The following is a 72,089-nucleotide window of genomic DNA, read 5'->3' as shown; positions in this document are numbered from 1 at the left end:
CTAGTACAAAAAAATGAGATTTGAATCTTTTTAACACCCAATTTATAAAATCATATTTCTAATTAAAAAGTTTTACAAATCTCAAATTCAGTCCTGAATTTTACTATTCTATTCTAATCTTTTTAGCACCCAATTTATAAAATCATACTCCCTCCGTCCCAAATTACATGAGTCGTATTCATTTTTGGGTTGCCCCAAGTTACTTGAGTCATTTCTCTTTTTGGCTAAAAACAAAACATCTAATTACACTTACTTTATTTTTTCTTTTACTTTACTTTCTCTCATCTCTCTTACTTTATTCCATCTTCTACTTTATTTTACTTTATTTAAATCATTAAACACAACTTTCTTAAATCTCGTGCCGAAAAGAAACGACTCAAGTAACATGGGACAAGGGGAATATATCTAATTAAAAAGTTTCACAAATCTCAAATTCAATCCTGAATTTTACTATTCTATTCTTCAGTCCTTTAGAGGTGTATTTGCCCATTTAGCTTGATTTAGGAGTGAATTAGTGCATCAAACTTGTGATTTTTGAATATTTCTATTGTAATATCCCAACTTTTAGAAGATTAGAATTAGAAATTAGAATTTGAATTAGTGGTTTTATATAGATGCTTTTGTTAGTAAATTAGAAATTAGAATTCGAATTAGTGGTTTTATATAGATGCTTTTGTTAGTAAGATTAGAAACAAAATAAAATAGAAAGTTAGAAAATAGGAAAGAAAATTAAAATAAAGAAAAGGAGAAAGGAAAAAGAATAGAAGTTGGCGAGTAAGGTTGGATAAAAAAAGTGTCATGTGGAGAAGTGAGGAAAAAAAAGAAAAGAGAAAAAGGAAAAATAGAAAATAGGAAAGGTTGGCAAAAGAAATGAATTACTCCCTCAGTCTTTAATAATTTGTCACCATTTGACTTGGCATGGGTTTTAAAAAATATAATAGAAAGTGAGTTGTAAAAGTTAATGACATGTGAGTCCTACTTCTATATATTACTTTTACAATAAAAGGTGAGTGGGAATGATTTAGTGGAATGTGGGGTCCACTACCAAAAATGATAAAAGTGAAAGGTGACAAATTTTTAGAGACGGACGAAAATGGAAATAAGTGACAAATTTTCAAGGACGAATGGAGTTGAATCCACCTCTCTCTTTCTCCCTCTACGTCACTTTCCGTACTCCTCCACCACGCCTGCTCCCTCTCTGTTCAGCTGTGCACCGTAGTCGGAAGTCACCGGCGAAGTCGCCGTGGTTCCGGCAGCCCACACCGTCAACCCCAAGTCCTAGTTTTCATTAGTTCTTCCCAGTTTCGGAAATTGATTCAAACCCACTTGCAAAATAGTTGAAATTACTGGTTAGATTCTTCCATAACCTCCTTAATCTTGTTTTTTAGTATGGTAGTGATGTTAATTGATGTGCATTCATGCCCTTAGTTAGTTGAATAAGAAGGAGAACCAATTTTGCTTTTGTAATATCCCACTCAAATTAATGTCATTAAACGTTTATAGAGTAAATGAATGTATTAAAGCAAGTAGTATTTTAAACTCCTATGTTTCGTTGTATTAAAATCCTTGATGAGTTTTAATTGATAGTTAAGCGCCAATGTGAAACTAATTTTAATCAAGAACTTTGATGTGCAAGAAGATACATGAAGCAATAAAATAATTGTCCATGTACATTTATAAATCAGATGGATATTAAATGTCCATTTACAAAATATAGTCATTTCTCTTCAAATGAGAAATGTACTAATTGTATTTAATTTATGATGTTACAAAAATGAGCTAAGGCTTCTTCGCAAAGCTAGTATTTTATCTTCAGGAAACCCCAACTTCCTACAATGATGGGACAAGTCAGAAACGACAATGCAATAATAATACAGTAACAAAAACAACTCTTACCATCTTTAACCATAGTCAACATATGAATAGTGTGGCACTATTCACTGAAAACGACCCGAAGTCATCACATATGCATATCTACCTAATGGGCAAAAGAATAGGAAGTGGAGAAGGCAGGAATAGTACCAAGACTTTGTTTTTTTTACCAAATCCTACACCATCCTGGGAGCTCCGCTCCGCCAACAAACACTCCCCTTAATTCTACCTCTGGAAAAATGTGATAAGATCAAAAAAAAGAATGATGTGTTGGGATATTAACTGAGAAAAATGCGTAGCCATAACTTGTGTAGGAAGTTAGTGTATAAAAGAAAGTATCAACTTCCATTATCAACGCCTATCCAAAATATCTTTCACCTCCAAATTTTATTTTCAAGCAAGTAGACGGAAAACTTTCCAACCTTCCAATACCAAGTTTTCAAGTTTTCGTTAAGAATGAGAATTTCAAATTGGAGTACTCATCATAGAAATCTCTTATCATTCTTTTGAGGTAATGATTCTCAAACCACAAGTTAAATCTTTTCAAGCATGATTTTATTAAGCATGTCATGTTAGCATAGAACATAGAATCACAACTAAGCATGCTTCATAAACACTCTTTCAACTCTTTCTTTTCAAATTCAAGCATGATTTTATTCTATGTTGAGCCTAATTTACATACAACATATATGCAAAGTTTTAGAATCAATAAAATGATTAGAAAGTAGGAAAAACTCTTTAGATGTTTTCTCTTTGGAAGATAAGCACCTTTGGAAATTTATAACAGAAAATCTAACCGTTCAAATGTAATTTGCTTCAGTCAAAGTGAGGTTAGAAGAGTTATTTACCTTCCGTCAAAAATTCAGAACGATCGGACAACGTTTGAACCCCCGATCGTGTAGAAAATAGACACTACTACTGTAGGAAACGGCAGCCACTTCCGAAATTAATTTTAGAAGATCTAACCGTTAAAATTCGATTTCCTTCGGTAAAAATGATGATTCATGAGTCATCTACCTTCGGTTAAAATTTCGGGACGATCGGATATTATTTAGACCTCCGGTTGTGAAGAAAACCGAGACTATCTCTTGTTTGGAGAAAATGAAAAGAAAGAGCAAAGAGAGAGAAACCGTGAAGTAGAGAGAGAAATAGAGAGAGTTTCAGAGAGGAGAGAGAGAAGGAGACACGGTGAGGGAAATAGAGAGGAATGGGATGTGTTGACTTAGATATGTAACGGCCACGGCCTAACTACTGAAATTTTTATGAAATAGTTAAAGGGACGTGAAGCGAGAATGTCTCTTCCGAAATACTTAATCGTAGTAGTGATACAATTCCTATGTGCGAATATACGATTAATAAACAACATAAATTCTGGAAATTATTTATAAAGAATCGAGCGAAGATCGAATAGAATGGAACCATGTTCGTTTATTTCTTAGGTAAATATGATACAACGCATTACATTTCGAAGCCATGTCTTAGCTTACGAAATATGACAATGAAAATAAAGAAAAGAATACATAAGAATGCCAAAAAGGAAAACACTAGAATCTATTCCTTTAAAGCACGAACCACACCGAGGCCCGTTAGTCCAGCCGTTAGCGGTGGGCTGTCAGTCCGTGACTGGAAGAGTAACCACTCCACTCTCAGCCCAATGTCTCGGTCAGCCCATTAATCTGATGCAGTCAGCCGGCTGTGTACTCCTCAATACCTGCAATAATCAAACAAATGGTTTAAATGCAAGAGTACATACTCCACAAACTACCAAAAATAGCTCACAAGGAGCCAAGGAATTTCAGATTTGGATCTCTGTCAAAATCCCAACAAATAATTCCATTTATTAACTAAGTACTAGGTACCCACATGGAGCCAAAGAGTAGTTAAAGTTGCTGCAGGATTTTAGTACACACTCCTTCCTATAAGATCCCCTTCATACCGCCTATGAACAGTCTCCTATACACCCTAAGAAATATCCAGCGACGTAGCAAGGTTTTGAGGAGAAAGCTTGATTATCATAGGGTGTTACAGCAGAGGCAGCCTCTTCTCCACCACCACAGGTAACCCCACACAACCCCTTTGTCATTCCTTATCATCCATGAAGAACACCACTGCATTATCATGCTTAAGCACAACTTCTCCACTTAGCAATATTTACACCACAACAGTAACAACCAAGTTAGGGGATCCCTTCCGCTTTTCATTTTATACGGGATAAGTTTGGAACAAGAAACAACAGGCTACTGCCTTTACACTCAAATCAGTAACACACTCACAAAAGTATCGCCAAAAAGTTTAAAACAACTACGTAATCCCAAAATGCTCACCCTCAAATACATTAAATTACAATAGAGAGTCAGGGAAAGAACTCATCTTGATCCGACAAAGGAGTGGGCTGTATCAGCCAGGCCGCGAGGGCTGCTCGACACTTGCGGAGGAGAACCAACAGTGGGAATCCCTCGCCGCCGGTGGAAGACCAGCAACGGCAGCTGACCGCGCCGTCCCAGCCTGACCGCCCGCGAACCAGTGGCGGTGGTGCTGACCGATGGTAGATGCAGCACGGGACAGAGGTGGCGGCGACGAGCCGCGGCGCCTCAGCCAAACAGCTAGCGAGCGGCGGCTAGCCACGGAGCGGTGGTGGTGACGCCAGAAGGAGCGTCGGCACTGGACGGAGGAAATTAACGTGCCTCGCGGTAGCGGCTGACCTCGGAGAAGCCGGAAATGAAGTCCAGCGGAAGTGAACTCCAGCGGCGCAGAGGCAACGCCGACCGGAGCAATGGCCGACAGGCGGCAAAGGGCGGAGCGCAGTCGAGTCCATCTCGGCCTAGGGTCCTCCTCTCCAATTTGGGGAAAAGTCGAAATCTGAAATGAGAAAGGGGAATCTGATACATGATATATAGAATTTAAATAAAGCTGACGTGTACATGCCAGCATGCACACGAGTGTGTTGTTAAGAGTTGAAATGAGAGTTAGTTAGAGCTGAAACGAAAGTTAGTTAGAAGCGGTTAGAGTTGTTAACCGTTGTTAGTTACACACTCAGCTATATAAGCTGATCTCTCCCTCATTTGTATTCATTCATTCACAAATTAATGCAAAGCTCTTCTTCTCTCGACCTTTCTTCTCCCTCGCATAGTTCTATCTGTGTAGGTGCGATTCCGGTTGCCGTTCTTAGCTCCGGCAGCCCCAATTCTGCACCAAGTGGTATCAGCTTTCTCGATCCTGCTCCTGCAATGGTGGAGACCCGCTCCGGCGACATGCGTCTCCTGGAAGAGATGCTCGCGACCACTATGGCTGATCTCTCTACTCGTGTTGCCGAATCTGATCGGAAACGAGAAGAGCTTGAGAAACTCAGAGATACATCCGACGGATCTCGTGATTTGGCAATGAAGGAACTCCGCGACGGCCTCCTTGCTCTGCAACTCCAACAGAACGAGATCCTGACTCGTTTTGCTCCGCCAACTAATGGCGTGCACCCTGGGCAATTCGCCGGTGGTGCTCCGGTTGGCCAATTCGTTGGTGGTGTTCCACAATGCCAGCAATACTTTGTTACGCGTCAACTGAAAGTTGGTTTTCAGATCTTCTCCGGCGAGGACTTAGCCGGTTGGATCCTACGTTGCGATTACTTCTTCACGGTGGATCTGACACCGAAATACTCTAAAGTACGTTTGGTTGTGATCAATTTCGAAGGTCGTGCTCTTCAATGGTTTCAAAACTGGTCCAAGTACCAGGATCGTGCTATGTCTACCTCGTGGCCGTTGTTTTTGCAAGCTCTTGAAGCTCGATTTGGCGATCAACTACAGGGGGATCCGATGACCGAGCTTCTTGTACTCAAACAAACAGGCTCATTTGCTGAATATCATGATCGTTTTGAATTATTGTTAAGTCGTGTATCTCTCTCTGAATCGTATGCGATTAGCCATTTCATTAATGGTTTAAAACCGTTTGTTCAAAAGGCTGTGCGTATGTTTATGCCTCAAACTTTGGTTCATGCTTATGCTTTGGCTCGATTACAAGACATGTCTGTACCAGCAAATGATACTAATCCTCACAATAACCGTCGTTTTATCACTAATGATGCTAGACCTGTGAACACCTCTGCTCCACTACTTCCCACACCTATCACTCCTGCCTTTAAATCTAGACGTCTATTAACTGAGGAAGAGATGGCTGATAAGCGAGCTAAGGGTATTTGTTATGGCTGTGATGAGAAATTTGAAAGAGGACATTGTTGTGCTAGGAAGCAACTCTACTCACTAGAGATAGATGATGGTTTATTGCCAGTAGATATGGCCTCTGATCAAGTGAGTGAGGAGGGTGCGGATGAGGACAATCCTCTGATATCAATTCATGCTATTAGTGGCTCTTCTTCTAGGAGCTTTAGAACGATGAGAGTCACTGGCAGACTTGGGAAGAAGGCTCTCCATATCCTGATTGACTCTAGCAGTACTCACAACTTTCTAGATCTACAAGTTGCTAAGAAATTTGACCTTTTCCTCACTAGTGTACCTCCAGTTTATGTTGATATGGCTGATGGGAATAAATTGGAGTGTAATTCTATGTGTAAAGGCTTGAAATGGTCTTTAAGAGGCACCACATTCACCACTGATGTGCTTCTTCTACCTCTTGGAAATTGTGATATGGTACTTGGAATTCAATGGCTGGAGACCTTAGGTGATATCCAATGGAACTTTAAGAACTTAACCATGGATTTCACCTTGAATGGGAAGAGGCATTTGTTGAGAGGGGCCTATAATGATCAGGTTGTCCAGGCTGTGTCAGAAAAATAGATGAATAAGCTTCTTGCTCTTAATGAGGGAATTCAACTATGTTGTATTCAAGTGAATGCTGAGGGCCATTCTGAGCTCCTTACTATACAAGACTCTATTGTGACAGACCAGTCTATTCCCTCTCATATTCAAGTATTTCTGTAGGAGCATAGTTCTGTTTTTGCTGAACCTACAGCCCTTCCTCCCATGCGATCTCATAACCATAAAATTTCTCTTGTTTCTGATGCCACCCCAGTGAACTCGAGGCCTTATAGGCATTCAGCTCTACAAAAGAATATTATAGAGAAACAGGTTTATGATCTCCTACAACAAGGGTGTATTGAACCCAGTTCTAGTCCTTTTTCGTCCCCGGTTGTGCTTGTTAAGAAAAAGGATGGAACATGGCGCATGTGTGTTGATTATAGACGGTTGAATAAGATTACTATCAAGGATAAATACCCAATTCCCCTCATTGATGAACTATTGGAAGAGCTTAGGGGAGCCACGGTTTTTTCTAAGATAGACTTAAGGTCTGGCTATCATCAGATCAGAATCGAGGTGCAAGACATCCCAAAAACCGCTTTTAAAACTCATGATGGCCACTATGAGTTTGTGGTGATGCTCTTTGGCCTCACCAATGCACCTGCTACATTCCAAGGCTTGATGAATGATGTGTTTCGGCCCTACTTAAGGAAATTCATGCTGGTTTTCTTTGATGACATTCTGGTTTATAGCAAGAATATGGAGGTTCATCTTGATCATCTCAAATCGGTTTTTCAGAAACTACAAGAGCACTCCTTATTTGCCAAAGCTAGCAAGTGTGAATTTGCTAGACACCAAATTGAGTATCTTGGCCATATCATCTCGGCCAAGGGTGTCTCCACTGATCCAAAAAAGGTGCAAGCGATGCAAGATTGGCCTACTCCATCTGATGTCTCCAAGTTAAGAGGATTTCTTGGCCTCACCAGCTATTACAGAAAATTCATCAAAAACTATGGCATCATATGTAAGCCTCTCACTGATCTTTTGAAGAAGGATGCTTTTCATTGGGATGTTGAATCTGATAAGGCTTTCTTAGCCCTGAAACAAGCTATGATTTCCCCTCCGGTGTTGGCCCTGCCTGACTTCACTATTCCTTTTGTGGTGGAAACGGATGCTTGTAGCTATGGCATTGGAGCTGTTCTAATGCAGCATAATCACCCCATTGCTTTTATAAGCAAGGCTCTATCTCCAAAAAATAAAGGGCTTTCTGTTTATGACAAAGAATTGTTGGCAATTGTCTTTGTTGTCACTTATTGGAGCCATTACTTGAGTGCTATGCCTTTTGAAGTTCGCGCTGATCACAAAACCCTCAGCCATTTGATGAAACAAAAGTTAACTACACCAGGGCAACTTAATTGGCTCTCTAAACTGATGGCATTTGATTTTGTTATCACATATAAACAAGGTGTTGAGAATGTAGTTGTTGATGCACTATCTCGAGTGCACTCCTCTGCGGTGTTCTGTATGGCCATTACCACTGTGGCTACGGATCTTTACCCCTCCATTCAGGCTACATGGGATTCTGATCCATCTCTTAAGCTACTGATTGCTGAATTAAAGCAGCATCCTACTGCAACCTCCAAATTTTCATGGCTGGGTGAGCATTTGAGAAGGAAAGGGCAGTTGGTTGTTGGGAATGATGAAGCCTTGCGTCTAAAAATCATCCATCTTTTCCACAACTCTAGTTCTGGGGGACACTCGGGTTTTTTGGCCACATATAAGAGGTTATCTTCGCTTTTTTATTGGGCGAACATGGAAAAACAGATCAGACAATTCATTCGGGAGTGTGATACTTGTCAACGATTTAAGTATGACAATAGTGCTTCTCCGGGCTTGCTTCAACCCTTAACTATTTCTGAGGCTGCTTGGTCTCAAGTTAGTCTTGATTTCTTTGAAGGACTTCCCCTATCTCATGGGAAATCTACCATTCTAGTGGTGGTTGATCAATTAACAAAGTATGCTCATTTGATGTGTCTCACTCATCCCTACTCAGCTTTATCAGTTGCTCAGGCCTTCCTTGATCATGTCTTTAAGCTTCATGGGCTTTCTACTATCCTCATTAGTGACTGGGACAAGGTATTCCTCAGCCAATTCTGGTCAGACTTCTTCAAGTTATAGGGGGTCGAACTACACATGTCCACTGCCTATCAGTCCGACGGCCAAACTGAGGTTGTAAATCGATGTTTGGAGACTTATCTTCGTTGTATGTGTGGAGATCAACCAGCTAACTGGAGTAAATGGCTGAGTCTCGCGGACCACCCCATTCGAGGCTTTACACGGATACCCCATCCTATCCATATTCCTTATTTCTGAGGTGATTCTACGGCGCATGACGTTAATGAGAGTCTCTTGGCCCGGGAGGCTATGTTGGACGTGCTTAAGTTCCATCTTGGTCGTGCTCAGCGCCGCATGAAGCAACAGCACGACAAGCATCGCTCTGATCGACAATTTTCTATTGGCGATTGGGTCTACTTGAAGCTGCAACCTTATCGTCAAAATACACTTCGTGATTTCCAATTCCATAAGCTCAGTCCTAGGTACTTTGGACCCTTCAAAGTGCTCGATAAATATGGGGAAGTCGCGTATAAACTGGCTCTCCCGGCCGATGCAAATATCCATCCGGTTTTCATGTGTCCCAATTGAAGAAGAAGCTTGGTCCTCTCTCTCAACTTCAAGGTACTCTGCCTGTTGTCGGGAACTCCACCTTCTTGGAACCGGTTCAGATTTTGGATAGGAAATTGGTGAAGCGAGGCAATCAACCCGCGACTAAGGTCTTGATTCATTGGGCGAACTCTTTTTCAGAGGACGCGCCGTGGGAATTTCTCCATGATATTAAGGAAAGGTTCCCTCATTTTCAACCTTGAGGGCAAGGTTACTTGAGGGGGGGACGTTTGATGCATGATATATAGAATTTAAATAAAGCTGACGTGTACATGCCAGCATGCACACGAGTGTGTTGTTAAGAGTTGAAATGAGAGTTAGTTAGAGCTGAAACGAAAGTTAGTTAGAAGCGGTTAGAGTTGTTAACCGTTGTTAGTTACACACTCAGCTATATAAGCTGATCTCTCCCTCATTTGTATTCATTCATTCACAAATTAATGCAAAGCTCTTCTTCTCTCAACCTTTCTTCTCCTCGCATAGTTCTATCTGTGTAGGTGCGATTCCGGTTGCTGTTCTTAGCTGCGGCAGCCCCAATTCTGCACCAGAATCATCCGACGGGTATAGGGACTTCCTTCTTGAGAATCCAATTATGAATTTGGGATTTGAAACGGAAATGGGTTTAGGATTTAGAAGAAGGAGAGATAGTTGAGGGAAATGGAGGTGCCGCTCCCTTCTTTTTGCAAATTGGGGGTTTTTTTTTAATTTTGGAGAAGAAGAGAGAGGTTAGGGTGTTGGCCGATGGAGAAGGGAGTATAATTGATCTTGGGCCATTTCTTTTAAAATTGAATTGGGCCATTTCATGTTAACTAAAGTGGATCACTACTTTTAGTTAATTTGGGCCATTTTTTTATTTAAATTGGGCCACTACATTTAATTGATTTAGGGCCATGACATTAAATTCTGTGGACTAGATCTAAACTAATTTGGACCATGAAATTTAATTCCTTCGGGCCATGAAAAATGTTAGTCATTTTAATACTTTGACCTGCAAATAATTAAATCGGACTTTTGCCATTTTGATCCAATTAAGTATTTAAAACCAAAAGATTTTAAATGCGAAATAGGGCTAATGATAAATTAAATCATAGAATGGGCTACTAATTAAGTGCTAGTATGACAAAACATCGAACTAAATTATGGGCTCTCCTAATGATCCGCCAAATTAAATGATGAGTAGCCGCTATTTAAATTTGCGGTATTTAAAGATAAGAATTTCTGGAATTTAACTAATACTCGAAAAGTTCGGCGAATTCCCAAATAAAGTAAATCACTTGATGTGATTAATACTTAAGGATCTCAAGGGTTTAGGAAGAAGAAAAAAAATAAACACACGCCTAGGAGTGCATGCACGCTAAATAAATAATTACTCAAGTCTAAATTAAGTATACTTGTTGTTTATAAAAGGGCGTTGTCGCACGACAAGTGAGATCAAGTCGAGGAATGCTCATTTGAGAGTTTAAGCAAACGAGGTGGGCTTTTCTTTCAAAATGCGATTTTATTTTGAGATGAGTTGTCATGCCTTGTTTTATTTATGATTACCTATCTGTTGGCTATGCCAAGCAAGTTAAATCGAATTCGGGTCCCAGTAGGGCCGAAAACCCTACTCGGACTAGTGTACACATAGGGACCGTGTGCTAGCGCTAGAGTTGGCCGGTCCAGCATCCGTATGGAATGTAGCCACATTCTCGGTTCACACAGATCAGATATGGTATATTGTTGGAATAAGGAAATTAATTAATTTGAGAACAAGAAGGCAAGTGATGAAGATATGGCAAGAATAAAGAAGGAAATCAATGAAGATTATGGAAAATCAAATAAAAAGGATATTAGTATAATTAGAATATTTTTCCATGTTTAGCTAGAATTAGAGTCTATATATAGTTGTGTAACCATGGAGAGAATAGAATTCAAGTCATTCACAATGTAGTCTTTAAAGTTCTTCCCGTCTTTTACTTTCCGCAATAATCTTTTATTTTCCGCATTATATTTTCTAACATGGTATCAGAGCAGGTTCGATCATAGGGATCATTCGCTGTCTCTATAAAAAACAAAAAAAAAAGCCTAGCCATATGCTGATGTGAAGTATGGGAAGCGTGTCCACATACTTCCCATTGATGACACAGTCAAAAACCGAAGAGGTGGCACCCTTGAGAGGCTGAGAACTCATGTTATAATGGATGAAGCGTTTTGGCCGAGGGGGAGATATCAGCCACTGTCAAACGATTCAATCTCCGAATCAATGAGATAATTGCCAAGGACGAAGACGGCGCCAACGTCTGCGCAACGAGGGGGAGAGAGCTAATGTCGCCGCCACACAATGGCTGCGAAGCGTCGACTGTTGAACAATCAAAAACCGGATTGAAGGAGTAACGGGAGAATTCTCACCGTCGGGAGAGATCAGAGTTTGGATGGATGACCAAAAGTATTGTCAGAGAAGTATTCTCACCACCGAGTTCGGCAATAACTCGGTGGAGGTGGCATGGTTTGAGAGTATGTCACCGGGGGAAAAAACCCATGAAGAAACATAAAGGAGACTGATGGTTTCACGTCTTCTTTTTTAGAGAAGTAAATTTGGGCCATGTGGTTATTAGGCTCAAGAAAGAAAAAATAACTCCTAGATACGAGTAAAAACTGTCTAGATTAGCTCCTCGACATGAGTCAAAACTGTCAGAACTAGCTCCTCGACAAGAGCCAAAACTGTCAGAATTAGCTCCTCGACAAGAGTCAAAACTGTTAGAATTAGCTCCTAGATACGAGCTAAAACTGACTGATGGCTCCTTGATATGAGTTAAAACTGTCTAAGATGGCTCCTAGATACGAGCTAAAACTATCTAAGTTGACTCCTTGATATGAGTTAAAACTATCTAAGATGGCTCCTAGATACGAGCAAAAACTATCTAAGATAGCTCCTAAATATGAGTAAAAACTGTTTAGACAAGCTCCTTGACACGAGTTAAAACCGTCAACGAAAAATTGAAGAACTCCTTGAAACGAGTTTAAACTATCAATGATGAATTGAAGAAGCTCTATGATACAGGCATAAACTATCAATGGAAATTGAAGAACTCTTAAATACAAGTATAAATTATTTATCAAACTAAAGATCGTGCAAGTTAAGTGTCGAAAAACTCGATACTTAACTTGAGGGGGAGTGTTGGAATAAGGAAATTAATTAATTTGAGAACAAGAAGGCAAGTGATGAAGATATGGCAAGAATAAAGAAGGAAATCAATGAAGATTATGGAAAATCAAATAAAAAGGATATTAGTATAATTAGAATATTTTTCCATGTTTAGCTAGAATTAGAGTCTATATATAGTTGTGTAACCATGGAGAGAATAGAATTCAAGTCATTCACAATGTAGTCTTTAAAGTTCTTCCCATCTTTTACTTTCCGCAATAATCTTTTATTTTCCGCATTATATTTTCTAACATATATCACGAGATGTTATGTGACTTCGCAGTCAACCTTTTGAAAAGAGAAAAGTTTTAGTGACCAAGAATCATTTTAAGAAAAACCCCGAGCTCACTCAAGTTTGGCTGACAACTAAATGGGAAATGTTTTCGGCAATGTGCCCACTGAGTATATCAAATACTCAGCCCTGCATGTTGTTTTCTTAATGTGCAGGTTGATCGTGGTCAGAGCGAGGAGGTGTTGGGGAAGGTCTTATAATAAGAGGCTAGGTAGCTGATTTAATATGTCTCCACACATATTACTTCGTCTTGGAACCTTCCGCTGCATTGTTGAGAATTAATCTAGCAAGACAACACGTTTGATTAAGTACTCTGATTCCGATGTGGTTGTATCCCTTTTCACTCTAAGACATTGCCCCTTTGAATTAAATACTTCTTTGTGACGAATTTGTGACCAATGAGTCTAATTTAGTTGCGAAATAGCTACACTCACTATCACTAGGGAGTTGTGGTCATGACAGAGTGGTATCAGAGTACCGTTCTTTCGCTCTGGACCCAAGAACCTTCCTTCAAGGACTTAGTCTAGAATAACAGTACTAAGCTAGGAAGTGAATAAGATATTAAGTTACAAGGATCCCAACACCTCGGCTCGACACGTTCAACTGCAGCAAAAAGGGGTCGACGCCCACCTTTCAAGCAAGATTTTAAGGAAAATAATTTTTCCCTTATGAGAAGGAAAATGAATTTTTTGAGGTTTCATGACAAAGAGAAAATGTGTTTTACGGATCTCTATGAGGATAAGAATGTGTTTTTATATAGTTTTTACGAAAAAAATGACCAGTTACTTATGAAATGACTTGATTGATGTAAAAGTGATCTTGTTATGAAAATATTTTGAAAGATCCAAGGTTTTCAAGGGAAATGAATGTAAACTTCATTTCCCCAACGACTTGTGAAATTTCAAGTTTAATATGTTAAGCATAAAGGATGTCTTGGTGACAAATGCTAAAGAACTATACATTTTGCATGTTCGATTATGTGAAGTATGACGATGAATTAAGGAAGTTGTTGGAAAGATATGGAATGACTAATGCATGCAAACATAGAGTGCCTAAGAAGTACGTTAGGCTAAACACTCTTGAACAGTTCACGACCCCCTTACCGCTCTTCTAAGCGATAAAAAGAACGAGAACATGCAAGTTAGGGCAAACCCCTAATTTTGCTTTAAATACAAGGAGATGTTGATAAATGGGTCTGTAAGCGGACCACACCTTCACCCTCTACCTTATGTCTTGTCGAAATCACGATTTATGATGTGGTATTTTGGAACAATACCAAATGTATAATAATGAGCCTTTTGAACGAACCCATCTATTCTTAGATGGTAACGATCACACGAGAACCAAGAAGCTATCTACGACGTATGGGCGTCTCTTGAACGTTTTAATAATGAGGACAATGTGAAGTTTCCAATGGCTTTATGAGAACCAGGTCATAACCGAAAGAGTGTACCCTCAATCCTGTTAGGGGATGTATCTCTACACGAAAAGATGTCGTACCAGCGATCTAATTAAGTGATCTGGCTCTGCGTAACATGTCAAAAGTGGCTACGTGACCCAGAAACAATCCTTATAGCACGCTGTGAAGCACGATGGAGAATGCAATATTTTACGAGAATGACCGTCATCGAGAACGATAAGAGAATATGACCCTCAACTGAAATTATTAGTTTTAACGGCACGAGAGATCCCATCTTGAAATGTATGGTTTCCTAGAACGCATTTATCATGTACGAGCTCCACAAGAACAAACGAAAAAGTGTCACATAACTAGAACCAATGATTATGATCAATAGTACTTACTTGGATTCCCATGAAATTCCTTCTAAGAGTCCTCCCAAAGGACAATACCCCCGTCTATTTCAGACTTTAGTTTGACTTGCAAGTAACACATCAGTATTCCTTTTTCTATGCAAGTTCTGACTCACTTCCAGTTTATGGAGTGCAGTCCTTTGACTCATCGTTCATAAAGAGTAATGATTTGACTTGTAAGCTCCGGACATAAACCCTCAATTCTAAAGTTGCTTACATTTATGACCTTAAGGATAATTCCATCCTTCGCACATTTACTGAACCTCCTTAACAATGGTGTCATGCCGTCTATTAAAACTTTTGATTGACTCACGTTTTTGCAAGTATTACGCCACTTCCATTTTTATTTCTATTTTCTTTGACGAAAGTGGTAACTCAGTTTCAGTTCCCACAATTGGAATACTCCTATGTTACAAGCATCGTTATTTGTTGTTGTCTCCTTTGAATCACAATATATATAAGATCTATATCCCGATTTCTTGGACTCATGCAATAAAATTTCATTCTTATGATGCTTACATTATGACCTCCAAATTAATCACTCCATTTAAACATTTTCCTCAGAAAATTTCATATTGTGTTGGAACTTTGTTCACCTCTTTTTGTAACCATGTTGTGGTGATCTTTCTTACAAAGGTGAATTTTTTTTTATCACGGTTCCACTACATGCATTATTTTAGTCTCATAATTTTTCTTTCTGCAACTCGAAGTCAAGGCAAATATATTGCACTTTTCCTTAACAAGTTTGATCCAACTTAATTTATTCAGTGTAGTGCCATCGATGAACCTATGAAATCATTGATGCGATTTTGTTATTTTATATCAAAATGTCTTTGGAACATGATCAATGTTCCTTCATTGCAATCACCTATATTTCTAAATTTTTCGTGGCTTATCATGTTAGGCGGTGATATGTTTGAACCCCAATCCTTGATGCTCATATCCTTCCAATTTAATCGGACAACTGTACAGTCCTATTTGGCAGCCTACTATGGAAATTTACAGTTAATTCATTTCCATCTAGTTTTCATGACGTATCTCATATTATTTCGAGTTCCCATCAGGAGTGAGCCTCAAATTCTATGGGTTTATCTGAAACCAGTTGAGCTACGTGATTCTTTGAATGAACTCAGTACTTGCCTTCAAAGTCAATTGTCACACTTTGATGATAAAAATTCATATGAGTTGAACAAGAGATATTATTCTTGTCCCATTGAGTATTGTAATAGCCGCGAGCTAATTTCTTGAAATTATGAAATAAATACTAGAAATTTAAAGAATGAGAACGAAAGAGTATTCGTTGATTTCTTAAGTAAACAGAGTACACAAGTTTCAAGCTAAGTCTAAGTTTACAAATGCTTGACAATGAAAATAAAAGAAAAGGAATACATTAGCTATAAGAGACATTACATACATATCGAGAAGGAAAAGAGGAAAATACTACTCTATTACAGATTAGAAAATCTAAGCTCGACCCCTTCTCCTTAGCCTCGTTTCACGGCACGATTGTCGACGGCAGTTGGGCCGAGGCAACATGTTGTTAACCATAGAGGATCAACCCTTTACCCTGCCGAATACTAGCAGATTAAAGCAAGAAAAATGTATAAGTTGTTAAGGCATTTAGTAAACAAGGATAAGAGGCACCTTACTTTAATGGATGAAGACCAAAACTTACACCTCAGTTCAACAGCCCCGTTCCCGATTATACCTGCAAGAATCACACAACAATGCAGTGAGTGCAGCAAGAGATAGAGGGGCTGAGGTACACTGCCAAGGGCAAAAAAAAAGGGGGTACAGCTGCAACAACTTTGCAGTTTCGCAGAGAACAGCTCCTGTCCATTCTTGTGCACCTGCCACAACAAAAACAAGAGCCATGAATGAATCAAGGTACAAGGCAGCACAAGGTGCCAAATACGGTAAAGGAGCTGCATATGTATCAGTAATTCAACAGCTAGATTAGACCCCATGAGTACATTCCCCTCTATAAAAGAACCCCTCCATGCTCACCTAATTTCCCCCACATATCAGTGAAGCTTCAGCAACATAGCAAACCAGGAAGCGTGGAAGCTCGGCCAGATTGTCCACAACCCCTCACAGCCTCGTTTTTCAATAGGTAACCAACATCCTCCCAATGTGATAGATCATATTACACATATTCATGGAAGAGAACTTAAGCACAGCATACTAGGTCTCTAGACAACACATAGCATGCTCAAGATGTAGGAAAATGTAACTATCCACATCTCAGCACATGGTCACATGATATCACAACAAGAGGAAACAAGTAAACACATTAGAGCCCCAAAACTCCACCAAACAGATGACTAGTAGCTCAAGAACTTAAAACCCACGTCAAGAGTAAAATACAGGCGACACAAGTTGTGAAACTTATCTCAGGGGCATAGGTCCGTTGAGGACAGCTTCTCGGCGGCTCCGACTAGAGGAAGCAGCCCCGCTCCTCATAGAGTACTGTTAGCACAAACGAAGCGTCCTAAAATTTACAGAACAATAACCCCTTCAACTTAAGACTCAAGCTTTAAAAAAATAAGTAGCAATTTAGATAGGGGGCTTAGCTTGGTCTAGGGGGGGGCGTCCGACGGAGGAACTCCCTAGCACAGAGAGCCGGCGACGGCGGCACCCCGAGGATAGCTGCACGAGGCGACGGAGGTTGGAGCGGCTGAAGGGGGCTGTCTGGCCGAGCAGAGAACAGCGTCGGTTGACCACTAAAAGGGTCACTCCGAGCGTGAAGTCACCAGAGAAAAACGAGGGAGGCGTGTTCTGCCCAGAAAAGAGAGAGAGATATACGGAGGCCGAGATTTCTGGTACGAGCCGTCGGCGACTCCGTGATGCTGAGGAGCTGGAGCCGGTGACGCTCCGATGTCCAGATGGAGCGGCGTTTTCGTCAAAGAAGAAGGAGGAAGAAGGGGCAAGCTTCGATGGCGTGGAGGGGGCGCCGACCGGAGTAGTGATATGCCGAGAAGGAGACGCCGAGAGGTTCCGTCGGCGACCGGCGAGTCGAGAGGAGCGGCGGATTTCCAATTAGGGATTTGATAATCTCAAGTCAGGAAGTGCCCGTTTGAAAGAGTTTAAGCAAACGAGGTGGGCTTTTCTTTCAAAATGTGATTTTATGTGAAAACGTGAATATTTTGAGATGAGTTGTCATGCCTTGTTTTATTTATGATTACCTATCTGTTGGCTATGCCAAGCAAGTTAAATCGAATTCGGGTCCCAGTAGGGCCGAAAATCCTACTCGGACTAGTGTACACATAGGGACCGTGTGCTAGCGCCAGGTTGGCTGGTCCAGTGACCGTTGAAATGTGGCCACATTCCCGGTTCACATAGATCAGATAAGGTATTTCATGAGATGTTATCTGACTGCGCAGTCAACCTTTTGAAAAGAGAAAAGTTTTAGTGACCGGGAATTATTTTCAGAAAAACCCCGCGTTCACTCAGCTTGGCTGACAACTAAAAGAATAATGTTTTCGGCATGAGCCCACTGAGTGCATCAAGTACTCAGTCCTGCATATTGTTTTCCTTAATGTGCAGGTTGATCGTTGTCAAAGCCGAGGAGGTGTTGGGACAGAAGATTGAATAAGTAGGAAGATAGCTGATGTAGTATGTCTTCATACATATTACATTCGTCTTGGTACTCTTCCGTTGCGCAAATTTAGAACTTGTTTTTAGCAAAGACAATTGTCCCACAACTACTCTGATTCAGTATGATTTATACCATCAACACATTTCAGACAATGTTTCCCTTGATTTAAGCATCTTATGATGAGTTAAGACAGTTTCAGTAATATTTAGTCGCGATATAGCTACACTTTCTTTGACTAGGAAGATGTGCTCGTAACAGGTATTCCGGAGCCCTTCAAATTTTCAGTTATACTTCTTCTGTGTGATATCAATTCCTATCCAGGTTAAGACTGTTATATTAATCATCGAGGTATTAATACAAGACTGTCAGGAGAGGCATAGTCTCAATTTCGTTCAGATACGCATGATGAATAAGTCTTTATTAACACACGTGCAGAAAATGATACACCGACTAGAAGCGTCATATAACCGACAACACAAAAACGTTAAATAATTCACATCTACGTACCACTTGTAATGAGCTGATAGAAGATCGAATATTATGTTATGTAGAAAGGTAACTAGCCTTGAGAAGAGAAATGGTGAGGAATGTACATAGACCAAATGACTTATGATGATGCACGAGACCTTTATATATACATAAACAATTGGTCGATCGAAATTCTTATTACGAGTAAGATAAGTGAGCCGCAAGAAATGAGGACTCAATCATGGTTATGTAATGACAATCGTGGAGGGAATCCGAGCACATTCGTAGTTTATGTTTGACGAAACAAATTCCATCAACCAAAGGAACTTGTCTGAGAGGTGGCCAGGAAGAGCCACAGGTTGGAGAGACATTCGAGAAAAAGAACGCGTGATAGCACCACTACCCTCACCATTCCTACTACGAATGAGAGAAATTAAATTTTTTTTTTCCTTTGAAGAGTTATCGCGAGGAAACGGATATGGAGTCCTACGACATGGAGCAAGGGCAAAACGTTAGCAACACAGTGCGAAGAAGTATTTTATGATATGTTAAGCCTCACTCCCAATTAAGCGACCCAGAAAGGAAATGTCGATAGAGTTTTGTGTTAACCTAGACATGAGATCTAGCTCACTTTGGAAAGTCATGCTAGATTATTGTACCACGAATCACTCAGTCGAACAAAAGAAACATGGAGTCAGCAATGTTTGGAGAAAGAAGCCAACACCTCTGCTGCACGATTCTAGTATTCAAAGATAAGCACGAGTAGGACAAAGTCTATGCTAAATCCTGACAAAAGGATCGCGGTAAGCACAAAAGTATCTTGAAAACTATGAAAGTAGACTACCCCAGCTAAGCGGGAGTGATAAGGCTCATTTCATGCATCGGTTTAAGGGTAAATGTACGCTGCTTGATCGGTTTATCGCGCAAAACAAGTGTTAAATGTGCAGGAATGCCGCTTGACTAAGGCAGCAAGGCCGAACTGATCAAGCAAGTACAAAAGGCAATAAAAGGCCAAGAATCGGGGGAGTTGATCAAGGGGGGGTGATCAAGCAGTTAGGCCGGAACCGCTGGCTTCTAGAAGAAGAACATGTGAGGAAATGAGCTGGATGTGGAGCACCATTCTGTTATTAAGGACGACGTTCTAGAAGGGGACACGTGCTAGCTTATGAGACGCAAGGACGGGGCTGAGTCATGAATCTGTTACTCAAAAGCGTCGTCATTCTAGAAGAAGGGCACGTAGCAATCAATGAGTCGCTCATTCTCAACATGAGTGAATATTCCCTGTCAAGATCGTTATCCAGCTGGAGGCCGAATCGAGCTTATAAATAGAGGGTGTGCCATCACAAGAAAGAATCCGATCTTTTACTTTCCGTCTAGTTTAGCTTAGTTTAGTTCTCTAGCTTAGTCCAGTTCTCTAGAATAGCCTAGCTTAGATAAAGTAATGCGTAGTTAGAACGGGGAATTAAAGAAGCGCTGCAGAATACTTGTTATCTGTCGGCGTATTCCTAAATTACCCGCCGAGATTCTTCTCGGTTTTACTTGCTTTCTTATTTTCCGAAGTATTAGCTTAGTTTCAATTTCACGTTGTACTGCTCTCAGTTTAGTTTAATCAAAGTTATTACGTTTTCATCCTCGCATTTACTGTTATGTTTTCACCTGCAATTCACTTGACCCAGTAGTTAAATTTACCTTGATCAAGTTAGCAAATTTAATTCTACCTAGAGTAAAACAGTAGTTAAAAACTCCCAAGTTAAAGCGTGGCAGCAGCCAACCCCCTGTTCATTACACACACACACTCTCGACACACCAACTTCTCTGTGGGATCGATCCCAAACTTTCTGCTTTACTGTTAAAGTAGTGCAAAATTGGGAGTTTACAAATTACATTGGTAGGAAACGAGCGAGAGCGAGTTTGAATCGATCAAGTGGCAACGACATTTGCTAACTGATCCAATCGGTTCAGTTATTTTCAATATAACTTGGTCTGAATTTGTGCCCCTCTCGAGGCCTTCCAGGGAGGTCCCAAGGTCAATCCGCTAGCTCAATGGCTATAATTACGATAGATGCAAGCTTTAGGGCTCTATATCTGACGATGAAATCTAAGATGAGGAATGACTTCATCAGTCGGACGAAGTAAATCATTCAATGAATGACTTGAACCAGTCATATCATCTCAGTCACCAACGACTCCAAATGAAATTCGGAGTTTCCTAGGACTGGCCGGGCACTACCGGAGATTGATTGAAGGATTCTCCAAAATAGCAAGGCCAATGACTCAACAACTCGAGAAAGGAGTTAAGGTCGATTGGACGCCAGAGTGTGAAGCAAGCTTCCAACTGTTGAAGGAAAAGCTGACCACATCACCAGTTCTAGCCGTGCCAGAACCAGGAACAAGTTACGTAGTGTATACGGATGCATCAAGTGTCGGACACGGATGCGAGCTGATGCAGAATGGTAAGGTGATTGCGTGCGCATCACGCCAACTCAGGCCGCACGAGTTAGACTACCCAACGCACGACCTAGAATTAGCGGCGGTGGTACATGCTTTGAAGATTTGGAGACATCACCTCTACAGAGTGTTCGATGTGAGATTTTCACGGACCACGAGAGCCTCAAGTACTCCTTTGAGCAGAGAGAACCTGAACATGCGGCAACGCAGATGGCTAGAATTAGTCAATGATTATGACTGTGGTATAAATTACCATCCAGGCAAGGCGAACGTAGTAGCAGACGCCTTGAGCAGAAAGACTACGCCCCGACTGGCCACCTTTCTCAGACAAAATGAAGAGCTCATCCGCGAGTTCGCCAAGATGAGACTGGAAATAGTAAGAGCACCGGAGACGGTGGACAGTAGAATTGCCACCTTGGTGCTAGATTTCTCTTGAATTAAGTTAAGTAAGTGACTTTGTATGTTTTTTTCAAGAAAATCCTCAAATTTATTAAATTAATTTATCTCTCGATTAATTAATGCCAATAATTAAATCTTCGGATTTAATTAAAGTGAATGGGTTTATGAAAGAGAGAAGAAAATAGGATGCATATCCTAGGAGTATATCATCCACTTTTATTTATTTCCCGACAATAAATAGACTATTATCTTTTATTGGACAAGGTCCATCACACGGAATTAAACTCCAATAGAGTATATTGTTATACGAAGTCGAAAGCGTATGAGGTGAACTTTTCTATCCTACATACAAATGTGGATAAAAATATTAAGTATATTTGAGATGATATTTATTTATCCAAATGATGTTGTCTTGCCATAAAGGATGTTATTTTATGTAATGATGCCTATCTGTTTGGTTATACTGAATGTGCTATGCCAACTAAAGTAAGAAATCGAATTCTAGTCCCAGCAAGGGGAGAGTACCTACTCGGACTAGTGTACACGTGGACTGTGTGTCATCGGTAAGGGTGGCCAGTCCGGTGCCCGTGGAAAGTGACCACTTTCCTGGTACATGAATGTTAAGGTGACCGTAGGAGAACACCATCTCTACGGCACAAGATGTTCAGATATGACAAAGAATAGAACTTAGACTGTGCAGTCGAAAAATGATTTTTAGTAAGCTTAGGTCTTTTTAATAAAACCCCTGAGTGTTACTGTGATAATGGCTTGACAATATTTTCAAATGTATTATTGTATTTTTCGGCAAATGTTCACTGAGTACCTTTGTACTCAGCCCTGCATGTATTTCTAAATATGCAGGTTGAGCTGTGATGGAGTGGAGGGTGCTAATTAAACTAGACCTACTTATATTTCCATTCAATACTCTCGGAGGTTTGTGTCTTCATACATAGAACCGCGTTCAGTTCCTTCCATTGTGCATTGAAGCAAGTGAAATCCTTTATGTCTGTAAAGACTCTAATAACTAGCCAGTATATTGTATGGTCCCTAACTCGAGGCATTGTGATCGAGCCATTCTATTAATGTATTCACCGTCTACACTCTACAGACAGAAAGTTCAACCATTAAATCCTTCTTTCCGTACTCAACCCACATTTTTAATATCCACCTCAGTCATGGTATATCGAACCTTGCTATAATTAGCAAAGTTGGGTCGTGACAGTTTTTTGGCTCTAGCTTTGCATTTATGATTTTTTATTAAAAGAATTGATGAAATAGGACTTTATTATTTCCTCGTATGGTTTAAAGTATGAAAACAGGTTTCATTGGGAATTATGTTGGAACTGAAAATTAGGGTTCATGCAATTAGGGATTTTGTAGTTTTGATGATTTTGTGTAAATTGGCTATGAAAATGTGCAATCGGAAGTATGTTATGATATAGTATGTATGAAAATGATAGAAAAATTTGATGTTGAGGATAATATGTGACCTTAAGCTCTTGACCTCGATTTTAAAAGATATTTATTGATGATTTTGATACTACATGATGTTGGAGCTGCCTTATGGTAAAGTTTGAAGTTGTTTGTTGTTTCATGTACAAGCTGAAATTTGTTGAAAGGATACATTGGAAGGGATTTAGTTGTTTGCTAATATTAAAAGGATTTGGGTTAAAGTTTTAGCTTTAAAATGCCAATAGATTGAGTTTAATCTTGAAGTTAAGTGGTTGTCCCATATTTGAAAAGCTAAATAGGTTTTTTTATAAAGAAAAATGGAACTTTGAGATATATATTTTTCGGACTGTCGGGTAACTTTCTCTTCCCGAAGTTTTTGATTTGTATTGTCAGAGTATTATGTAATGTTTGTATTATAATTGCGACATGTATTATTTTGGTTAACAGGTGGCATACCGTTGATGAAAGTAATTTTGTGTGATATATTAGTTGTTTGATTTGAAAGAATTTCAGTTTTTGGATGGTTTATCAACAAGAATCAAGGGGTCTTATTGGGGTAAACTTGGGATGTTATTTTTCTGAAATTTCTTGGTTGAAAATTAGTTTTAAGAGAATGAAAAGCTTTAATTGTGCGAGTAAGTAAAAAAAAAAGAAATGAGACAACCTATAATTGGTCTAAAGTTTATCTTGAAGTTGAATTTTGAGTTCTATCTTTTCCCAATTGACTTGAGAATGACTTTCTTTATATGAAATGTTTTTCAATTATACAGAAAGAGTACTAAGTGAGGTTTAATGTTTTGGGACAGCTGTGAGATAATTACATATATCTAGAGTTTTGATTATCTATATTGAAGTACTTTTCTTTCTTATTGACATGAGAATATTTGGAAATGCTTTAACTTAGAACATGGAATGTAATGGCATTATTTTAGAGAGAAATGAAATAGCATAAAAGGTAAATACATAATGAAAGCTCAAAATCAAAGTTTAAAAAGACATAGGAGAGTTGATAGTCAAGATTGATTTGTGCTTTGAGTGTTAAAATATTTGTAGCTGATAGGGCTCGTTACAAGCATGGTTTTGTAGGGTTTATTACACTAACATAGCTGATAATGTGTGAAAAGAGCGGTGAATTTGAGTGTGCAGGGGCTATAAAGTGTAGAAGCGGCAAGTGCAGGAACAACTTGATCAACTCGGGAAAAGAGTGAAAAATGGCCAGAAATGAAGCTAAGTTGATCAGTTGCGTACAAACAGTGAAGCCTGCCTAGCCGACAAGTTGATCAAGTAGAGCTCACCACATGAAGTGATGAGTCAGAGGAGAGAGAAGAAAAGATGTCATCTCAAGGGCATAAATGTCAAGACAGGATGGGCTTACCCTAGGGATTTGGACCCTACATCATCCTATAAATATGGAGAGAGTGCACACAAGAAGAGAGTTCGACACCATCATCACCTTCAGTTACCTCATTTTCACCTTATTTTCATAGTATGGAGTAAGAAGTTAGCAGTCTGAGTCGCCGTTTCTACCTCTACTTGCATCTATTCTTCCTCGTCAAGAAAGGAGGGACCTGGATCTGCCTAGGAGTCTTCGTAATTTGAGCTTTTCTTACACCCCGAGGGGTCAAAACAATTTCTATTCTGCTTTCAGTTAATCATTTCCGTAGCTTAGTAGTTTTAATGTTTTTCTTGTAGTTGCTATTCAAGTTACCTTTCCATCGTTGATCGATCTTTAAATCCTTGTTCGGAATTTTGTTTTAGTTGCGTTTATTGAAGATCTTTATGAAATGGAGTTTTTAATGCAAGTCGTGTTGGACCTGATGTTCTCTGTTTTGATTGCTTTCGTTAGTTTTAGTGTTGCCTTGTTTATGTTTTCTCATAGGTAGATTTACATTTTAGTCGTCAACTTGCATGAGAATAGGTTAGATACTTTAGATTTGTTTTCTTTACGCCAATTTTATATGAATCTGTGTTCGATTTGTCTGATTTCTGATTTTATGTTTGTTGCTCTGTTTAGATCTGCTTTCGTTGTTCTTATTTAGCTGTTTAGCGAAGAAGAAGGTAGCAGTTCGTTAGAATGGGAGTGTCTTTCACCTTTTCGTTGTTTACTACTTTTTAGGTAGTGCGTTTATTTTGTGTCAGTGGTCCCAAGTTACTTTTACCTTTCCGTTCTTAGTTTAGTTGATCAAGTCATCTGTTCCTTAAGTTTAATGTCTGTCTAGTCTAGCTTGATTAGTTTAGTTTAGTCAGTTGATCAGTTCCCTTTTCCTTAGTTTAAACTTAACCCACTAAAAAGTATGGCCGCAGCCAAACCTCCCAAATGTCGCGAACACAACTAAACTCGCCTCTATCTCTGTGGGATTCGACCCTTACTTCTCTTTACTAGTATAATAGTATTGTAGGTTAAGGTCTTGAAGGTCCTGAGTCTCTCTGTTTGCATACCAACGACCGGATAGTAGCTAGCTTGATCCATTTCCTGTCTAGCTTGATCAAGTGCGTGAACTCTATGTGCTTTAATATGTATTGTGAACTGTGAGTACTTATATGTGCTTGTGCTTGTGTTTGAGACACTTCAAATAGCGCCGTTGTCGGGGATGGATGGTGTTATATGTGCTTGTGTTTGAGATACTTGGTGTACATATTTTTAACCCTTTTATTTTCTTTTTTAGTTTATGAACAGAGGCCTGAACTTTAGGCATTGGAATAATACGACCAATTGGAGAGATACGGAGTCCAACTGGAGGATCCAAGAAGCAGCCAACCCGATCATCACTAGATCTGGATTGAACACGGGGGAAGGGGGCATCTAATACAAGCTCAGAAGGGGAGGAAGATCAGAACCCGTTTGCTGAGTTGAAGGAGAAAACTGTTATAGGAGAAGCACCGGTCAGGATGGTTGCACTAGTTGATAATGACCCCGAGATTGGGTCTCTCAACACTCACTTGCCTAGAGAACTAGCTTAGGCGATAGTGGTGACTCCAGGGCACACGAATATAGATGTGAATAACAACATACTGGTCGTCCTGCCTCAATATTATGGGAGACCAATCGAGAGCCCATATGAATTCTTACATGATTTTTGCAAGATTTCTGGGATTAAAAAACGTCCAGCAGGATCAAACGAGGACGACTACAGGCTCGGGGTGATCCCGTTCGCTTTAAAAGCAGAAGTCGATACTTGTTTCATGAGGCTACCGCCTAACTCTATCAGGACGTGGGCCGATTTTAGATCTCAGTTCTTGGATTATTTCTTCCCTTCCATAAAGACAAATGCGCTGAAGAAGGAGATCCAAGGAGCCCACCAAGATTGTGATGAGCCTCTGAGTCAATATTGGAATAGGTTCAAAGGAATGTTGGATGCCTGCCCAAACAACCACATGATGAAGGCGAAAATCTTTAACAATTTCTATGAAGGGATGACACTCGAGAGCAAGGATCTGATGAATTCTTAAGTGGTGACGATTTCTCAAAACTAAGGGTAAGTGAAGCAAAGAGGGTGCTGGATAGGCTGATAAATGCTAAGAAAGCGTATGATTCCCCCAGAGACCTGATAATGAGACGGGTGGCAGCGAACACAACTGTGGAAACAAACGAAGATAGGATGGAAGCACGGATGGATCTGTTGGAGAAAGCTATACTATTCGCCATGGAGAAGAATACACAATCTGCTCTTGTGGAGAGGGTGAAGGTTGCATCAAGTCAAGATGAGGTGTATCCTGGTTATGGGCATTCAACAGAACAAGATTTCTAAGCGCAGGCGAATGCAACTTGGAATTGGAATCAGAACACTAATTGGAATCCGTGGAAGATCAAGGATGCCCCATGGAGGGATCACCCCAATTATAGGTGGTCAAATCCAAGTACAGCTCAACAATCACCACTGGTGATTACCTATCAAGAACCTCCAGCAGTGAGTTATTAACAAGGGACAAGGGAACCAATCTAATTGGCCGGACCGGAATCAAAACAATCAAATGGTTTCCTATTTTCCACCACATAAGAGAAGATACCAGAACAACAACCAAAACACTCAGTCGCAGCAGCATGGCATTCAAGGGCCACATGGGAACTTCCAACAAGGACATGGGTCTTCGTCGAATCAACCGTTGGGAGTAAATTCAAGCTAGCCGAATTCTGAAATGCCTAGGCACATTGATGATGTAGTGGGGGATTTGCTGAATTCCCAGCAACACATTTAAGGAAACATGCAAGCCAATAATGACTTGGTGCATAAGATACATGATGCCCAGCAAGAGCAGAAAGCGACTATGGATATGCTGACTAAACAACTATCCCAGATGGCCACAACGTTAAATGAAATGCGTGGACATGATGGTCGGATTCCTGCTACTGTCAAGATGCTAGGGCTGACAAATCGTGTGGATTTGGTCGTTATCGAGTCAATCTGATAACAACTCAACCCAATAAGGCCTAACCCGAACCCGACCTGTTAAGGAAACTGTAAATCCGTACACGAACCTGACCCGCTACCTTCAAATCCGAACACGACTCACACCCGACACGAACCCGTTATCAACACGATATAATATGGGTTGACACGACATGATAACGACCCGAACCTGATATTACATTATTAAAACCTGATATTACATGATTAAACATTAATTTTTAACCTAATTTACACAATTAAAATTCATTTTATACTATTTAAACCTAATTTATAAGAAATTAAAAAATTAAGGTAATATATATTTTTAATATAATAATAAAAATATTAATATTATATCTTAATGGGTTACCCATATCCGACCCGCATCCGAAACGAACCCAACCTGAAATTATCGGGTTCTTAATGGGTCAACCCGATAAGGACACAGATCCAATAAGACTTGACCCCGACCCAATAATTTCGTGCGGATTCGTGTCGAATTATCGTGTCGTGTCGAAAATTGCTAGCCCTACAAGATGTCGGACAAAGCTAACACTAGCAAAATCACTCTAAGGTCGAGTAAGGATTATGACAAACCTTTGGATAGAACAGAGGAGGGAGATGGAAACGATAACAGTGGAGATACCCTCTTGAAAGAGGCAAGATAGCCATTTCTTTAGTCTGTCGAACCACAACCTCTTGATCCAGAACTAGAGGAGTTGATTGAGGAAGTTAAGAAATATGAGAGGGATGACCCGGATGAAGGAACGAGCAATGCAGTCAAGCGTCTGAAACCTTACCCATACAGGGGAGAGGCCAAAAGGCAGAAGGAGGACCCAACCGATTTCATGGAGATTTTTGGCAAGCTTGAGATCAACCTACCATTTCTACAAGCATTGAAACTGCCCCCGTTCAGTAGATTTATCAATGACTTCATAGTTGGAAAAGCTAAGGCCGATGGGAAGATTGTGATTGGAGAAAGTGTGTCTGCTGTAATCCAGAAGAAGAGACTTCCCTCTAAAAAGGACTGATCATAGGATGTTTACTCTACCCATCATTATCGGGGATGTTAAGATTGAACATGCTATGTGTGATTTGGGAGCGTCTATTAATGTGTTGTCTTTCTCAGTTTACAAGAGATTGACTGGAGTCAGCTTAGTAGATACAAAGGTGGTTATCCAACTTGCGGATAGATCATGCATTAGTCTTGAAGGAGTACTGGATAATGTGATTGTGAGGGTGCATGATATCCTATACCCTGCAGATTTTCACGTGATCCATATGAATGAGTCTGAAGCTGGTGAATCCAGTGGATTATTGTTGGGGAGACCATTCTTATGAACGGCCAAAACTATAATTGATGTGAGTGACGGAACGATCTGCTTGGACTATCATAGGAAAAATTCACTTTCAATATTGATGAAACAATGAAAAAACCCTTGTATACTGAAAATCTACATTCTCAGGATGTGATCTACCCATTAGTCCAAGAATTTCTCGAGACTGAACTGATACAGGAGCAGCTTGCAGCTGCGGAAATGAATGACTCAATTGAAAAAGAGGTTTCCGGATGGTGTGAAACACTTTTGATACAGAACATGACCGATGAAGAGATTAATGATGCAATCATGGGATTCTGCCAGAAGCTGACTTCAACTGGATCAGCTGGTTCTGCTCAACTGAGCAGTTTGGAAAAGGTGCCCAATTTTGGGGAGCTAGCAGCAAAGAATATGGTGAAAAACCCACTACCCCAAGAGGTGGTCACACCTAAGAAAGAGTTGAAGACATTACCCCCAGGACTAAAGTATGCCTATCTCGGAGATGAGGAAACCTTTCCAGTCATCATCAACAGCCAGTTGACAAAGAAGCAAGAGGAAGAGTTATTGGAAGTACTGAGAAGAAATCAGAAGGCCATCGGATGGACCTTGTCGGACTTGGTCAGATCAGTCCTAACCTCTGCATGCATCTTATACGCCTTGAAGATGGTGCGAAGGCCCACCGAGAGCAACAAAGAAAGCTGAACCCCAACATGAGAGAAGAGGTTTTGAAAGAAGTGCTGAAGTTATTAGCATTGGGAATTATTTACTCTATTCCTGACACCAAATGGGTCAGTCCAGTTCATATGGTACCAAAGAAGTCTGGAATTCAGGTGGTTAAAAACGACAAGAATGAGCTGGTGCCTACGAGATTGGTTATAGGGTGGAAGATGTGTACTGATTATCGGAAATTAAATGGTGCTACGAGGATAGATCATTTTCCACTATCTTTCATTGACCAAATGCTCGAGAGATTAGCCGGTAAGTAGTATTTTTGCTTTTTAGATGGCTACAATGGGTATTTTCATATTTATTTGGACCCCGACGATCAGGAAAAAGACAACTTTCACATGACATTTTGGGACGTATGCGTATAGCAGGATGCCATTTGGTCTCTGCAATGCACCAGGTACATTCCAAAGATGCATGATGAGTATTTTCTCCGACTTGCTCGAAGATGTGTTGAGATCATCACGGATGATTTAACCGTCTATGGGAATTCTTTTTAGTCATGCCATGGTAATCTGGATCAGGTATTAAGAAGATGCTAGGAGAAGAATTTGATGTTAAATTTTGAGAAGTGCTATTTCATGGTCCTTGAAGGAATTGTTCTGGGCCATATTGTGTCAGAGAAAGGGATTCAGGTTGACAAGGCTAAGGTGGAAGTGATTAACAAATTTTCGTTCCCTACCAACTAGAAAGAGATACGGGCATTTCTGGGACATGCTGGGTTTTATAGGAGGTTAATCAGAGACTTTGCAAAAATCGCTCATCCATTAACCCACCTTCTCAAAAATGATGTGGAGTTTGATTTTGATGAACCGTGTCGAAAGGCGTTCCAGCTCTTGAAGGATCGACTTGTCTCAGCCCCAATCATCAGAGCTCCTGATTGGAATCACCCCTTTAAGGTGATGTGTGATGCCAGCGACTTTGCAGTGGGAGCAGTCCTTGGACAGAAGATTGATGGGAAAAGTTATGTCATCTTCTATGCTTCTAAAACTCTCAACCAGGCTCAGAAGAATTATGATACAACGGAGTAGGAGATGCTGGCTATAGTATATTCTTTTGAAAAATTTTGCCCCTATTTACTTGGGTCCAAGGTTATTGTTTATACTGACCATGCAGCAATCAATTACCTTTTGGTGAAAAAAGAGTTCAAACCTAGACTGATCTGTTAAGTGTTACTACTGCAAGAATTCCATTGGGAGGCAAAGGATAAAGCCGGGACAGAGAATAGAGTGGCTGACCACTTAAGTAGAATAAATCAAGGAGAGTATAAAGAAGATGTCCCCGACGCTTTTCCAGAGGAGCATCTGTATTTTGCCCAAGGATCGAATGTCTTGATCAGCTGGAAAGATGTGCTCGACGCGGCTGATCCAGTGGCCTTTTTAAATGAAGTAAGCATAAGGCAAGATGAGCCTTGGTTCACTAATATAGCGAATTATTTGGTAACTGGAGAACTGCCTTCTACACTAGAGGTGACTAGAGCCCAGAGATTAAAGATTAAGAGTGAAGCAAAGTACTACTTCTGGGATGACCCTTACCTATAGAAAATAGGAGTTGATCAAGTCATCAGAAGGTGCATCCCTGAGTGGGATCAAGAAGATATATTGGTTCATTGTCACTCTCTCGCCTGTGGTGGTCACTTCGGTCCCAAGAAGACAGCCAAAAAGGTCTTGGACAGTGATTTTTATTGGACGAATTTACACAAGGATGCTTATGAATTTTGTAGAAGGTGTAGTCAGTATCAGCTGACAGGGGGAATTTCTGTTGGGGAAGAGATGCCTCAGATACCCATTGTAGTTTGTGAGATTTTTGATGTTTGGGATTTCTGTTGGGGAAGAGATGCCTCAGATACCCATTGTAGTTTGTGAGATTTTTGATGTTTGGGAAATGGATTTCATGGGCCTCTTTCTACCGTCATATGGGAAAGGAAGTCGCCAAAGATTGGAGCAACTGACTCAACGATGCTTTATGGGCGTATCAAACTGCGTTCAAAACTCCCATTGGAATGTCGCCCTACAGGCTTATATTTGGCAAGATGTGTCATCTCCCTGTCGACATTGAACATAAGGCTTATTGGACGGTAAATGAGATGAATATGAAGCCCCAAGCATGTAAGGAGGAAAGGAAGTTTCAGTTGCAAGAATTAGAGGAACTTAGACTGGAGTCGTATGATGCTGTCATGTGGTACAAGGAGAAAACCAAAATGTGGTATGACAAAAACCTCCGGGTCAAGGAATTGCAGGTGGGACAGAAAGTTCTGTTGTTTCAATCAAGACTCAAGCTGATGCTGGGAAAGTTAAAATCTAAGTGGACGGGACCCTACACCATCGTTGTCGTTCGAGCAAATAGAGTAGTGGAACTTCAAGGGAGTGATCCTAACTCTACTCCTTTTATGGTTAATGGTCACCATGTTAAACCCTTTGGGGACAACTCGGAAGTGCGTACAGTGGAAGAAATTTCACCGTGCACAATCGATGTTCTCGCCTAAGACGATCAACTTGCAAATGCTCTAGGTGATCCACTTGATCAGTTGGACGAAGCATGTTGAATCATGAATGGATCAAGTGAATCTCTGGAACAGTTGCAAGGCTTGTACATAGTTGTGAATAGTGTCTTTTTCAGTTTTAAAATGAAAATCCAAACAAAAAAAAAGCTTCAAAAATAAAAAAAATATTTTCGGGGATTCAGATCATGTGGATCAAGCTGTACTCGTTGAAAAGTTTAAAATCTTACTTGATCCAACTGGTCCGAATTCCCAAGTTTTAGATAAAATTTTCTATTTTTTTTACTAAGTGTCAAAAGGATGGAGTGACCGATACGTGTAGGGAATAAAGGGGGGGAAACAGAGATTTTAGGAGGGAAACCGAAGAGTCGCGAATAGAATAGTCATATTTGAAACCTCTGTATTCCACTCCCCCAACTACTCCCCAAATTTCTCACCACGATTTCTCTCTGCAGATTCCGGCGAAAACAAACCCTAGCTCTTAAATCTACCACAATCCCCTTAAGAAAATGGAAGGAAAGTCACAGAACGCTTCAGGAAGTGCCTCCGCTCCCAAATCCACCGGAAGTTCGAAGCCCGCGCAGCACGGAGTTGAGAGGTTGGGTGTGATTCTGACCAACACAACACCCCAAATCGCCGAGAGTACCAGTCAAACCATAATCACAGTCTCTCTGGAGTCGTTAAAGAAGTTTCTCCAGACGCTGAAACCCGAGGCCGATGCTACGCTATTGCTAGCTCAAATGGGAGCTATACCTACCCCACCACCAACCGGTGATACACAAATCCCAGAAACTTGCAGTGAGAGAATAATAGATGGTGACTAATACGAAAGAGTGGAGAGGATGAAAATGGGTGAAGCAGGGAGAAGAGGTTGAACAACAGTTGCCCATGGCAGAGAAAAGCGCAGAAGAGCCCACCGTCCAGCAAGATGAAGTTTTGGAGATTGTCAGACAAATAGACATGGAGGTGGAGCCAAGCTCAATAGTTGAAGTACCGGAGAAGATTCAGGTAGAGTCAATCCCCATGGAAATTGCAACAGTAAATGAGCCAATGGAGGAAGCTGAGCAACCCCTACTCACACCTAAAGAAGTCGCGGCGAACATGGCGGCAAGGAATTCTGAGGCTGCTAAGATAGATATGGATGTGGATGAGAACAGAACTGTGGGAAGGGACCCTATTGAGAGGTTAGAGAAAGCGACTGATGAAACACCGGAGACAAGAGAAGAGGAGCACCTACTGAGAGGGTGGAAACAAGCCCTGCTGAGGGCGTTACAACAAGCACAACTGAACCGAAAAATAGAGAAGTGGTGATCGTGATAGAGGAAGAGGAGATGATTGAGCAGGCGCCTCCCAGAGATGAGGCTGCTGGAGCAGGAGCTGTTGCCGTCCGTACTTACCAGCGGAGGCCAGCTAGAGAAGAGACCTCGGGGATGAGGTCTGTAGAGGAGCAACCAAGAGGAACCCCTGGGGAGAGAGCAGGGGAAGATGTAAACAGTGAAGTAGGACCTCCACGTCGCAAAAGGAGACTCCTGATTGATGACCCTGAGGAGGAAGACGGTGCCTTCTTCACTCCGATAGTGAAGGGGTTGGCAGCGGAAGCGTGCATAAATTACCGATCACATAAATTTGATCTATTTAGCAGATTATTTAGACAAATTCTATTCAAGTAATTATCATATGTATCATGCTCATAACTTGAATTAAAATCATGCTTTAGAATATAAAATCCCTAAAACAAGCATACTACTGAGTTAGCCAAATTACCTCGTTGATTCGATCAAGAATCGAAGATAGCTTGCGTCTTCTCCACGTGAAGATCTTCAGTACTCGACTTGGACCTTCTGACTGATGTCCCGGACTATACGCTGATATTTGTGTGGGTAAATCTCACCAACGTACTAGGACTTGAATAACGAAGACAGAAACTGCTCACGGAGGAAGCACAAATTTCGAACTCTCTCTCTCTAGAGGGGGACGAAAATTTTGATAGAAAAAAGTGTATTTTCTGTCTCCTTTATTCTCCTATTTATATAAGTCACATATTGGGCCCAGTCAGGGATCTAAGGAAGAATTTGGATTATGCCTTACCCAATTAGCTTTTTACTAATGAAATTGAACCCACAATTTAATATAAGCTTATATTGGAATATTACAAGCAGCCACAACAGAAGTAATATTGCAATGCCTTCCAAATCTGAAATTACAAGTATTCCGGGTTTCCTTTAATTGCATTTAATTTATTTCCCGCGCTTAAGATAGAAACATACATTAATTAATTATTGTCTGCTATGGACTTAATTAATTAACATATTTTAATCTCCAAGAGTGGACTTAGCAAGAAACTCTTATCTATTATTCATAGAGTAATTAAACTCTAACTAGTTAGGTTCCGAATAATAAAACCTTGTTTAGAGCTCCTCTTGTGGATGTTATCAAACGAGACTCTCCTCGCGCACGATTCAACGTAATAGCAATCCTAGCACCGCTAGATAATGATCACCACTATACCTGGATATACCTGGATCGTTGGGTGACGAAAAACCCGCACCTTTGGTAAGTCAAAGTAGTAGATACTCAATATCGTATGCTCAATGCTAACGTACATTGATTAAGAAATTAATTATCAAGACCTCGTCTTTCAGTAGATAGCATAAAGACTCGTCTTGCTGTTAGATCCATTCAGTTCTATACCACACCAACGTCATCTTATTTAAATAAGGCTTAGAAATAATCGGACTGACATTGCAACCTTTCACGATAGGTAGTCTAGGGCTATCTAGGTTGTGAAATTCTTATTTTTCTTTGTTTAGAACTGACCGTGTTACCTTAAATTGGACGACGGCCACAACCGGTCTACTAAAACAAAGACTTAGACTTTGTTACGTTTGCTTATACATTTAAATATGCAATAAACAACCATTAAATGTAAAACATAACAACATTATGACAAAAAATAATCTGTTGCATTTATTGGAAAATAACAATTAGAGTTTTACAATATTCAATCACTCAAAAAGTGATTTCTAGTATACAAAACCCTAACAATCTCCCACTTATACTCAAAACAGCTTTCGAGTATACAAAATGGTAGTACACACGTCTAAATTTCTCCCACTTATACTGAAAGCGAGTTGAGGTCTTGAATGAGTCGAACTCCCATCCCTTTAACGTGGCACTCGAACGGTTTCACCGCCAAAGCCTTTGTAAAAGGATCTGCCAGGTTGTTCTCTGACGCAATCTTGACCACTTGTATGTCTCATCTCTGCACTATATCCCTGATGATATGATACTTCCGCTCTATGTGTTTGCTCGCTTTGTGAGCTCTTGGTTCTTTCGAGTTTACCACAACACCAGAATTGTCACAATAAATGGTGATGCTCTTGGGCAGATTCAAAACCACACCTAAATCCATAAGGAAGTTCTTGAACCATACATCCTCTTTTGCAGCCTCCGAAGCGGCCACATACTCGGCTTCCATGGTCGAGTCCGCGATGCATTTCTGCTTCACACTCTTCCAAATTACGGCTCCACCTCCTAAGGTGAACACATATCCTGAAATAGATTTTCTCGAGTCCTGATCAGCTTGAAAGTCTGAGTCAGTATATCCCAAAGGACAGAGCTCGGCTGCATTGTAAACTAGAGCATAGTCCTTAGTCCGTTTAAGGTACTTGAGTATGTTCTTTACGGCAGTCCAATGTCCTTGGTCCGGATTCGACTGATATCTTGCCATCATGCCAACAGCAAAGCAAATATCAGGTCTAGTACAAAGCATAGCATACATGAGACTTCCAACTGCCGAAGCATATGGAATCATTCTCATTGCTTGTATCTCAGACGGCGTTTTAGGGCACATCTCTTGAGATAAATGGATGCCATGTCTAAAAGGTAAGAAACCTTTCTTGGCGTCCTGCATGCTAAAACGACTAAGTACTGTGTTGATGTAAGGTTCTTGAGATAAGCACAACATCTTCTTTTCTCAATTCCGAAGAACCTTGATCCCGAGGATGTGTCCCACGTCTCCCATATCCTTCATCTCGAACTGGTTCGACAACCATGTTCGTACTGATGACAACATCTTTTTATTGTTTCCAATTAGAAGAATGTCATCTACATATAATACTAAGAACATTACATTCCCCTTATCAACTTTCTTATACACGCAGCTTTCACTTGGGCCCTTTTCAAATCCAAACTTGCGAACAGTTTGATCGAAACATTGGTTCCACGATCTAGATGCTTGCTTGAGGCCATAAATGGTCTTCTTAAGCTTCCAAACCATGCGTTCTTTGCCCTTTATGGCATATCCTTCGGGTTGTTCCATGTAGATGGTCTCCTCAAGACCGCCGTTTAGAAACGCAGTCTTAACGTCCATCTGCCATACATCCCAATCCATATAAGCTGCAATAGACAATAGTATCCGAATCTATTTGAGCATGGCCACTGTGGAGAAGGTCTAGTCATAATCGACGCCTTCCTTTTGGGTATACCCCTTGGCCACTAGTCTTGCCTTAAAGACTTTAACTCGTCCATCGGGTCCACGTTTACGTTTATACATCCACTTGCTCCCAATGGCAGTACAACCTTCGGGTAGGACGGACAAATCGTAGACGTCTTTGTCTATCATAGATTGTAGTTCCGAATCCATTGCTTTCACCCATTCGCAATGATCGACATCTGCCAGCGTCTCCGCAAAGTTCCAGGGATCTAATACATTGCTGTCCAGGGAGTGATCCATAGATTCTCCCAAACCAATGTATCTATCGGGCTCATGCGAGACCCTCCCACTGCGGCGCGGCACTACAATATTTTGAGTAGAAGTTGAAGTTTCGGGAATTGTTTGTACGCTTGGTACTTGTTCTTGGTTAATGGAACTTGTGACAGAAGTTAGCTCATCAAGAGCCACTTCACTGCTGGGTTTATGATTCATTACATAGTCTTCCTCTAAGAATGTCGCGTGAGTACTCACAATGACTTTCTTGTCTCGGAGACTAAAGAATTCATAACATTTCGTCCCTTTGGGGTATCCTATAAACAAACATACCACCGTCCTTGATCCTAGCTTAGTTTGATCCTTTTCCAATACATGAGTCGGGCAACCCCAAATCTTGAGATGTGCTAGATTGGGCTTGCGCCTAGTCCACAACTCATAAGGAGTAGTAGGTACGGATTTTGATGGTAAATTGTCTAAAATATGGCTTGCAGAAAGCAAGACATGTCCCCAAAACGAAATAGGCAGACGTGCATAACTCATCATCGATCGAACCATATTTAACAAGGTCTTGTTCCTTCTTTCAGCCACGCCGTTCTGCTGGGGCGTGCCCAGCGCAGTCAGTTGGGATTCAATTCCCGACTCCGATAAGTAGTCCGAAAATTCGGCACTGAGGTATTCGCCTCCACGATCAGATCATAGGCATTTGATATTCTTTCCATGATACTTCTCCACAAGAGTCTTAAAGTCTTTAAACTTGTCAAAAGACTCTGACTTGTGACGCATCAAATAGACATATCCAATTTTTGAGAAGTCATCAATAAATGTGATGAAGTATCGAAACCCGCCTCTTGCCTCCGTAGACATTGGTCCACATACATCGGAATGAACGAGCTCAAGTACTTCCTTGGCCCTATTGCCCTTAGCCTTAAAAGGCCTCTTGGTCATCTTGCCTTCTAAGCATGACTCACACTCATGAAAAGGTTCCTCCTCTAGACCTTTGATAAGATCTTGTTGAACAAGAGAATGGATCCTCCTTTCATTTGCATGACCAAGTTTAAGGTGCCATAAGTACGTTTCGTTCATTGAACTTGAAGGTTCCTTTCGTTTCTTTGAAATTTTCGATGTTGTATTGAGTTCTGATTTGCGATTATTAAATTGTGTAGAAGTGATTGTGTACATATTGTTTTCCATGATACCACGACAGATATAAGAACCATCTTTCTTAATAACGCAGTTGTCATTAAAAGAAATCGAATATCCATCAAAAACCAGTTTAGAAACTGAAATTAAATTTCTTCTAAAAGAAGGTATCAACAAAACATTCTTCAAAATAAAAAATCTATCACTACTAAAACGCAAATAAATGTCTCCCACTGCAACGGCCGCCACTTTGGTATCGTCGCCCAGCTGGACTTCGATCTCACGATCATGTAGCCGTCTTGTCACCTGCATTAAGTCAGGATCAAAACAAATATGATCAGTAGCTCTTGTGTCAATAACCCAAGTGCAAGTAGATGTCGAAGCCAAACATGACTCGACTACTAGAGCTTGGTGCATACCTGTAGCCTTGTCCCTTTTAGGACAGTCTGGCTTCCAATGCCCCTTCTTACCACACTTGAAACACTTCCCCGAGGGCTTCTTATTTGCCATTTTCTTCTTCTTTCCCTTAGCCACTTTGTCCGATTCTTAGTTCGGTGCCTGCATTTTTCCTTTGCTAGGCTTGAAACCAGAGGAACGAGGCGCCGAAGTCATCATGGCAGCCTTAGCCTGAGTCATGAGGTCCTCTGCCAACTGAAGTTCAGTCAATAGCTCTGCCAAGGTGTAATTCCTTTTGTTCATCTCAAAGTTGAGCTTGAACTGCTGGAAGCTAGGGGGAAGACTTTGAAGGATGATTGTCACTTGGGACTCGGGATCGATCGACCCTCCCAAGACCTCAATCTGGTTTAGGTGGCCCATCATCTAGAGGACATGGTCCCTCACAGACGAGCCCTCCTTCATTGTCTTCGACATGATACTCCGAAAGGCTTGAGACTTAGCCGTTCGATTCTAAGTACCAAAAACATTCTTGAGATTCTGCATAATCTCAGTGGCAGTTTCCATGGCAGAATGCTGATGCTTGAGTACTGAAGACATAGATGCCAACATGTAGCACTTAGCCATCTCATTCGCCTTATGCCACTTTCTATGTGCATCTCTGAGTCCTACCGCAGCGTTAGCCGCCGGTACTGGAGGTCGCGGGGTTGTGAGCACAAAGTTGTACTCTTCAGCTGTAAGAACGATGTCCAAATTTTGTTTCCATTCTATGTAATTTTGGCCCTCGAATTTATTTTCTTTGAGAATTGCAGAAAGAGGATTGAACGACATTGTGACGATTTAAATTACACTGCAAAACAGAGTATTTTACTATTTGTCATAAACTTATGTAAGAAATTTAATTAAATTAACCATAAAACTTTTCAAAATCTTACAACTGTAAAATTAAAATTTTATACCCTCCAGAGGAAGTCAATACGCATTAAAATCTTACAGTTTTACTGGTCACAACACCGACGAATAGTCCAGAGACCACAGAGTGGCATGGCCGCCTAATGTTGCCTAAGCAACACCACCGAATTTAGCATTACAGAATCTCATTTCTACAACACACTCCCATAACAATGCTTATGTGTTGCTAACAAGATCAAGCTATCTCATAAATCCTGTGTGGACTTCTGAATCTCGTAGTTTCTTAGGATTATTGTCCCCACAGAGCAGGTGGCGATAATATTGGAAACCACATTCTAGTTCATACCATTTATATTTGAGAAGTCCGCCATATGAACTTGCTATTTCTTAGGATTATTGTCCCCACAGAGCAGGTGGCGATAATATTAGAAAAAAACTTCATAAATTGCAGACCAATTGGTGGAGACCATATACAAACATTGAGTTCGTAATTATAGCTTAGATATTTTGGGTTATGGTTTTTCTTTAATTATCTTTAGCCTTGAGGCAGTTTAAGGCTTAATTAAATTATGTTGGTATTTAATTTGCTGGATAATTAAATCTTTTATTAATTGGTATCTTCCTTTAGGAAATTATTGTTCTAGAATATAATTCTTATTCATGTCTACTATAAGATATGTCTAAAATAAATAAATTATTTAATTCTTAATAAGACATGAAAAATTAAATTCAAATTAATTCCATGTTCAAGATTAGGAAGAGATATTTCATTATTTAATGTATTCATATATATCTATCCTTTTTAGGATCTTAGATATATAAATATTAGGAAACTATAAATTATTCTCATCTATATCATCTAGGAATCAAAATAATATTATTTATTTCCATAGATATAGAAAATAATAAAAATATTCCTAAAGTCTAGATAAATATTAGGAAACTATTAAATTATTCTCATCTATATCATCTAGGAATAAAATAATATTATTTATTTCCATAGATATAGATAATAATAAAAATATTCCTAAAATCTAGACAAATCTTCCAAAAAGATTTTATTTCCATTAAATAATAATATTTTAATGATATCTTTTAATAAAATAATTAAATAAACATTAAAATAATCTTTCATAGTTATCTCATCGTACGAGGTTCGCACGAACGATGAACGACGAAGATCCGACGAGTTCGTCGTCGGAACACGACGCACGCAGCGTCTCGGCCCGTCGAGCCATCGGGTGTCGCCGCGTCTCGGCCAGCGGCGAGCGCCCGTCTCGGTCGTCTCGACCGTCGGGTGCCGACGCGTCTCGGCCAGCGTTCTGTCGGGCGGCACGAGCTCTCGGCCAGCAGAGCTCACGGTGGCGCACTTGCTCTGGGCCAGCTCGGACCCAGTCTCGGCCAATCCGATGCTCTGGGTGGCGCGCGCTCCCGGCCAGCAGTTCGCGCGACAGCGCGGCTACTCTCGGCCAGTGCCGCCATCCCTCTCGACCCTTCCGCCTAGGGTTCTCGGCTTGGTAGCTAGGCACCTCGGCATGTTCTCGGTCGAACTGCCGTGCCACACATTCTGTCGTTTCGATCTCGACTCGGGTTCCGGCTTGGTTTGCGGTCTCGGCTGGCGGCGTGCACGAGCCCACACTCGTCTGTGCGTCGCCTCGTGACCGTGATCCCTCGGCTCCCACTCAATCGACAACCCTCTCCCGATCGTGCGTGGCGAGATCCGCCTCGGCGCGAGCGCCGACGGATTGTACGTCTCGTACGATCGAGTAATTCAAGTTCTTTAATTCGATAGTTCTTGAGTTTAACATGCATAATAAATAAATAAAAACACCAAGAACATGCTTCATAATCAAATAACACATGCATACATTAATTTCATGAAATTTAAATCCATATAATCAGAGCCAAAGACTGGCTCTGATACCAATTGAAGGGGTTGGGAGCGGAAGCGTGCATAAATTACCGATCACATAAATTTGATCTATTTAGCAGATTATTTAGACAAATTCTATTCGCGTAATTATCACATGTATCATGCTCATAACTTGAATTAAAATCATGCTTTAAAATATAAAATTCCTAAAACATGCATACTACGGAGTTAGCCAAATTACCTCGTTGATTCGATCAAGAATCGAAGATAGCTTGCGTCTTCTCCACGTGAAGATCTTCAGTACTCGACCTCGGACCTTCTGACTGGTGTCCCGGACTATACGCTGATATTTGTGTGGGCAAATCTAACCAACGTACTAGGACTTGAATAACGAAGACAGAAACTGCTCACGGAGGAAGCACAAATTTCAAACTCTCTCTCTAGAGGGGGACGAAAATTTTGATAGAAAAAATTGTATTTTCTGTCTCCTTTATTCTCCTATTTATATAAGTCACATATTGGGCCCAATCAAGGATCTAAGGAAGAATTTGGATTATGCCTCACCCAATTAGCTTTTTACTAATTAAATTGAACCCACAATTTAATACTCCCTCCGTCCCGTGTTACTTGCACTTATTTCCTTTCTGGGCGTCCCCTAGTTATTTGCACTCTTTCCATTTTTAGTAAAAATCATCACCTACAGCCGTAATATTTGACTTTGTCTATCACTCATTCCTTAATCTCCGTGCCGAAAAGAAAACGTTCAAGTAACGCGCGACGGAGGGAGTATAAGCCTATATTGGAATATTACAAGCAGCCACTACAGAAATAATATTGCACTGCCTTCCAAATCCGAAATTACAAGTGTTCCGGGTTTCCTTTAATTCATTTAATTTATTTCTCGCGCTTAAGATAGAAACATCCATTAATTAATTAATGTCTGCTATGGACTTAATTAATTAACATATTTTAATCTCCAAGAGTGGACTTAGCAAGAAACTCTTATTTATTATTCATAGAGTAATTAAACTCTAACTAGGTAGGTTCCGAATAATAAAACCTAGGTTCGAGCTCCTCTTGTGGATGTTATCAAATGAGACTCTCCTCGCGCACGATTCAACGTAATAGCAATCCTAGCACCGCTAGATAATGATCACCACTACCCAATATACCTGGATCGTTGGGTGACGAAAAACCCGCACCTTTGGTAAGTCAAAGTAGTAGATACTCAATATCGTATGCTCAATGCTAACGTACATTGATTAAGAAATTAATTATCAAGACCTCGTCTTTCAGTAGATAGCATAAAGACTCGTCTTGTTGTTAGATCCATTCAGTGCTATACCACACCAACGTCATCTTATTTCAATAAGGCTTAGAAATAATCGGACTGACATTGCAACCTTTCGCGATAGGTTGTCTAGGGCTATCTAGGTTGTGAAATTCTTATTTTTCTTTGTTTAGAACTGACCGTGTTACCTTAAATTGGACGACGCCCACAACCGGTCTACTAAAACAAAGACTTAGACTTTGTTACGTTTGGTTATACATTTAAATATGCAATAAACAACCATTAAATGTAAAACATAACAACATTATGACAAAAAATAATTTGTTGCATTTATTGGAAAATAACAATTAGAGTTTTACAGTATCCAATCACTCGAAAGGTGATTTCTAATATACAAAACCCTAACAGATAGAAGCACAGCCCAGCTCTGGGAAGCCTGATCCACCTACTGTGGTGGAAGACAGTGAAAGGAACATGAGAGAGTGGAAAAGGAAAGGGAAAGCATTAAATTATTCTCTCTACTTTATTAACTCTTTCACTTTTCACTTTTCACTTTTCACTTTTCACTTTTATAACAAAACCCCATTTTCTTAAATCTCGTGCCGAAAAGTTTTGGCTCACTTATCTTGGGACGGAGGGAGTATGTAATAGTGTGTCTTTTGTTATGCTTCAAAAAAAAACTACAGGGTGGGAAAGCAGATCTTAATTAGAAAGATTGAACGTATCAAAATGTGACACCAATTATTCGGTTTAATAAATTGAATAAGGGGTATTACATCTATACTTTAATTGTAATTTTTTAAGGATAAAAAATGTGTGTTATTATTAAATCTTTGTATATTATTTCAAAAAAAAATTCAAATCTTGTAGTGTTATCTAAAAATAAATTATTTAAATCTTTGTAGTATTATTTAAATTATTGTGTTACAATCGGGAAATTAATATGTATTTGTAGTATTTTAAAAAATATCGAATGGTTTATTTTTAAAGCATTCATTTTTAGTTTATTGCTTGATTGCAACAATAATTTAAATAAATTTAATTTAAGTCAAAATAAATTACAACTTGATTCATGTAGAAATCAGTATCTAATAAATTATAAATTATTCTTGCAGCATTAAATTAAAAATGAGTGCTTTAAAATAAACCATTCAATATTTTGTAAATAATACGCTTTTCGTTCCATGTTAATAGATGTGTTTCATTTTCTGCATTTGTTTTGTAAAAATAATAATAAATAGTTAAAGTGGAAAAAAGTAAATAGAAATTCTTTTCCTTTTGTACCATTTTAAAAAATAGAAATTTTTTATTTTAGGAAACTTTTTCTTTATAGGGTAGGACTCATTTTTCACTAACACATTTTTTCTCTAGCTCTCTTACATTACCAATTTTATACTCCACGGCATTTCAAAAGTTCCAATTTTAATGAAATGAATAGAGTATTTTACATTGCATTGACTATACAAATGATATCTACATGAAAGTATGGAAATCATATTCCATGCTGAGAAGCATAAGGGATCACCCGCTACAATTCATACTAAATTTCCTAATACACATGGTCATCCCTTCCTAATACACATGGTCATCCCAAGTGATAGGAAGGAGTGGCTAAAGCCCTCATTGAAATTATTTTTAAATTTTTTTGATTAATTTTTTTAAAAAATTATTCCAAAGAAAAAAGGCTTTAAAGGCTCAAAGTGGTTGGTTGGGAAAAATATTTTGAATAATGTCATTATTTGGATATATAAAGCGGCTAAAAAGGATGCCCTAGCGGTCTCTTTTATCATTTAAACACTATGTAGACTTAGACATACTAGAAGCAAGTTCTGGAAACAAGTAATTCATTAATTGTGTACATTTTCAAAAAACTCTCAAATCAATGCATCAAGTCAACTCACATATAAAAATTTGTTTCTAGTGAGTTGATTTGAAAATTTTAGTTTATATTTTTAGTTTAGTGTTTAAATAAAAATTTAAAATCTAGATGTTTTACAAAACATAAGAAAGTAAAGTTGTTAGGAATTATATTTCCATGATTCATTTTTTTAGAAAGCATTTTTCACTGACAATTTTACTTTTCCATCAAATAAACATGGCCTTAGAATAGTTTTTTTGAGATTTATTAAGTATATGATGTACTTTTTATTAGCACTAAAATAAACTGTAAGTGAACAATATTATTTCTGTATAGTTAAAAGTTTGTACGAGTATCCACTAAGACTAATATTTAATATCAAACTACCACTCCCTCCGTTCCAAGTAGTGTAGTAATTTTGCCATTTTGGTACGTTCCATAATAGTAGAGTCATTTTCGTTTTTAGTAAAAGTCAACACATTTCTTCTCACTTACTTTTCCCTCTTTCTTACTTTATTTTGTCTACTTTTTCATCTCTCCTACTTTATTATCTTTTTATTCAATACATTACACACATTTTTCTTAATCTCCGTGCCGGAAAGAAATGTCTCCACTGCTATGGAACGGAGGGAGTAAAATGTAAATACCTTGTACTATCTAGATGACAGAAGTTTGATGATTTATAACTATTACACAACAATAATTAAAAAAATCTAAGTACTACAACGTAAATGTATTGTAATATTTGGATGGCATAAATTTGATAATTTTAACTAGTAAACAACAATAACTAAAAAATAGAAAAAAGGAAATTAGGGATGCGAACAATCAAATAAGGTCATTCTAATGTATTGATTTCATTGAATCTTCAATTATTTTATCATACATTAAACTTTTAATTATGACTAAAGTTATATTAGGACGATCACAATCATAATAAAAATTCTCATGTTGAAAGTATTTGAATAGTTTTTTTTCATTAAGAAATGAGACTATATTAGGGCATAGCACAAATATCTTAAGAAAAGTACAATGTTTAGTTTACACCATTGTAAGAAGCAGCCACCTTAATAATAGATTATATCAATCTCTTTGGTCTTACATCCGGCCTAGTCCATCGGCCAATTCATTTGACGTCCACCAAGAAGATGGATGGGTAGATGATAGACCAATTGACATCCAATAGAGCATCCATCGTTCGTGCCCTATGCTTCCTCCGCGGACGATAGAGCTTCGACCAGATATCGTCCGCGGTATCGTCCGCCCTACTGCGGGCAAGGCGGACGATACCGCGGACGATGCAACGCATTTTCTTTTTTTTTTTAAATTCTTCAAAATGTATATATATACACCACAACTTCCTTTCACACTTCCTTCTTCCATTTACTCTTCCATTCTCTATTTACACTATAAAATAAATCCCGGTGATTACCTAAGTCAGAATAGTCCGATGTTCAGTGGTGGTGCACGGTGGCCTGGTACAGTCTCTGATGAATACCGGCCATTTGACTCCAACACCTAGTACGATCCCGATTTCAGTACGGATTCGTACGGGCTGTCAGACATGGAGCCTTCTCCCACCCGCGCCCCCGCCCCACCCCTCCGCGCCTCTGGCTCCGCCGCTGCCGCCGCCTGGGGCTTCGCCACCAAGAAGAAACGGAACAGGCAAAGGGCCCAGAAGTTGCCGCTTCCGGAGAAGAATGAAGAGTTCGCCCCAGGGAGGACGAACTACAACCCGGATGAAACCATCGTCTTGATGAGGTGTTGGATTGATATTTCAAAGGACCTGATGTTTGCCAACAACCAAAAGCAAATAGCGTATTGGGAGCGCATCGCTGATCGCTACAACGAGGCCAAGCCGTCGGCCGCCTACAAGCGTCATAGGGAGCAGCTCCGCAAGCACTGGATCAGGTGAAGAAGCAGGTCAATTTGTTCTCGTCGGAGTATGAGAAGTGCTTGAGGGAGCAGGGCAGCGGCGAGAGTTTGACTGATGTGCGCGATAGAGCGCTTGCGTCGTACATTTCATTGTACGACGATTTCAATCATTACAACTCCTGGCTCCTCTTGAAGGACATGCATAAGTTCCAGGGAGGGATTCTGCCCCTATCTGCTGCGGCGAAGAGGACGAAGAACACCGCCGCCGGTGATTATACTAGCAGCGACAACGGCGCACCTCCGATGGACCTCAACCAGCCGATGTACGAGGATGAGAGTTCCGGCACACCGATGTCCTCCCGACGTCCCATTGGCAGTAAGGCTGCCAAGAACAAGGGCAAGGCGAATGCGACATCCTCACAGGCCGCGGTCGCGGCCTTGACCCGACCCCGACCTCGGCTGTGGGACATGCCTATCAGATGACGTTGTTGGACACGCACCACGCCCTCATGGAGTGCGAGGACCCGAGCAAAGCCGAATACCTCAAGTGGATGATCGATGATCTACGCCGCAAGCTGGGAATGATGTAGAGTATGCTCTTCCTATTATCTGTAGTGAACTTGTTATTTATTTCTAACTCTTGTAACTTTTTTTAAATTAAGTAATGTAGGATTTGCCTTTAAATCGTGGTGTTTTTTTTTATTATTTTGCATGACATATTTGAAAATATAAAATTAATTAACAAAACAATAGTAAAAATTATAGTGCGGACTTTAGGGCGTCCCACTGCAGGTGGAAGGGTATAGGAGGATAAAATGATGACGTGGCGGAGCATAGGGCTGAAGCCATCACAATTCTGAAGCCATCCTCAAGGCCTTCTTGTGTTTGCCACAAACTTTGTTATGTATAGAAGACAAGTCAATAATCTCATAATACATAGTCAATATTCCAAACAGTCCCTTAGTTTAGGGATGATGAGGATGTAAGGGCACCCGCAACGCGTGCCGCCGGCGTTCCGCGTGCCGTTCCGCCGGAACGGTTTCGCCGCGGAACGCGTTGCGGCGCACCGTTCCGCTCCCATTCCGTTCCGCGTGCCGACGGCACGGAACGCGGCACGGCTTGTGCCGCCACGCGCTCGGGCGACGTGGTGCTCCCCGCTTCGTGCGTGCTTCCCACTCGCCGGCCCGCGAGTGGGACACGTCAGCGATGACGCAATAATTAATTAATTTTTTTAAAAATATATTTTTATTAAATTTTTTTTTTAAAACGGTCATATTACCGTTTTTAACTTTTTTTTTAATTTTTTTATTTTTATTTTATTTTCTTATTCTATAAATACACCTAATTATTACATTTCACACACAACTACACATCTACTCTTCCTAAACCAACATCAATTCCTCTCCAATTTTCTATTTCAATCTCCTTCACAAAATGTCCAGCGACGGGAATTACGGCGGTGGCGGCTCCAGTGGGTGGGATCTCAACGCGTTCGGCGATTGGGAGACCATGTACAACACACTAGGTGGTTCCGGGTCGTCGACGCCGGGCACCCAGGGGTCGGCGACGCCGGGTGGGTACCAACCACCCACTTTCGATGTGGATGCCTACGCTCGACCACCCGGCTCGCGGCTTTCTCAGGGTTTGTCCCAGATTCGGGAGGATATCCCCGTAGAACCCACCCAGGGAGGAAGCCGAGGCGGTGGAAGCTCTAGGGCTGCGTCTGAGGCACCCGAGGAGGAGGAGGAGGAGGAGGATCTGGGCCGGCATCCGTACAACAACGAAGAAACTAAGGCGGTGTACACCGCCTGGCTCACCGTCTCGTACGATCCCATCGTCGGGAACCAACAAGCCGCCAAGTGCTTCTGGGAAAAGGTCCGTGATGTCTACCACCAGACTAAGCCGAAAGGGGCCCGAAAGCGCAAATATACAATGCTCCGTGCTCACTTTGGCCGAGTCGACGCACAGGTCAAAAAATTTTGCGGCATCTACTCGGCCGAAGCGGCGAACTACCAAAGCGGAGCTTCGGGCGCAGACATTCTGAGGGCGGCTTTGCGCGTCTTCTACCAGGACACCGGTCTACAGTTCAAATATGTTGATATTTGGCAGCTCGTCAAGGACGAAGAAAGGTGGGCCGGCGGTGTCCGCTCGAGCTCGGGCTCAACCTCAAAGCGCACGAAGCACACGGCGAGCGGCCACTACTCGTCTGGTGACACCGGTGAGGCCAGCGAGGGTACACCGCAGGTGTTTGGGGGTACAGGGGATCCAACGCCCGACGAATACGGGGGATCCAGCCGTGGGCGCCGTCGGCCGCAAGGGACGAAGGCGGCGAAGACGACTAGAGCGAGGAAGGGCCGAGGCGAATCAAGCCAGTCGGCCTCGGGATCGGGCTCGCGGGGAGGCTCGGACACACTTACGGTGGCGTACAAGACCGCCACAATGGCGGACACTTCCCGCTTCTCGTACGCCCAATTCACGGCCTGGTGGAACGGAATTGTGTATATGGCAGCACAACTTGGCCTTCCGACTCCCCCTCAACCTCGACCGCCTCCGGAGGATGATTTGCCGGCGGAGTAGTTTTTTTATTTTCCCACGTTTAATTGTGTGTTTTTTATTTTGTGTTTTTTATGTTTTTAGGATTTTAATTGTGTGCTTTTTTTATTTTTTTTAAGTTTAAGTTGAATTTTTTTTTAATGTTGTGTGTTTTTTAATAAAGTGTGTTTGTTTTTTATTAAAGTGTGTTTATTTAAATTGAATTGGGTTGGAAATAAAAAAAATGAAATTGAATGAATAGTAATTTAAGGAACGGTTAAGGAACGAAGGGTTGCAGGTTCCGTTCCTTAGTTAAGGAATGGAGTAAAAAAGTACAGTGAGGCCCTCAAATAGTGGTTTAAGGAACGGTATAGGAACAACGTTGTGGATGGCCTAAGAATCACACAGATCGGCAACAAGTGAGCCAAAGAAAATGAATAGTTAATTATGCATTGGATAAATCATTAGTGTTTAAGTCTGAACAAGTCGTTGAATCATTATCCTCATACTTAATCTCAAATATATTCTGTCAATATCAAAATTTTTATAAATTGCAAAATTATAATAAATGAATCTTCAGATAATTAAGATATTTATAAAGATAGAGATCTAATTTATTTTAGTAAAAATTAAAATGGAAAGAACTCCATCGCAGTAGCCACTAACTATATAGTTTTATATTTTCAGTCGAACTTTCTCTCTCCTCCAATTTTTCTCTCTCCCCTTCTCCTCTGATCCTCTCTCGCCACCGCCTCCTCTCACCTTCCCTCCCCGCGATCAAGACGTCATCACCCTCTGCCGTCTCTATCATCTATCCGTATGTGTATATAAACTCCCACAACTATTTGCATTCCTTCCAATTTGTGAGTCTCGACTCTCCTGGATAGATACTTCGCAGATCCACCTGGCTTCGCTCCCTTACTCGGTTCGTTCGTTTAATATCTATGAATTTCGACTAATTCACCGATAATTTGTAGAAGAAGCTAGTTTAAAGATTAAATTTTGATCGAGCATTGGAAAAAAAGTATCTGGATTTAGGGTTTCAATATTTGGTACTTCAAAATTGTGGTGAGTTGTGCACGGGCAAATATAGTTGTATATGATGTATGTAATATCTGTGTGCTTGGATATATTTTTCTGCGGTCTTTGGCTGCTTGGGGCTAAAGGGTGAGGTACACAGGAGAAAATTATGAAGATTATTGTTTACTCCCACTGAGATCATGAGGCGTAGCTTGTTCGTTGCCATGTGATACGAGCTGATTTTCCATTGTGATTGTGATACTTGATATGTATAACTGCGTTCAGTAGAACCTGCGTATGGATAGTAGGATTTAGGTGTGATATCACATTATGTAGTAGGCTCAGTAGCTAATTATGTGTATCTGTGCTTTTTTGCTGGACTTTGAATCATTAGGGGAGTTGGAAGGTCTGAGGGAAGGATACGCTAAGTTAAACTATGAGTCATTTCGGATGACATACTTGAACAATATTTTCATTATTATTAGGACTTGGGAGTGCTAACATGTCTCCTTTTTACTACACGGCTCACTATGTGCAGGAGTTCCAATCCCTCCACAAATTTACCCACGAGAGTGAAGAACTACCTCCACAAATTTACCCACGAGAGTGAAGAACTATGTGGGAGTGCCACGGACTTGCTAACCTTGTCTTTTAGACAGAAATTTTATAAAATAAAATAACTGAGTTTGACACTGTTTTCATTGATTACCCATTTAAGTTCCTGTCATAGAGTTGTTTGTTTCTCTTTCTTGCCAGTCTTATAAAAGAAGAATATTTGTATTGTATTTAATTTATGAAATGTTTTATCCGCATGAATAATTCGGTTAAATTTTTTATTTTTTATTTCTAAAGATACTACGTATCCTTACATGGTTAATATTAGAGACCAGTTCATTATTGGTTATAATGTGATTCTCCAACTTTGACATTGGTGGAGCCACCTTATCATTCACTACCAGGTGGCGCCCCTCCTCAAATTTCTTCGCATAGTACTATTTTACTTTCTAGTTCTGCAATTTTGTTTTCTGAATTTCCCCACATATGCCTTATCCCAAATTCTCAGAAGTTCCTCACATATAATTTCTCCCTTTCCTATTTGTATTCCTGGCTCCGCCCCTGAACTTATATGTATATGTGGTAAATTCTACCCGAAGTCATCACACAGCAGTTGGCACACCGTTTAGGGTGGTCGGGTGGGTACTTTTTAAGGCTTATCGGGCATTCTTTTGCAAAGTTTAAACTTTAAGCTCACTAGAATTCTTAGGACGTGCTTCGGTCAAAGTGTGATATCTGATAGTACATGGTTTACAGCATTGATATATAATATGACTAATGAGACTCTTGAATTTTGATACTTGTCTAACCATGGAGAAAAAAATCCCAAGTTGTTTACTGATTTAAGTGTTACTGGTAGTAAAGAGTTAGTGTCCAGAGGGGTAGTCTGATGTCATTGTCAGCTACAGATGAGCTGTATAACAAGTTAACAACCCGTATAAAGTATAAACCATATTATATGTTGTTTTAACTAGTATTATTGTTGGTGATCTGTTAGTCTCATTATTTCTTGCACCTTGATTAGTCCCTCCCATCGTATATTTACCCTTTTTGTGGCCTTGCCTTTTCTATCAATCCATTTCATTGTACAAGGGACAAACATTTAAAGAATGCTTCCCCAGCCCCCATATTTTAGTTTGAACTTGTTCTTAATAAAGTTTTGTCTTGTCTTTTAGGCCACTGCAAGTTGTTTGGATGACATTGACACTTCGGTTGAACAATGAATTCAAGTATGTTGGCTGGAGAGCGGAGGTACTTAATGAGCCTTCCCTTTGTCATGTAGTTGAATGTCAAGGAATAGTATGTAGCACCCGTACTTTTTGGTAACCTAACCTTATATACTGCCAAGTGTAGAGACTCTTAATGTGTATGGCTAACTCATAAAGTGTCATTTGAAATGACTTCATTTTGCATTTTGCTATTATAGATTCCATAATAATTTACACTACTAATTTCCCGAGCCTTTACTTTTTTTTTACTTTAAGGAGAAAAACACTGCTAGATCTGACTCTGTTTCACGTATATTCCTGAAGTTTCTCTTGCCCTTCTAGTTTATTAAGTTTTGAAGGACATTGTGTTTTCCTATTTCTTTCAAGGAATTGGGTTTATTTGACCTATCCGCTGTCTTATTTTGACTTATTCCTTTGTAGATGGGCTTCTGGAAGAAGGGGTGGCATGACCGTGTTGGGGAAAGTTGCTGTTCCAAAACCAATAAACTTGCCAAGCCAACGGTATTGCATCCTGATCACCCAACCCATTTCTCATCCTTTCTTGTTCTTTCTTATTTCCTGTTTTCTAATAGCGTCTTTGATTTCATTTTAAGATTGGAGAATCATGGTTTGGATCCTAATGTTGAAATTGTTCCCAAGTGAGTGCTTCTTGTTGTTTGATACAGAAGCAACATTCTAGAGTTCTTAATCTGGAGCAGTTTCCTTTAAAAGTTTCTTGTATGCTAGAACTGTATCTTTGTATATCATTCAGCACTATTTTCCATGTAATTAATTGAGCTTTTGAGCTGAATAGGGGTACTGTTAGCTGGGGAAGCCGTTCATCTTCAGCTGGTTCAGGTCCATGGAACTCTTCATTATTGTCACCAAATGCTGATGGTGGCACTGTTTCACCTAGTCATCTCATTGGCCGCCCTTCATCAGGTGGAAGTGGTACACGACCATCATCCTCAGGCAGTGATAGAACTCATGATCATGTTCCAAATGCATGGTCTGCAAACTCTAGACCTTCATCTGCTTCTGGGACGTTGTCATCAAACCAGACATCATCATCATTGCGTCCTAGAAGTGCAGAAAACCAACCTAATAGCTCACAGCTTTCAAGATTCGCTGAGCCTGTGTCCAAATCTTCTGTAGCATGGGGTTCAAGTGGTACCGCAGAAAGATTGGTATGATTAATATGTTTTTCTTAGTCAGTTAGTCTTCATATCCAAATGAACTTATTTATGCAAATAGAAAACCCTTTGTGTATCCTTGTGAACGCCACGTTTCTTGCATTTTTCATGTGTACTATATGTTTGTAAGCATGATGTCTAAGCTATGCTAGACTTTGTTTTTGGTTCTGTATGTCATTTGCAGGGGGTGAAGTCCATGAAGGAGGATAGTTTCTCTCTGACTTCTGGAGACTTTCCAACCCTTGGTTCTGAGAAAGATAATTCAGTAAAAAATGTTGAAACAGAAGGTGATTGCATTAAATGAAATGATTATCTTCGTTCAGTATTAATGCTTTGTAGTGCTAAGATGATATATTCAGCTTATAATGACCCGACTGATTCTTTCACTTGTAATGCTGCTAATCTAGACACTACATCCCTTGACCATGTTATGCACAGATCATATCCTGCAGCCAATACTATTTTAGACACTTTTGGTCAGCCCTGTATTATGTCCAAATCCTATCCGTTACTCCCTAAAATATCTTACCATATTGCATTTCAAGTTTTTCATTGCTCTGGTTACATAGCTCTGATGTTTATAATTATATAGAAACTTGGTTTCTTTTTTTTAGGGCTTGAATTATGTTTTTATTTACCTGCCAACTTTGCTCTGCAGATAGCCGCCCTAGCTCTGCTTCTGGTAGAACAGCTCAGGCCAACAAAGATGGCAATATACCCCTTGCTGGTATGCTTTCTAATTTGTCATCTAATTTAGGTTGCCTAAAAAGATGCTCAGTGATTTTCTTTGAGTGCAGATGTCAAACATGGAACTGTCAATACATGGAGGGCAGAAACTACCCAACATGCTGAGGATGATATCCTTCCTAGCATGGAGAAGTGGCAAGGGGATCCCCATCAATATTATCCAAATACTGCCCCTCAGCAATTTGAGGGGTGGCATGGTCCTCCTATGAATGACCCATCTGGTGGTTGGTATGGGGGACGTCCTCGAGGTCCTGCTTTTGGGGCTCATGTCCCCCCTGGTGGCTTTCCGATGGAACCATTTCCTTATTATCGACCTCAAATTCCGCATCCACCTTTGGCAGGTTCCCAGCCAGCTCAGCAGCCGGGTCCTCGAGGACCCCACCCTAAAAATGGGGATTTATACAGGCAACAGATGCATGAGGCCTACCCTCGACCAGGTATGCAGTTTGGGCCTAATTTCTACCCAGGACCCCCAGGTCCCATGTGCTTTGAGGGTTACTATGGGCCACCTATGGGCTATTGCAACAATGAACGTGATATGCCTTATATGGGCATGCCAACAGGACCCCATATTTATAATGGTTACCCAGCCCCTGCTCCCGATAGAAGCAATTCTCAAGGTCGAGCTACTGCGCATGGCCCTAATGGAAAAACAATGCCAGAACAAGTGGAGGCCGGTCATTCAGGGCAAACACGCGGACCAAAAAGAGTTCCTGTAAACATCCATAATGAGTCTGAGGAGGAGGAAGGAGATCATTGGGAACATGTGCCACCTAATATTTCGCATCATGGGAATATTCGGTTTCCCACATCTTCTCAAAAGACTGAGTGGGGTGCGGAAGAGGTTCCAGAAGAATCTGTATCCACCAGGAGGATGGCACCAAATCAGAACCCTTCCAACAGTCGTGGAAATAGAATTCATTCAGCAAACCACATAAAAGTGAAGGCATTTGAGGGAATGTCCAATACTAAAGGACTTGAGGATAACTGGACAAATGGATCTGAAATTCCACCTTCTTTTCCTTCTGTTGTGCCTCAGTTAGCTGTTTCTAGTGAGAGACATACTGTACCAGATACAACAAAAAATGCAGCACTGCTACATAAAATTGATGGCTTAAATGCAAAATTTCGTGTTTCTGATGGATGGAGTGATTCCATGAATGCTGATATTAGAGAACAAGAAAAGACGGGGGCTCAAATAGTTGATTTGAAAGTTAATAATTGCACCAGGGAAGTTGGTAATGCTGCAGCTGCTGTAGCTTCTCATAGGATTACTGTTTCCAGAAACTCTGCTGCCCCCGATGAAGTGACTGTTCCTTGGTATGAAAGCATGATACATATATTTTTCAAACCATTTATTTGACTTTGAGTAAATACCGTTATGCTTATTGCATGATAATTAATTGATTTCACAGGAGATCATATCAAGGTGGGCATCCTAGAGTTGATTATCGTGGTAAAGGAAAGTTCAACAGCCAGGAAACTGATGGATGGCGGAGGAAGCCTCTCAGCAATGATTCCTCAAAGGCAGTTATAGCTTCAAACAATGAATCTACCCCACATATTCATTTTTGTGGCCCTAATATTGTTGGGGAGGCTTATGAGAATTCTACGATGGATCTGGTAGGAAATGCTGAAGGCGATTCGGCTGAAGTATGCGATTCTGCTGATATTCAGGCACAGGTTGATACTATGGATTCTTGTATTCCGCTCTACACTTAACTTTTTCACTTCTTTGTGACCATAAATATTTGTGCTGAAATCAGCGTGCCAAGATGAAAGAGTTAGCCAAGCAACGCTACCTGCAACTGCAGAAGGAAGAGGAAGAGCGAGTAAGGGAGCAGAAGGCCAAGGCTCTTGCTAAACTAGAAGAATTGGACCGCCGAAAACTATCAGGTGAAGCTTCAAACCAGAAGGCTGAAAGAACTCCGGTCATTGGTGACTTCGGGGTGGAACATCAAGAAGTGCATACAGTTATAGGCACTGTGATTGCTGAACTCAAGACTAATGAATCTGGCTTTAACTTAGTTTTGAGTCCTGCTGTTACTTCTGCGGGGACAGATAGCAACACAAATCAGGCTGGAGATTCGACTGAAGTGTCGAGGGACTTGCACATGCGGATACAACAAAAAGGTTTAGTGGAATCTAATGTGGCTCCTTTGTCTAGAATTGAAGACTCTGAGGATGGAAGTACTAAAAAAGTAGTATCACAACCAGATGATAGAGGAAACTCCAGACACAAGCGAGCAGGCTACAAACAGAAGCAGAATAATGTGTCGCAGAAAGCTGTATATAGCCCTACATTTGAGGTGCAAAAAGATAATACTCTTGCAGCTGTTGCTGATATGCATGAGCCTCCATCAAGTGACTCAAATGTGCTGAGCACATCCAATACCGTGGTTGAGCCATCATCCCAGCAGAGAAAGAGAATCAATCGGAGTAATAAATCTAAACCCAAACCCGAAGAAACACATAGTCTTTCTGCTTTACCACGAGTAACATCTAACATTACTCATGCAGATGAGTCACTTGACAACGGTGGATCTAATGATTTGGTGTCAAATTTGGGTGTGCCAATCTCAGCAGTGCATGAGCCTGATACAGCAGTGCACACTCGGGAGCACTCTTCTGTACCCAGTGAGGAATCCCAGAGCAAAGTATCGAGTCAGTGGAAACCAAATCGCAGAATTCCCAAAAATCAACAGGGCCATAGATTTACAGACAAGCATAGTGATACAGTTGTTTGGGCTCCTAAGGCTAAGGGTTCAGAAGAAGTGAGTCAAAAGACTCAAAACTCTCTGCAGGAATCTACTGATTCAGTAAAGAGTAATAATGTGGCACAGAATAGTTCGAAAGGCAAGAGGGCTGAAATGGAGAGATATGTTCCAAAGCCACAGCTGGCTCAGCAAGGAAATTCTCTGTCTTTGTCATCCTCAGTTAGTTCATCTAGATCAACTGAGGATGCTTCTGGGGAACAATTGGGGTCAGCTATTTCTGCAAATGTCAGGTCTAACTTGGAGATGAATGTGGGGGATAGCAGCCATAGCAAGAACAAAAAAGATCACGGGAGTTTGAAAAAACGTGGTTTGATAGATTCATCCGAGATGAAGAGCGTGCCTACTGGTCCAACAGATACTTCTCAAGTGAAGGCTGCCCGTTCTGCGCAATCTGAGCTTGTGCATTTTGGGAGAAGTGAATCAAATAGAGTGAATTCTGAAATCAAAATCTCTGGTGCCAACTATATGTCTGCAGATTCAACCTCAGCTGCCGTGAGCAAACATCCTTCAGTGAAAGATCAGGGTGCAACAGGCAGAGGAAAGAGACATCCGATAAGGGGTCCAAGAAGCAGTGGAAATAATCCTGATTTTGAGAACACTTTACATGGTGAAGTTGATGGAAGTTTGTCTTCAGTACCGGATGTGAACCAGATGGATAAATCTATTATTTCAAAAGAGAATCGTAGCTTTGGGGAGCGAACATCCACTCATTGGCAGCCCAAGTCCAGCCCAAGTTCTGCTAATCATCAAGGAAATAGAAACGGTGGAAGTGAATACATTACTTTGGAAACTAATAGGGTTCCGAGGAAGAGTGCTCCTCCGCATAAGATGCAAACATCGCTCCAACAGAATAGGGAGAGTAGCAACTCTAGCCAACCTCAGCTTCAGCCAGGCCAATCTGTTAACGTCAGAAGTAATGTGGCTGGTGATTCAGTTGCTCATCGCCTTCAAGACCTTGACAGAGAAAAGAAGCCTGCTACAGTAAAAGGAAGTGCTTACTCCCCAAACCAAGATCTAGTTGGCACTGGTGAATCATCTCTTACTAACACAGATGATCTGCTTGAGCACAATGTCACGTCAGGATCTAGGAGAACTGGAAGGCAAAACAGTCGGCCTGTTAGAGGCCATGAATCCCTTGGAGAATGGTCTTCAGAGCATGAAAACAGGTCACATAATGCCCCAGCATTCCGGGACAGGCAGAGGCAGAATGTGCACTTGGAGTACCAGCCTGTTGGACCTTTCAAGGCTCACAAACCTGAAAATGTGGAGGAGCTAGCGGATGGAGGAGCTGATACTGTGGACCAAAGGCACATGGAAAGAAGCCAGAGTCACTCCAAACGTGGAGGAAACTACTACAGGAAATAAAAGTGTCTCATTTCACGTAACCTGGTCAGGAGATGGGATTTACAAGATAATCTTCCAATTTGTTGCCTTTGCTTGATTAGGTATCTTCATTTTCTCTTGTCGTGATAAATAGAACGGTAGTTTATCTGTTAACAGGTGGCACGTGCACTGAGCAGCAGGATTAGAGGCCAGGTTAGGGCACGCACCTTTGAGGGATGCGGTATGTTAGATCGAGGAAATGAGACACGATAACCCATTTAAAAATTGTAACTGGTGCGCGATACACTGCAATGTGACGTATTTTCACATGCAGCATTTTGTGCATCTGGTAATCTAATGTGTGCCTGAGTGCAGGCCAAAAAAAAGGTTTAGAGAGTAGCATTCCATATTTTTGCTGGAACCTTTTCGTTGCGCTTGATGCTTTTATTTTTTTGCTAGTGATTACATTTGCATTTTTGATGCGCGTAGATGCACCTCATCGATATTTGAAGTGAAACGTCGCGATATGTGCACGGTTTCCCTATATCTCTCGAACTTTTGCTAACATTACTTGTAACCTATAAGTGCAATTTCTTGATTTTCTAACTTCCATCTAAGCGGTCAATATCCATAAAAAAGTTATGCAAAACTGTTATAAAAATGAAACATTTACTAAAATACAAAGGAGATTGTAATCTGAAACTGTTGAAATGATGTATGTACCAATGAATTCTCCAATTTTTCATTACTTATGGTGGATGAAATGAATATCTCTGACTGCAAACAAAAAAAAAAAGGAAGAAACGAGTCTTCAGTTCTTCATTATTTTAGTTGGATCGACACAATATACCACTATCAAGTGTATCATATTGTATGTTAACCCCTCCTTTCCGCATTAGGAGTCCCGATTGATCAATTTTGGGCGTCCCGCTTTAGGAGTCCCGGTTGGGATAAACTAATAAAAATGCCTACAAAGTAAGTAAAAAAATGTTAAAAGTGGGTCTCAACATCCACTACAACATTTATTTATTAAACACTCAATTAAAAGTGAGTCCCAACATCCACTACAATATTTATTTATTACACACTTAAACACTTTCTTAAAACATGTGCCTGACTCAATCGGGACAATTAAAGCGGGATGGAGGGAGTAGTATTTAAATCGTAGGTATAATAAATCTCACATTGATGCCATACTCAATCTCTCGGCACACTGTGAATTGTTATACTGAAATAATACCGAGGAGATTATCTTAGATTAGTTATATGTTTCAATTGTAAGGGTTTATTTATTGTCTCAAATTGTATATTACGCCTTCTTCGCAACGAGGTTCACGTTAGATATAATTTTCTTATCTTACATTTTCTCATTCTAATTGTGAGGGTTAATTTTAATGTATGTCACAAACTTTTGAATATATTTGGAAAATGTCCCTAACTCTCATATTCGATTTAAAATTGTTTATTTTTTAATTTTTTTTAATTTATGTACTATGCATATACTATGATGACAAAATGATGAATCAGCTCAACGATTGCGTAGGTTGGTTATGATCTGAACAATATTTTTTGAGAAATAATTATAATTCTACCTCACATTTTTAAAATTGCACATAAATATTGACATTTGGTACCCGAGAAATCAATTCATGCCGAGAACTGATATGATCCCTGTTTTTCATTCTGAAGAATCAACGAAAAATGAGGCGGAGATTGGATATGAGTGGATGGATTTTATACAAGGTGGATGAATTAGCCACGAATGGGGTGAAGGAACTGTCAGATAAGTCGTGAGATAGAATAAATGACGCTATAAACTATTATGAAAAATCATTCGATATTAAAATGTCAATAATTAAAAATTCAAGGGAGAATTTAAAAAAATAACACTCATCATAAAATTATTATTCAAAGGAGTATTTTTTACTCCAACAGTGATGCCTTTATATAAAAAAGAAAATTCTAAGCTCACGGAAATAATACAACTTGGAGAAAATAAACTGAAAGAAAAACCTAATTGATATTTAAGTATTGCATCAAGAACCATGCATTCTCGATTCAATTTTTTTTTGGTGTTTTGAAATTCCTTTATTTTAGTAATGGAATTTAGTTGTTTCATGTAAATGTTAAAAGATTTATGTACAGGTTCAAAATAGTATGGTGAAATTACTAATATTACTATTCCCTCATTTCCCATAAACTAGATTAGATTTACCATTTTGAGTTATAAAGTGGACCCCACAATCCTCTCTCTCTCAAAATATCTAAGCAGTTGACAAGATGATGCGACTCCATCGTATCAGAGGGATCGGCGGCCTCGATAGCTCGGCCATCGGAGGTCTGCGCGTGGGGAACTCTTGTAGGATAGAATCAAGATTTGCACAGGAAGTAAAAACACAGCAGAGAAAATAAGCTAAAGGGATATTTCATTCATTGATTGGCCAAAAATATGATAAGTTTCCTATTTATACCCAAGGGTTGGTTCGACCCAAACCTAAACATCTGGGAAAAGAACTAATAAAGAAAACCCTAAACCGAGCCCATAAATATGCTCGACTCAACGAATATTTAAGAAAATAATTTCATCATTAAATATTCCAAAAAGAAACAATGATAGCAAATTCACTAGCATGCCACGAAGTCGCGAAACATCTGTGGCGCTCACTTGGCGACGGGGGCGAGACTTCGCCATTGTAGACTCCTCCTCCGTTGGTTCGTCCCGCGGAGAACACTCCCCAGCCTCTTCGGTCTCTTCGTCTCTTCCCTTCTTGGCTTTGTTCCCCTCTGCAGACTCTTCATTCTCTATCTCCGTTGCTTGAAGATTGGGGTGCGTATCAACTCCCCATGTTAAAAGCTTCCTTGTCTAGGGAAACTCTGTTGAAGCATCGAGACCAGATCCCAAGTCCGCCCACTGTACTTGACCATGCTCCAATAGATCCAACGGCCGCACGACCGGATTTCCCAGGAAGAACTCACCCGACAGCTCTGTCGCCATAGGCATAGACTTGCCCTCCACGTACTCGCGTAAAAACATTGTGATTCAACATCCTTTGGGAAACCTCAGCCTATAAGCTACCGGATCAATGCGCACAACAATATCAAAAGGACCATAAAAACGTCGAGCAAGCTTCGGCGATTGCGGCCGTGCCACCTAAAGTTGTTTATATTGTTGTAGCACTCGAAGGAGATATCCCGTCGATGACGATTTGCCTGATGGCTTGACCAGATTTTCTACAACTTGTTCTGAATGTGGCGATCGTTATTTCTGTGCATCGTCGTTGCTCATGACGAGTACTTCCTTCAACGCCCTAATTGATTTGGACGAGCAGACTAAATGACATTGCAACATAATGACTCTAAGGCAATTTGCATATGACACCACTCTTGATTCATTCGATGTGTATCCCCTTATTGCCGACACAATAGGATGAGAGTGCTTGACCAGATTATGGTGGTGATTTATATTTTTCAGGACACTTATTTGAGAAGGACAACCTCCAACGATGGCCTGATGCCGGTTAACATGCACAATGTTGTTCATAAATTTCTAAGGATGCTTGGCTTTGTTGATTGTATGCATAGAGAGTGGAAGAATTATCCCGTGACATGGAGGGCTGCATTCACTAGTGAACACAAGGACACACATCCTACAATTGTATTAAATGAGGTTGTTGATACGCTTGGATTTTGCACTGTTTTAAGGCCATTATTTGGTCCATTTTGAGTGCCAAAGTTGCATTACAAGTCCATTAATTGCATATTTTATATATTTTGGTATTTTGACGTGTTTTGTGAGAACTGTGCAAAATAGAGCCTAAAAAGATAGCGAACAATCAAAGATGGAAATCTGGAGTATTCGAGCCAGCCAGTGGTCCGCTGGCCGTCAACGACCGCTGAACCAGTAGTGGTCAACGCCCAGCGACCGCTCCGGGAGATCCAGTAGCTACGGGATGATTGCTAGCGACCGCTGATCGAGTGACAAAAACTAAGAGACAATTTGCAGAAACCGCTGAACAAAGTGCAACCGCCCGCTGGGAAAACGCAGCGCACAAATTTGACCTACTTTTTTTCTCCAAGATTTACCATATTGTGCTGAATATTTTCCATATTATGGGGCACGAAATTAAAGACTATAAATACCCCCTCAAACTTCATCAATAGAATCTTTTTGCTGCGTAATTTTCAGAGATAATATTTGACAGTCCTTTCATTGTTCATCAAGATCAAAGGAGTTTGAAAAATGATTTAAGAGAAGTTCAAGGCTACAAGATTCAACCTTTGGGTTCTATCATTATAGTTCTTATATTTTCATTGTTTTCCTTACAAATTATGTTTATAGCTTATTCACTCATGTGTAACTAAACTCATAGAGTTCTAAGGATGTGTTAGTAGCGACTTTGGTTATACAATTCCTATTTATTTAATATCCATTTTGTTCATTACTTCGCTTCTATTCTAAGTGTTGGATAATTGCTTCACATTTGAATAACACGTTATGGTGATGATCTATTGGCTTGCAACATAATCGTGAGAGCTTAGTTGACATTACAATTAGCTTACCTTAAAACGACACTTTTAATTGAGAGCAAGAACATTAGGAGCTTTTAGGAGTTACTAATCTAGGATTGACGTCCCTAGTGTCTGTAATCCACTTTGTGCCGCATAGACAATATATTTAAGACTCGTTCGAGTGAAGTATGAACAGTGCTAGGGTGTTGTAGTTGGAATTTGTATAATCATAACTGTGAAAACACATCCCTGGAATTCCCTTATCTCATCTGATTATTCTCTGTGTTTTTATCGGCATCAATTACTTGTTTTAGTGTTTTTACAATTTTTATTCCAAAACTCTGTCTTTCCAAATAGTAGAAGAAGCTTAGTAAAAGGTAGACAATTTGTGAAAGTTTTCTCTGTGTTGGATATCCGGTACTGACCTTTAACTATACTAGATCTACCATGTATACTTGCAGGTATTTTTAGTGTTAATAAAAAGTGCATCAAGTTTTTGGTATCGTTGTTGGGGATAACTTTTACTACGTGATTGATATCTTTAAACGAACTATTTTACTACTTTGGATTTTACTACTTTTATTTAAATTTTAATTCAATGGATTTTCCTGCATGAATGGAGGATCCATATTGTTACAATGAAGAGCACTTAGGGTGATACTACGGAGAGTGTTATAACCCGATCAAGGGGAATGATACTATTATAGTGATTGCTTTGATTACTCATATCATGCGCAAAACTACTACTCTAACAAAAATTTTGAAACTTGTGCAGGTATGGAGGAACAACCCCACTCTAAATGGGAGGAACTATTAGAAATATGCATCATCGAGGTAGAAGAAAATCGGAAAGTAACAAACCAGAGGCTGAACAACTAGGAACGAAATATTGGACTCCGCAATAGAGTTGGAGTACCACATGGGGATCTTGGCAACTGCAATAGGAAGCAAGCATACACCGGGGACGTTTCCCAGCTTACCAGAAGTTAATCCCAAAGGAAACTATCACGCGATGCACTTGCACAGTGGGACCACTTATGAGCCCCCACATGCTGCGGATCTGGGCAGGACAAGGAGAGAGAAAGGAAAGGAACAAATCGACCAGGGACCTGCTGCCGATCAAACCCAGCAGGCAGTTGTACCATTACACAGCGGGCAGCTGGAAAACTCAGTATCTTCTGACCCAGAGCTAGAACCAGCGGCTATTGAACCATTACACAACAGTCCGCTGGAAGAGATCCAGACGCCAGAACCTGTTCAGCGACCCGCTGAGTCACATCCCAGCGGTCTGCCAAAGTTCTCCAGCAGAGCTAACATTCCTTTTCCCCACAGGTTGACAAGCAAGAAGTTATATGCTCAATTCGCTGAATTCCTGGAGGTGATCAGCAAAGTCCACACCAACATACCATTAGTGAAGGTAATACCAGTTATGCAGTAGTCGCTAAGAAGAGGAAGTGGGGGAAGTAAATCTTAGGAATTCCCATTAGTTTTTTTTTGTTACTATCGTGAAATTTTGTGAACAAGTTCAACTATGACATAGGTTTTTCAGAGAGTATGTTATAGGCTTATGACCATCATTTCATGCCACCTGTCAAGATTGTATGAGGTGTAGTTTCAGTGAGCATAAGAGATCGAAAAATATCTTCTTCCAGTCATTTTCTCCTTTATCTTCAATGTCCAATTCCAAATCAGATCTACTATGTGACAACAGATCATAACTTGAGTTCATCTCAAGCAACGATGACGACGGGCTTAGACAAGCTTCCGTTGACAGATCCAACTTTCTCGATTTCCCTACCAACCTCATAAACTTGGACGACCTACCCAAACCCAACGTGCTTCTCGTCAAGCCACTTAATCTTGGCGTTGCAGATGAAGAATTGAGATCCATTGGGGTTTGTGCCGGTGTTGGCCATAGAGAGTATGTTAGGTGATACACTCGGATTTTGCACGGTTTTAAGACCATTATTTGGTCCGTTTTGAATGTCAATGTTACATTACGTGTCCATTATTTGCATATTTTATACATTTTGGTATTTTGACATGTTTTGTGAGAAATGTGCATATTTGAGCTTAAAAAGGGAGTCAAAACACGAAGTAGGAAATCTGGAGTTTCTAGGAGCGACCAGCGACCGCCACAACATTACCGGCGACCGCCATATCTGTAGCGGTCTGTTTTGGAAAATTTGTGTATAGAATGAAGACACGCCAAGCCCAGTGAGTCAGAAGCCTCAGATCAATGCATGTTGACCGTTGGCCAAGGTGCAGCGGTCCGCCGCAAAAGAGCGGCGAACAGATTTTCCCTAATTTCTCTCCAAGATTTACCATATTTTGCAACCATTTTCCTTATTTGAGAAGGGGCGATTTTTCCCCTATAAATACCCCCTCATGCTTCATCATTAGAGATCCTCTTTTTGCAACATATTTCCTAGAGATTAAAAGTTCGAGTGCTTCATTGTGCAAGGAGTTAAAGAAGGATTCAAGAGCATCAAAGCTACAAGGATTCAACCTTTGGGTTTATTTGCTTTAGTTTTATGTTCCAATTGTTTTCCATTCAATTATGTCTTTGGATTATTCTATCATGTGTAGCTAAATTCATAGGATTCTAGGGATGTGTTAGTAACGACTTTGGTTATACAATTCTTTTCTATTTAATATCCGTTTTGTTTCTTCCTTAAGTTGTTGGATAATGCTTCACGTTTGAGTGACCCATTCTGTGATGATTTAATATAACTTGCTACATAATCGTGAGAGGAGGTTGGCGAGTTAGATCCACTTAATAGACACTACAATTAGCTTCCTTTAAAACGACACTGTTAATTGAGAGTGATGACTTTTCAAGGGTCTTAGGAGCTTTTAGGAGTTACGTATTTAGGATTGACAACCCTAATGTTTGTAACCAACGTTTGCATCGCATGAGCATAAACTAGGTGACTCGTTCTATCAAAGTAAGAACTGTGCTAGGGTATTGTAGTTGGAATTTGTATAACCACAACTGTGAACGCACATCCCTAAAATTCCCTTATCTCTATACTTTTATCTCCGTGATTTATTTGCAATTAGTTGTTTATTTGCTTTCAAATTGTTCTTTGTTTTCAAAAAAATTCTTCAAATCTTTTGGTTTTCCAAATAGTAATTGAGTTTTAGTAGAGGGTAGCCACTCTGCAATAGTTTTCCCCGTGATCGATATCCGGTACTAACCTTTAGCTATACTATTCCTACTCTGTATACTTGCAGGTATTTAAAGTGCTAATAAAAAGTGCATCATCGGGGCCAGTGTATCTTTAAGAAGTTTGCATCTTTAAACCTCCCGTTGTGAACAAGTTCATCTGAGCGAATGTGACAGGCTTATGACCATCGGAACATGCCACAAGTCAAGATCGTATGAGGTGTAGGATCACGTGAGAATACGCAAAAGAAAAATATATGTCGCCACTCATTTTCTACTTTTTTTTAATGTTCAATTCCATAATCAGATGTATTATGTGACAATAGATCATAACTTGAGTTCATCACAAGCAATGATGATGACAGGCTTAGACAACCTTCCGTTGACGGATCGAACTTTCTCGATCTCCTTAACAACTACATAGCCTGGACAACCTGCACAAACACGACGTGTTGATTGTGTAGCCACTTAGTCTAGGCAGGTGCAGATGAAGAATTGAGATCCGTGGGGGTTCGGGCCGGCATTGGCCATGGAGAGTATGTCGTGGCCGGTGCGTTTATTCAAGAAGTTTTCATCTCTAAAATTCCCGCTGTACATGTTGCTGATACTATTCTTAATGTCGTAGTCGCTGCTCTAGCACATGAAGTTGGGGATCTCGCGTTGGATCTACGGTCCTTTGTGGTGGAGGGGCTTTCCGGAGCTCTCGGACTTGGCTCTGGTACACGGAGCGCAAAAGTTCTCGACATGATGTCGGCGAACAGCTTCATCACGATCCGATCGGCCCGCTTGCCACCGATATCTTTATCGAAGTAAACCTTAGGATATTTCATTACTTTCTTTTTTGTTTCTGTTGTGAAATTTTGTGAACAAGTTCAGCTGTGACATAGGTTTTTCAGAGAGTATGTGATAGGCTTATGACCACCAGATCATGCTATCTGTCAAGATAGTATGAGGTGTAGGATCACGTGAGCATAAGCGAAAGAAAAATATCGTTGGGGTTCGGGCCGGCATTGGCCATAGAGAGTATGCTGGGGCCGGTGTTTCTTTAAGAAGTATTCATCTTAAAAATTCTCGTTGTAGATTAGATTGACTTGATGTCGATTCCATTCTTATTGGTGTAGTCTCTACCTTGGCACATGAAGTTGGTGATCAAGCAGTGGATCGACGATCCTTTGTAGTGGAGGGGCTTTCTAGAGCTGATGGACTTCTCGCCTGTACATAGAGCACGAAAGTTCTTTGCGTTCTCGGCACGACATCGCCGAACAGCTCCATCACGATCCGGCCAGCTAGCTCTGCGTAGGATTCCTATTAGTTTGTTTTCTTGTTTCTATTGTGAAAATTTGTAAACAAGTTCAACTGGGAGTATGTGATAGGCTTATGACCTTCGGATCATACCACATGTCAAGATCGTATGAGGTGTAGGATCACGTGAGAATACGTGCAAGAAAAATATATGCCGCTGAAAGTCGCTAAAGTCTAAAAATCTAAAGTTCGTATGCAGATCAAATAAAACACATAGAGTTCACGTACTTGATCAAGTTAAACAGCCAATGGATCAAGCAAGCTACAATCTGGTAATTGGTTATGCAAACAGAGAGACTTAGGGTTTTCAAGTCCTTAACCCACAATACTATAAACTAGTAAAGGGAAGTAAGGGTCGAATCCCTCAGGGACAGAGGCATGTCGAGTTGTATTCGGGACATTGGAGGGGTTTGGCTGCTGCCACGCTTTCCAGTGGGTTAAGTTGAGATTAAACAGCTAACTGATCAACTCACTAAACTAAACAGATCAACTAACTAGACAAACTTCAAAACTAAGGAACATGCTGGATTGATCAACTAAACCAAGGATGAGCCGGTACTTCTATAAAAAGTAACTCGGGACCACTGAGACAATAAAGCACACTACTAAAAGCTGAAAAAAAAGAAAAGGTGACAGGTACTGCTACTCTAACGAACTACAACCTTCTTCTTCGCTAAGCAACTAAATGAAACAACTACGGCGGATTTAAGCAGAGGCGCTAACATGAAAATAGGAAACAGAGAAATTAAAACACAAATCCATGCAAATCGAACAGAAATAAAGCAGATCTTTGGCATCTATCCTAATCTCATGCAAGTTGACGAACTAAAACTCAGATCTAACTACGAGAAATCAGAAACAGAATAACTAACAATTATCAGAACCGAATCTAACTCATAAATCATCAACTCCAAACCAGCATGCATCGCAAACTCCATCTCAGACTCAAATCTAAATTTAAGCAACTAAACGATGCAGATCTAACTTAAAATCAGAACAGAACTAAATCTGAACAAGAGAAACGAAATCAGAGAACATCAACATCAGATCCTAAACAACTTGCATTAAAAACTCCATTTCATAAACGATCTTCAATAACAAAAATAAAAACAGAATTCTGAGTTCGGATGCAAAGATCGATCAACAAACGGAAGATAGCTAGCGTTACTAAAAGTAAAACATAAAAAAACTAAGATTCAGAAAGGATATACTGAAAACAAAGTAACAATGTTTTGACGCCTTCGGGGTGTACAGAAAACACAAATGACGAAAAGGCTCTTGGCATATCTAGCTCCCTCCTCCCTTGATGAGGAAGAAGAGAGGGATGTTGTCACGACCGCCCTTACTAAGGATAGTAAATACGGGGAAATCGTGACTAGGGAAGGGACTAAGGAGCGGCGACGAAGAAGGGGAAAACAATGAAAGACAACATCTTAAACAAAGCTTCAAAAGAAAAGTTTTAATCGATTAAACAATTAAGCAGCGTGTTAATATCTCAAGGTAATTAATGTCATAAAGTAGTGTAGAGCAAAACGAAAGTCTTTATCAAGAACAATTCGAAACAAGGCAGCGGAAAAAAGGTGTCTAGAGAGTCATAGGGCGATGCCTATGTATGAAGACACGACGCATCCGAAATTTCTTATGGCTCGACTCAACATCCGCCGCAACATCACCGCTCAACCTGTACATAAAGAAAACATATGCAGGGCTGAGTACTTGACATACTCAGTGGACACACGCCAAAATTTTTGATAAAAGTCATAGTGAACTCGAGTTTTAACATTTTAGAAAAAAATATCATCGAGTATCACAAAACATTTTCGTAAACTGGCCAGTCAAAACAATCTCCCCAATTTCTCCACAATCAATCAATCACATCCTCTTACCATAGTGTGACGAAAGTGTGGCCACACTATTCGCCCACGATACCGGCCGACTAGCAAGGACGGCTCCCGATCCCACCTGTGTACACAACCTGATAGGGTTTGCGGCCCTACTCAGACCCGAATTCGTTTCACACATAGCCCTATAGCCTAACGGAGCAAGCTCAAACGAACTAGGCATCAAGCAACAATCTCAACATCAAAACAATCATGGCATGACATAACACTTTAAACCACCCTTATATCTCCAATATCATAATTTTGAAACGTAAAAGAGTTTTAGTAAAGAAAGTCCACCTCGATTGCTTACAAACACGGTTCACAACTTTATTGAAAACCTTGCTTTTCGTACCCACGTACGCACAACAACCCTTATCAACATCATAACCACATAATACAACACAATCAGTTTTCTATCAACACATTACTCATGCATGCCCTATCATTCCTTTCATCGTTTTCTCATATTGCCCATCCCAACATTCACCATCATAAACGATACGAAACCCTTTAGCATACATCAACGTGCAACACATAATTACATCATAGGATAAGTTCTTACTCACACATGTATCATGTATTTCATTCAAAACTTGCCAACAAGACTATTTCAATCAAGCATGAATCTAGCTGAACAACGCATTTATTTTGTAAAAATCATTAAAACTCCATCCGATATCATTTGAAGCTAAAATTTGGTCACCACACAGTAGACACATCAAGGTTCATCCAGATAAAAATCCACACCAAAATCACATCTTTAGGTTGGTCAAAACAAAAACGAAACTCACTGGATGAGAACACAAATTCTGACAGGACTGCGCAGTTCAATTGAAAAATTTGTTAAAAATTCATCTTTAATCAAAAGAGGCTGAAATTTTGACACAACACAGAAGACACTTAAAATTTCACTCAGTTAAAAAGTTGTGCCAAAATAAGATCGTTTAGTCGGCCAAACACTCGCCGGAACCTACTGTCCGAACACCACAATTTTCATGCTCGACATTTACAAACTAGGGTTTGACTATCATTCATCCACACATACATATTCATGCTTTTAACACATATTCCCGCTTCAAAAATGACATCACAACCATGTTCTCCTATTTACACATAGCATTCACCAATGAATCATCCACAAACTCACACACACACATACATACACGCACATACACATATTTTCTCATGCAAGCATACTTCCCAACCGATTAATTTATAGATCTACGATTTCTACACTCACTATATCATGAGGGGATCAAGAAACATGGATTCAATGGTAAGAAGGAGAAAGATGAATCAAAGTATACCTTTCTCTTGAAAAACAATCGGTAGGAATGGCGAATGATGCGATTCTTCGATGAATCTTGAATTTCCAACTCCACAATGATGCAAGAACAAGGAATTGGTGAAGGATTGGTGGAGAATGAGAGGAAGAGAGAGACGTGTGGTATGGAGAGAAGAGGGAGGCAAAAATATGAGAGCTAGTGTTAGGGTTCTTTTAATTTATAGTCTAGGATAAATCCCACAATAAAGCAATTAAAATTGTGGAAGAATAAAATAGAGGTCAATGAATAAATCTCACCATTAAAAGGAAAATAGGCGTGTATAATGGGAAAAATCAAGGAAAAATACTTAAATCCTCAAATCAAATAGGAATAGGATTTAAATTTAGTAATTTCTTGTAGGAAAAGACTCCCACAAAATAGGTAACAAATAAATTAATCCCACAAGTAATTAATAGGCATAAGGGGCGAAAATAATGAGGTCTCAAAGAAGGAAAAAGTTAAATCCTAATTAAAATAGGATATGGAGATATTTGGCAAGATATGATAAGATTTAATTGGATTTTAATTCAAGGAAGGAGACAAACAAGATACCAATTAAATCCACAAAATAATTCCTTCTCCTAATTACTAGGAGAAGGGGTCGAAAATTTCAAGAGATGAACAAGGGGTCGAAAATCATGTAGAATAACATATGGACAATTTGGTTTGGATTTAATTTGGATAAATATCCCAAAGCAATTAATTAAATCCAAGAAGATAATATTGTTTCCAATAAATATGAGGGCCTAAAATTCCAATAAAATGGCTAGAATGATTATGCATTATCCCATTTAAGTTAATTCACACATTGGAAGCTTAATCACATTAACTCACATAACTCACAACAACTAATTTCACATAATTAACCCAAACACACAGAGACTCAATTTCCACCAAAGAAATTCTCATTCAACATCCACATTAAGTAAAATAAAATAAGCCATCAAATAAAAATAATAAAAAAAGGTCACAATTTTCCGGTGTGCTACAGATGTAGTGGTAGAATGTCGATTCCAGCGGTTCCTAGCTTTCTTGCTCCATGTCTTCAACACTTTTTAGCTCCTTCACACTTAAATTCGCCATTTTTTTTGCACATTATTAACCCGGTTAGTGTAATAAACCCCCTATAAATCCATCTTGTAACTAGCCTTATCAAACTGTTCACACTTAAACAATGTTAGTTCTCAAGTATGAAAGAACAACAAGAAAAGGGCGAGTTACATGCATGGGTCCGTTACCGACTCTTTAAAACAAACTAAACTGACTCAACAAATATCAACACAGACAGACACATATAAACAACACTTATGCAAATATTTATATCTCCATGTTTGAAACTGGCTAAACTTCTGGCAATATTCCCCATAAGCTTAAGGTCATTCCAAATATTTTGCAGTCTCACATTCTTCCCCCTATCAGTTTTGTGAAGATAGCCCATACTCTAGCCAACTGTTGGATTCACTCGGTCACTCATTTCTCACCAGAGATGTTAGGACCATTCACTCATTTATTTTGTCATACCACTGATGCTGGAGTTCCACTGGCACAGACCAATTCCTTAAGGTCTTTCTTAAGGTTGTAATGGGGCCAAGGGTTTTGATGTAGATAGGTAAGGATCCTATGGGTTCTAAGTTCAGATGAAACTTGAAAGCAACGAAGGACATGTGAACTCAGAAAACAAAATTGGAGCAACCTCCCTATTACATCTTCAAAAATCCCACATATAGACAATATCCCTTGGCCATTTTGGCCTTAATCATCTAGCCTTTTTACCATAGGGTCAGGTTACATCATTTCCTGCCATGTCTATCAATATTTTTTTTGGGGTTAGGTTTCTTTTCTCCTGCCCTATTTTTTCTTTTCTTCTTTTTCTACCAGCTTGGTTAATGCTCTTTCTTTCTATCATTTCTTCCCCAGTCAGTTAGCTACTACATTCTATCCCCTTACTCACATGGTATGGAAGCTCATGGTTTCAAAAAAAAAGGAAGCATCCAATTGTAAGCTCAATATTGGGTCACTAGGGGGTGCCCTTAAAATGACGCAGGTTCATATGATTCGAAAGAAAAAGGCCCAACTGATTATTTTCTATTGCGTTTAATCCTTAATGGCCTATGTATTCATTTAGACTGATTTCAACTTACTTTTAGAATGAGGGGTCTCACAATTCAACATGCACTTTGTTCTTCATTCACTCTCACTAACGGTTTTATGCCTTACGTTATTGTCAGTTCATTCATGTTTTCCTACTACAACTTGGACAGACACATACATTAATTCAACAGCTAAGCTCAAAAGACTTACTATCCTACCAACTGACCTATCAACTGATCGAAACATGATTCGACATGTTTCGCTTAAATGATTCAAATGATTACAAGTTCAACAGGCAAACATAAATAAGTCAAGTCATGCTCCTGTCCAAATACTCCACACTGCCCCCCCTCTCACTTTATCTTAGCTTGCCTCAAGCTAGCATGATAAAGTGGAAAAGAGTAGTAAGTGATGCAACATCAAACACTCCAAAAAAAACATGAAAATCATATTACCAGACAAAAACTTCTCACACATAGAT

General features: G+C 40.1%; 2 protein-coding genes and 1 long non-coding RNA gene across 16 annotated transcripts; 2 read left to right on the top strand and 1 right to left on the bottom strand.

Moving 5' to 3' along the window:
* Positions 1-15,903: 15,903 nt before the first annotated feature.
* LOC121805233 lies at positions 15,904-17,778 on the bottom strand. 2 transcript variants are annotated; one of them, XR_006051314.1, is made up of 3 exons: positions 16,631-17,749; positions 16,273-16,473; positions 15,904-16,190 (listed from the first exon to the last, which is right to left on the bottom strand). It is a non-coding gene; the product is annotated as an uncharacterized LOC121805233 (long non-coding RNA). The 2 variants fall into 2 exon arrangements; XR_006051313.1 differs by having other exon boundaries at positions 16,273-17,778.
* Positions 17,779-31,423: 13,645 nt separating this feature from the next.
* Positions 31,424-31,906, top strand: LOC121803974. Its single transcript, XM_042203537.1, has one exon. The coding sequence runs from the start codon at positions 31,424-31,426 to the stop codon at positions 31,904-31,906; it is 483 nt and encodes a 160-aa protein (XP_042059471.1).
* Positions 31,907-49,179: 17,273 nt separating this feature from the next.
* Positions 49,180-57,750, top strand: LOC121805079 (protein MODIFIER OF SNC1 1-like). Of its 13 annotated transcripts, none has more exons than XM_042204841.1 (11): positions 49,180-49,431; positions 50,065-50,144; positions 51,257-51,332; positions 51,731-51,948; positions 52,104-52,476; positions 52,667-52,769; positions 53,141-53,209; positions 53,280-54,549; positions 54,645-54,912; positions 54,996-55,668; positions 55,750-57,750. In XM_042204841.1, coding segments are annotated over exons 2-11 (4,674 nt in total). In that variant the 5' UTR covers positions 49,180-49,431; positions 50,065-50,142; the 3' UTR covers positions 57,372-57,750. The 13 variants fall into 13 exon arrangements, with proteins under 13 accessions (XP_042060775.1, XP_042060776.1, XP_042060769.1 ...); XM_042204842.1 differs by having other exon boundaries at positions 49,181-49,431; positions 53,280-53,666; positions 53,793-54,549; positions 54,996-57,750; XM_042204845.1 differs by having other exon boundaries at positions 49,182-49,431; positions 50,065-50,485; positions 51,731-51,811; positions 51,904-51,948; positions 54,996-57,750.
* The last annotated feature ends 14,339 nt before the right edge of the window (positions 57,751-72,089 follow it).

This window comes from Salvia splendens, chromosome 5, assembly GCF_004379255.2.
Source record: "Salvia splendens isolate huo1 chromosome 5, SspV2, whole genome shotgun sequence".
Classification (NCBI taxonomy): domain Eukaryota; kingdom Viridiplantae; phylum Streptophyta; class Magnoliopsida; order Lamiales; family Lamiaceae; genus Salvia; species Salvia splendens.
Note: the sequence above shows the minus strand (reverse complement) of the source record. Positions and strands in the feature narration are given on the sequence as shown.

Excerpts from the sequence above, each read along its gene's own strand:
- LOC121805079 (XM_042204835.1), top strand. Across the intron at positions 54,550-54,644 it reads GATGAAGTGACTGTTCCTTG|GAGATCATATCAAGGTGGGC; the intron begins GTATGAAAGCAT and ends TTGATTTCACAG. Across the intron at positions 54,913-54,995 it reads CTGCTGATATTCAGGCACAG|CGTGCCAAGATGAAAGAGTT; the intron begins GTTGATACTATG and ends TGCTGAAATCAG.
- LOC121803974 (XM_042203537.1), top strand. The coding sequence starts at position 31,424 with ATGTCGCCCTACAGGCTTATATTTGGCAAGATGTGTCATCTCCCTGTC.